Source organism: Pempheris klunzingeri, chromosome 15 (assembly GCF_042242105.1).
Source record: "Pempheris klunzingeri isolate RE-2024b chromosome 15, fPemKlu1.hap1, whole genome shotgun sequence".
Lineage (NCBI taxonomy): Eukaryota > Metazoa > Chordata > Actinopteri > Acropomatiformes > Pempheridae > Pempheris > Pempheris klunzingeri.
The window spans coordinates 6,206,889-6,268,194 of record NC_092026.1 but is presented as its reverse complement, the minus strand read 5'-3'; the positions used below and the strand labels follow the sequence as shown (position 1 = coordinate 6,268,194).

At 42.3% G+C, this 61,306-nt stretch overlaps 3 protein-coding genes across 4 annotated transcripts; 2 read left to right on the top strand and 1 right to left on the bottom strand.

Annotated features, from left to right (window-relative positions):
- Window positions 1-6,988: 6,988 nt before the first annotated feature.
- Window positions 6,989-10,390, top strand: LOC139213925 (phospholipid hydroperoxide glutathione peroxidase-like). The gene is made up of 7 exons (XM_070844630.1): window positions 6,989-7,069; window positions 7,865-7,959; window positions 8,132-8,276; window positions 8,580-8,731; window positions 9,564-9,588; window positions 9,719-9,778; window positions 9,869-10,390. The coding sequence occupies exons 1-7, from the start codon at window positions 7,004-7,006 to the stop codon at window positions 9,899-9,901; spliced, it is 576 nt and encodes a 191-aa protein (XP_070700731.1). The 5' UTR covers window positions 6,989-7,003; the 3' UTR covers window positions 9,902-10,390.
- Window positions 10,391-11,761: 1,371 nt separating this feature from the next.
- Window positions 11,762-23,944, top strand: LOC139214225 (phosphatidylinositol 4-phosphate 5-kinase type-1 gamma-like). Its single transcript, XM_070845022.1, has 17 exons — window positions 11,762-11,786; window positions 15,072-15,100; window positions 15,281-15,370; window positions 15,485-15,615; window positions 15,716-15,833; window positions 16,938-17,090; window positions 17,748-18,047; window positions 18,281-18,489; window positions 18,584-18,667; window positions 19,592-19,640; window positions 19,833-19,917; window positions 20,049-20,219; window positions 20,785-20,941; window positions 21,067-21,117; window positions 21,212-21,767; window positions 23,642-23,725; window positions 23,861-23,944. Exons 1-17 carry the CDS (start codon window positions 11,762-11,764, stop codon window positions 23,861-23,863), a joined length of 2,295 nt encoding a protein of 764 aa, XP_070701123.1. The 3' UTR covers window positions 23,864-23,944.
- Window positions 23,945-33,293: 9,349 nt separating this feature from the next.
- LOC139214882 (ephrin type-A receptor 4-A-like) lies at window positions 33,294-57,921 on the bottom strand. Of its 2 annotated transcripts, none has more exons than XM_070845827.1 (20): window positions 57,850-57,921; window positions 57,202-57,269; window positions 54,474-54,671; window positions 54,093-54,203; window positions 53,313-53,667; window positions 44,028-44,183; window positions 43,117-43,242; window positions 42,679-42,924; window positions 40,912-41,036; window positions 40,608-40,767; window positions 40,392-40,503; window positions 39,591-39,649; window positions 39,064-39,177; window positions 38,745-38,930; window positions 38,596-38,657; window positions 38,222-38,431; window positions 37,857-38,033; window positions 35,283-35,470; window positions 34,866-35,051; window positions 33,294-33,840 (listed from the first exon to the last, which is right to left on the bottom strand). In XM_070845827.1, the coding sequence occupies exons 3-20, from the start codon at window positions 54,651-54,653 to the stop codon at window positions 33,723-33,725; spliced, it is 2,871 nt and encodes a 956-aa protein (XP_070701928.1). In that variant the 5' UTR covers window positions 54,654-54,671; window positions 57,202-57,269; window positions 57,850-57,921; the 3' UTR covers window positions 33,294-33,722. The 2 variants fall into 2 exon arrangements, with proteins under 2 accessions (XP_070701928.1, XP_070701929.1); XM_070845828.1 differs by having other exon boundaries at window positions 37,857-38,030.
- Window positions 57,922-61,306: the final 3,385 nt, after the last annotated feature.

Below are 61,306 nucleotides of genomic sequence, written 5' to 3'. Positions count from 1 at the left end.
TCCCATGATACAAAGTCATAATATGTCAAACACTGAATAAAATCGAGTCTGAATTCTCATCTCAGTCACATGTCACTGCAGTACTGTGAAAACATGACCTGTGGTTTCCAGCTTCATCTTTCAGACAACCTAATGGCTTTTTTAATTGATTATGTACCTTAACAGGTAGGAGAATTTTCTCAACCCATTTCTCAATACTTAATCCTTTGCTTTATCTGACAAATTAAAAGCCACCAAAGTGATGACATATAACTACACATTTTTCTTGTGTAAGAGAAACTTGCCATCTGTGCATTTTCACCCCAGCCCAAGTAAAGGAACATAATGCTTTGAAAGCAGGTTCAGGTTCCCAATTGATTATCTCAGATAGAATAACAGCAGTAGTTAGGCAGTGGCAGCTAAAACTGTAAGTAATTGACTGATATTGGCTTTGGGTCTGAGATACATGGGTGTAGGATGTAGTGAGCAGACTGCCAACTGCCTCTTAGCACAACACTAAAGGTATGAAAACATGGCATGCCTGTCTGGTCTCACTTGTGTTCACTTAAGGAAGATGGAGGGATAAGGAGACTGATCTGGACTATTGAGATGCAGTCAAGGGAAACAGACTGCAGAATCTGTTGCCTTGCCAACCAAGCCCCTCAGAGTGTGAGGGTTAAATGTAAAAGGCTCTCTGCCAATGCAAATATAGGTTGCCATCTGTTTTCATTACACTCCTTTTTGTTACATATTCTAAAACACACATTACACAAGTGCGGTGTATGTGATTCAGATCAGTGGTGCTTTTCAGCGCAATCGTAATTTAATTTTGATGTGAGAACAATATACATACCTGGATAGTAATTATCAGGCCATCCATATGGCTCTCAAGATGCTGGGGTTTGGCAGCAGGCGTATGTGGGCTCCTGATAGAGCACATCTGTTATTGCTCTCACTGCAAGTAAAGTAACATTTTCAATATGATGTAGAAATGTTAGCTTGCAGTCATTATTGTTGCACTGTCACTTTCAAAAGCTACAACAGTAAAAAGATGAGCATTTACTCACAAAGCAAAATCTCTTTTTAAACTGGCAGTGGTCCAACACATGTTGTGCAAATTTTAACTCTGTTCTCAAATGTAAAGGAAACTTCTGAGGATCTGGTAAAGTTTTGCGGCCAGCTGAATTTCTGTCTTCGGCTATTAAGCTCCAGTGGAGCCGACAGAGACACAGCGAAGACAAGAAAACAGCAAACTTGTTGCTTAGGAACAGCGAGAAATAACCCTAACTTTTCTCTTTTCTTGAAGCATCTGATCTTATCAGGAGCGCATGGCTGTGTGTGTGTGTGTGTGTGTGTGTAGGTGTGGTGTGGGGTTGGTTATTGGTGGTTGGGGGAGTCAGGTTCAGCAGAGGTTGTTTCTAGGCAACAGTTTTTTTTTTCTTTTAATATAAAACTTGTATGTTTTTCTGTGTCTTCCATCATTTCCCAATCATTATAGCCGCCTTTTTATAAATACATTATGATTATGATTTCTTGCTGACTCTCTTTGATGAAAAAATTATAACAATGAAACTGCTTTCTGTTGTTGGTAAAGATGTCCCAGAAGTCATTACAGCCTAATATATGGTTTCCAATAATATAGATCAGAAGAGCGTGCTTTATGCAGACTTTTATATTAACCACACACCGTACAAGCTGTGTTTGGAGGGAATAAAAATGCTCAAACTCTCAGCCGTGAATTTTTACATGATTATTTTTGTTTGCTTATTTTCTCAAGGAAAATTATATGGTGTTTAAATCTTTTTATCTTAAACTCATGCTGAATCCGTGCAATAATTATTTTGTTTCAACACGTCCTGGTGTTGTTCAGTCGCATCCAGCTTTTCTGTACACATGCCTCCAGTGTGCCTGAAGCGATGTTGGAGCATCTAACCTACAACAGCTGCTGGCCTGTTGCCCAGCTCTCCCTCAGATCAGAGAGCACTTCATTAAATTGCAACCAATGAGCTATGGTAGAGTAAAGCAAACAAACAAATAAACAGACAAATAAACCTTGTTTCATTAGGTTTTCAAGGGATATCAATCCTGCTGCGCAGTTGTTAGGATAGCATATGTGCCAAGCAGCAGTTTGAAATGTCACCTTGTGACCTTATTACTCTCATTATTGTAATTAAAGCTGCACATGTGTGTGTGTTTGTGCATGCAACAGGTGCAGACGCATATCTTGGTATTTATTTCACATAAATATTGTCAGGTACATAATGAATTATTGATAATTCATTATGTGAATTAAGTGAAAAGTTGTTCAAACGACACATGAAATGCAATAACCTACCGTATTATTGCATATAAATACAGTTTGACAGTACAGGCAGAACAGTAAGTAATCACAGTGTCTACCCCCACTGCTCCATACAGACTACACACACACACACACACACACACACACACACACACATACACACACACACACCGAATTGATTGCACTGATGTCTGTTAAAGTAGGAGCCCTTTGATTTGACTTTTAATTGGCTATATGTGAGGTGTTTAATTAGGGGCTTTGAACTGGATGTTTCAAGTGGAAACCTGTGGCAGACTCTGTGTTGTGTCATACCCTAATTAAAAGCCTCTTCCTCAGAGGACATGACCTCCACATCACCCAAACACACTTACTGAGTGTGTTGTAGGGCCGACAACCTACTGCTTTCACTAACAGCAAGTTCACAGGCAGCACCCATCCCTTTAATTATCCAGGCAGTCATTTGCCCTCGTGATCCAGACAATGCAGTGCAGTATGCAGTTATTATAAACCTCAGTGATGATGGAGACTGAATTGGACAAACCCATGCATATCATGTCCGTATTGTCAACTTGTTGCACATTACGCCACTAAAAGTAACTGATTAAAAATGTAGCTTGACTTCTTCTGCTCATGTGCCCTTAATCCCCCTGTTGTGTTGTCAAGGGGTTTACAGCTTTAGTGTTTGTGGGTCAAATTTGACCCCTGTTTGAATTCATTACTAAACGCTGGAAAAAAAATCATCATCAAATCATCATCCAGTAAAATGTTTAATGTCTACTAAATAACTCATTATATAGCAATAATTAATATACCTACTTTTACATAATGTATCTATTTTATTGCTTATGATTGAGCACAGCAGGTTAATACTTTATAACACAATGAGAGGCTAATGAGGAAAAAATAATTCCCAAAATAGCTTTTGTATTTCTTTAACATAATGAAACTGGCAAATATTTTTACATCTGTTGTGTTTATGATGGGGATGTGTGGGTGGGATTATATTTGCTTTGTGCCACTCTCCAGTTGAATTCAAATCAAACTGCTTCATGGCAAGAAAAATTGTTTACATTACTATAATACATTATACTATACTATTATACTAGAATTTGACTATAATCATTTTCATTTCTCTCCATAAACAACTGATAATTAGTGTTGGGCCAACTTTGATCCATAACACCACAAATGTAACTTTTTCTTAAATTAGGTGTTAAAATTGTACAAAAACATGTTTTCTTGTATTTAGTAGACCATTGTTGAGGATACAATGAACCCTTGTTTTGATCAGAGTAAATGAAAGAAATGTTTCACACATCTAAACTTTAAAACAATGTAATACTAATGCAACAGTAAAAAAATATCCACAATAAATAGACAATTAACCGTTTTCTCCATCATATAACCTGCTCGTTTACATTTTTGAGTGATTCCTTTGTGTGTGTTATATCCCCATCCTGTCTCAGCAGGGAATACATCCAATTAAAGACGTAAAATGCTCTTTCATGGGGACTTTAATTGTGGCACCAGTCTGATGTCAGACCACTGGAGTCTATTTCAACACAATGTCCCAGAACAAGGTTTGAAAAGGAATAAGTCCTTGGCCTAATTCATGTGCAACAGAAAGAAAAAAGATGCCATGGTTGATGATTTTGAATAAACTTGTGCACAAGATGTTCACAGCTAAACCTTCAGAGCGGTTTAACTTTGTACAGCCCTCAAACAGGCAAACTTCTGTTCTATTCTTTCTCTTCAAAAATCATCTCTCCACAAAAACTGAACCATAACACAGAACCTGGTGTCCATGAGCTATACAATGCACAGTTCAACAGATTTACATATTTACATTAGATTAGGAGTTATCTTGTGCAGCATGCTGTATATCTGACTTCATAGTATTCAGCAAAAACCCCTTCAGTCTTCACAGACTCTTTAATCATATCTTTCTTAAATCTCAATCTCATCCTACTTTCTCATCATAGGTTTCATGTTGCACCCAAAGACATGATTGTTAAGAACTCTGCACAGTTAGATAGTGCCCTCTCTTGGAATAAAAATAAAACTACAGCTTGGGTGCCTGAATTCCAGCCGATCTTGAACGCACCACTTTCATATCGTTCAATTTCGATTCATCTGCCAAAATATAATAGGTGGGAGCAGGAAGATAAGTATACCTCCCCATTAAGATGGATACTGTGTGCATTTAGCAGGGGGCACAGCAGTGTAACTTCACTGATTATTTAAATCTCCAGAAACGCTGACAGGATCGGTCAGAATCTAATGTTGTGTTCTTTGTTCTTCTGCAAATCCAAAAGGTCACAGGGGGAAGTTCATGCAGCAGATGAAGGTGTGAGAAAAACCAAATATATGACATCTGCTCTAAATACTGCAAACCTCTGTGTGGACATTGCATGAGGAGAGCAGAGCTGTGAAGTTCAACTGGTTGGTGACCCATATTTTTCTGATTTGTTAAGCCTACCAAACAGAAATCAACTCAGACTTTCAATTCTATCCTTACCACTCCTTAAATCACGAGGAGTTATCGCATCAACATTACATTGGCACTGGATTGGCCACGTCTCATGGCAGTAGTCATTTTCAGCACCACGGACAGCGTCACATTTCTCTCACAAGATAGAAAGCAACTTCCTTACATGCTAGATTTCATCATCTTATTTAATTTTAGGAATATCAGCACACACACTGGCCGGAAGAAATGTAGATTTAGTTATTATAACTGTGACTAAACTCACCTAGATATTTTAAGTGACAAACCACCACAAAACCCTTCACATTGTGAAATTAGGGTAATTATGTGTTGGGATGAGTATATGTTGTGTTTAATGTACCCTGCCTTTTATATTTATATTTGACCTATTACTTTAACCCAAAATATGATATTAAACCTAAACCTAACCAAAGTGTGACTGAAAACTGATATTAACAAAAGAAAACTGTAATTTATAAGTTAACAAATATATAAATGAAACATACTATTGGTCTGACACAGGGCTGACACTCCATTCTCCTTTATAAAAGTCTGGTACCTAAACCCAAACCACCACTTCCATATTGACCCACCCAGGCCAGGTGTAAAGAGACACTCTACTGTTTTTTCATGACTCAAAAATCATCATCATCATCATCATCATCATCATCATCGTCCATGTGAGTAGCTTGCTCCTCTTAGGGGGTTAAGCCCTCACTACCATCTCCATGACAAGCTGTCAAATTCCCACCAGTGAGGGATTGTAAGACTAAATATTAGATCCAAGGTCCAACAGCCTGGCTTCCTCTGGCTCCGGTGACTTCATTCTGCATAAAAAGCCATGTGCTTCTGTTTGCTTGGGAAAGGATTGAAGACTTGGTTTAAACAATGGACAGATAAAGAAAGATTCATTTTCCTGAGAGCAGATTCATTTCATCATAATTATTATTTGGATTGTTTGCTGTAGGTCAGGCCGGCGTGCAAGAGACAGCAGAGCCAAGCACAGGGCAGGGGATCTCACCTGCATCAAACAGCAGAAGATCTGGATGATAAGTGTCCGACCCTTTTTAACATGGAGCGTGCAAATTAAACTGTTGACTGATTGCAAAGCTTCTTTGAGAGAGACAATCATAGTTCATATTTTCTCTGCATTTTGTACAATTCTATAAAAAAAACGATTGTAAATAAAAACACAGACACTTTTAGGAAAAGCATATAGGCTACCAGCAACGTCAACTAAGTTTTCATGGATTGGCCTACAAATCTGTAAAACACAATGACTGTCTCGACTGTTCTAGTGTTAAATGCACACAGGGGTTCCCACACATAGGCTGAAGTTCTGTACAAAAGCCCAGTGAAACAACTTACTTACGTACTTTACTGTGGACTAGAACTCAAAGAGTGAATAAATTAAGTTCATAATCTAAAAGTGGGACAGTCCATCGCAGGCGGTGCTGAACAGTCAATCATCTCTGAGGCCTAATGTTGTGTAATGTGTGGAGAACCACAAAGACAACAATATCTATTCTTCTTCTGCTGAGAAAGAAAGATGGAGTCGACAGTTGCTGTTACTGCCTGATACGCCTGCTCTCTGTCCCATGTTTCCAAGACAGCTGATAGCATAAACATGTTTAGGTTCTTTCCCAGTGAGTGAGTGAGGCCCATACTCAGGCTGCTATAAGCAAGAAGACAGCCTGTCATTGTCCTCTTGTTTAGAGCTCTGCTCAGCACCAAACAGACAGACACACACGGCACAAGCTGGTGAACTTAGTGGAGCTTTTAGCTTCTCAAGAGACAGACATTTCCCTCAGGAGTTGTTAGAGACCAAAAACTGAGCTAAAAATAGAGTTGATATTAGATTCACATTGGTAAGGTGGCCAGAAACACGACTATAATGCCTGACAATGTTGCTCTGTGACTGCTGAATGTGTAAATAAGCAACTGCCTGCTAAAAAAACCCTTCACCACATGAATTAAAACCCCCTATGTTGTGTTCATAACTTGTCCTCGCTGCCCCGAAGTGGTTTAATAAATCAAGTTTAAACGTAAATATTAAAATCAAAAGCTTAACTTCGAAAACTAGAGCCACTGTGTGTAGGTTAAAACATTTTTAAATGACTGGAAGCGAAAGCGATCAGTGAGGATGAGGAAGGATCCATTTCCGGGTTTATATATACTCTGTGGTACCGGTGGGCGGTGCTAAAGAGTCACATGACCGCTGTCGTCAGGCCGCCATGTGGCTGTGGAGACCGACAGTGTTGGTGGGACTAGTGGGGAGCAAAGGAGTCCTGAGAAGCATGGTGAGTGCACACAGCTGGGCAACATTTGTCTATTTCTTCATGTTTGTGTGGTCTAAGTGTTTGTATATCCTTCTCTGCCTTTGCGCTAAACAACATGTAGGTCAGATTCAGGACTGCTATTTTTAAATGCAGTGTTACAGACAAATGGGTCCGATGTTGACGCAGCTGCTACCGCTAGCTTAGTGTCAAACCCGGAGCCGCTGTGACAGCATTTGGACGTCAGTTTAATCATATTAGCCGACGGTTTAGCCCCTCAGTTAGACCCAGCCGTCGAGTCAAGTAGATTTAACTCAAAATTTGTCTGTAATAAAAGCGTGACTTGTGTTGTTAGCCGTCTGTGCTGCAACATTAGCGTCAATGAATGGAGAGCGATACTTTTAGAGTAGCTGATAATCCCTGATGATAATGAAACGTAAACATGTAAAATCAGGAGGAAGCTCCACCTGCTGGGTCGTTACAATCGTCGTTTTTATGCGGCAACAGCAAACGATTAAACATTATCAGATGTTTTGAAATGTTGTCCGCACTACTCTTTAGTAAGACAGAGCAGGTCAGTAACAGACCAAACCTGCTCTGGATGTAAAGGCTGAGTTTGCGGTAAAGCCATGAGTAATGACACAAATGGGCCAAAGTGCTATGAGTAACTCCCTTGCCTTTCTTTATCTGATTCATGTCCTAAGTTTGAGCTCACTTTTGCCCTTTGGCTTATTTCTGTGGACTTTAGCCCTGACAAACCTCCAGCTGTCATATCACACACTGGCCTGCAATTAAGTTCTGTCCCTGTCCTCTGTGCAGTGTGCTCAGGTGGGAGACTGGCAGACCGCCAAGACAATATATGAGTTCTCTGCCAACGATATTGATGGCAATGAGGTGTCTCTTGAGAAGTACAGGTAAATATGTATGGTCTACTCACTATGACTTGTATAGAGTTTGGAAGAACAGCTGTATAAAGTGGATTATATTATATCTTGCAGTTGTCATGTTTAGACTTCACAAATAAGCCTTAGGGTGCAGAATTATTTTCTCAGTTTAACCTCCTGTTTGTTCTGTTTTTCCTGTCAGAGGTTATGTGTGCGTCATTGTAAATGTAGCCTCTAAATGAGGAAAGACCAAGGTAAACTACACTCAGCTAGCGGAGATGCACGCCTCCTATGCTGAGAAAGGTTTACGCATCCTGGGCTTCCCATGCAACCAGTTTGGAGGACAGGTAAGGATTTGTTTATGACAATACGGCTTTTGTTTGTTTTATTTCCTTTATTTGTGTTATGTCCCATCATTATTGTCACTGTTTCCCTCCAGGCCACTATTCATTTTGAAATAATTTCTTAATTTCTTAATTCTTCATTTTTGCACTAATCATTTCAGACAAGCATGTAAGCAGGATTCTTGCATATTTTAGTTGCACTGCTGAAAAGTTTATTTCATACTATGTAAAGTTTTGTTAAAAAAACGTTTTTTTCAAAAAAAAGTTCCAGTTTTCTAACTTGGATGTTTTCTTTGTACGGTCCAGGAGCCAGGAACTGAGGCAGAGATTAAAGAGTTTGCCAAAGGTTATAACGCTGAGTTTGACCTCTTCAGTAAGATTGAGGTGAATGGAGACAATGCTCACCCTCTGTGGAAGTGGATGAAGGCACAGCCCAAAGGCAAGGGAACCCTGGGAAAGTGAGTTACTCTCCTATTTTTCTGTTTTCTTAACAAAAGGTCTCATGACATTGTGTAATCAAAATGAGTAACAACCTTAAGTGGGACCTGAATTTAATGCTGACAGGAGATTGCTCTTTGTGTTGATTTAAAATGACAGCTTAGACTTTGTGTGCCAAGGCCATCATTTCTGCTATATTACTTATATCACTTATCAATTTCTTAATTTTAACATCTCAGGTGTTTATTTGGTAATTAAAATGAAACCATCACAGGTGATGGGGATGGAAAACAAAACTATGATAATAAGACCCATGTTGAATAAAAAAAAAAAAAACGTTGAAAACCTCTTTAAAACAGTTGTCACATGTAGTCTGACTCATAGGGAGTAGGTCATGGGTATAAAGCTGACATTGGCCAACTATTTCAGTCAGAAACTCAACCCTAAAAGTCAAAACAACTGGTATTTGTCATGACATCTTGTCATCTTGATACCACATTCACTCCATGTAGGCTTAAAAGGTGGCAATTGTGGCATCATAAACCACTGCATAGGGATACCTGAGGACTGAAACTCAAGATCTGCATTTCACCATATTTTGCTGAAAATGTGAGTTATATGCTGAGCATACAAATGATGGCGTAGAAGTAGCTTATGCTGCAGGAGAGACTTTATAAGTTATTCTTTGAATGAAATAATTAACCCTGGAGAGTGGCTACTATTGTTATCCATTGTAAGCAACTTGAATTAAAGCTGACTACACACTCTGCTCCATGAAGAGAGAAATGGCAGTCTTGATGGTTGTGCCTTTTGGTTGTGTTGTAATGTGTTTTGTTTTCTCTCTTTCTACAGCAACATCAAATGGAACTTCACTAAGGTAATTTGCTAATATAATTGCTTCTATCCTTTTTAAAGATGCATCATTGGTAAAAATTCTGTTGTATTTTTCATGGAATTTAAGCAAGAAATTACATGTGCTAATATTTGGGTGTCTAATTCCTCAACAGTTTCTGATTAATAGAGAAGGACAAGTGGCGAAGAGGTACGGCCCAACAGACGATCCCAGAGTAAGTCACTCTCACTGGAATAATACTCCGCTTTGTAGTGAGCAGTTCCTCTCCTCTGTCCATTCACTGTCCACTTATTTCTCTTTGCAGGTAGTGGAGAAGGACCTGCCTACCTACCTGTAAAACCTCCGTCCCCTATGTGTTTGTTTAACTCGTGACCTCTCCCATGGACTTCAGGGTACTGGTGTGTGTGCATGTCTGGACCAGTGACGGCCTGTCCGTAAACCCAACATTGGGGAGGGCAGGCCTGATGATCTTCAGCGTGCAGCTAACCTCCAGAACGCACTCGCACCAAACCCATGCGACCATGGGAGAGGACATTCACTAGTTATCCTAAGTAGAGGTACCTCACATCTGACTTCAAACTCAAAACAGCCATTCCTTTTTCTAGCACAAATACCATCCAGTCCTTTCTGAATGTTAGGCGACAAGTTTGTTCATGTGTCAATGCTAGTTTTGTGTCAGGACTTAAGATGCCATAACTTTCACTTATTTCTGAAAAGCTACTGATAACATTATTTGCACTGAAGTGGTCAAAGGGCCATTATTGTGTCTGTAACTCACGACTTATCATGTGATGAAATTGGAAAATAAATGCCATCTTGGACATTACAGTAATTTGTCAATTTTCATGCAAATATTGAATTAATTGATATGATAGTTACGCTCACCTTCTGCCTTTGTGAATGGTTACTATAGTGGTCATTTTATTTTAGTATTATGTTTTATTCAAATAGCCTATTTGTTTAGATATCTTTATATGTAAGGGTTTATATTACAAAATGTAGACCACATTATAACTAGTGTTGGCGAGGCAATAATGCTTTACAGTTGTCATTCCTTAGTAAAGCTTTACAGGTTTATTATATTAAGTTTCAGTCTCGCTTCAAGCACAAGTAAACCTGTCTCATTCCATATAATTTCATATTTTTGTATGCCCTTAAGCTTTATTTTATGAGTCAGTAATATCCTTTAAAAATTCCCAGGATGTTTACTGGAAGTAACTATGTGGTAATAGAGAAAACAGGAAGGTTCTCAAGAGAATTAGTACATTCAAGCAAGTACTAAATTATTATTATTATTGGACTGTTAAATGGTAGGCTTGCCTGCAGACAAATTTCATGTTTTCTAGTGTTCAGCTGACCAGTAGCGTGCACTGACTAAAAGAAACTAGTTTACGCTAGGAATAAATAGGATTTAATTAATCAGAAGTGTACCAAAGGAAGGAGGAAAGTAAGGACCAGTGAAATAAAGTGCTACCATGTTGGATATAGACTACCTACCCACTGCCACACTGGAAGCCATTATGGTCAAGACAAAAGTGAAACTAAATGTTTCATCATGCCTAGTTCTCAAAAATGCTAAAAATGCTTTTCCCACCCTAGAGGTGATCAGTTTTACAGTCTGCAGGTTTATTTTTTTTTATCTTTAAGAGAATGTTTAAAAGTAGACATACAAAACTGCATACACAAAAAAGACATCACAAACATCAATGCATCATAAGAAACGTATCAAACACAGTTGTGTTTTTTTTTCCGTCTTATTCTAAATGTTTCATGTTGTGGTGCCATGGTGATACTGACGCTGTGGTTTCCATGGAGTCCGTCTCTCCTGGTGAGCGTAGTCTTCCGGTGCGTGACGCCAGTGCGGTGACGTTCTAACGGCCGAACGGTTACTTTTGAGTGATGCTGTAGCGGCACGCGCGCACCGGCCTTTGCGCGCGGACGGTGTGACGCTGCTCTGAACGTGTCGCTGCGTTCGCGTTCCTCAGCGACAGATATCCGTCTGCGGCGTTATGTAATTGTGTGTAATTACAGCGGTGAGTGTCGAGGCAGGTGAAATGACAGGGCTTCTGTGTTGCTCCGGGGCGCCTACCGCCTGCGCTCGGTGTCACTGAGGAAGGAAACTGCCGCGCGTCGTCGTCGGGAAACCGTCCGGGAGATGGATCGGAGGACTGCGGAAACGGGGGATGACGGCCTCTGTATGCAGCTTGACTTCGGGGACACCGGTTCGTATGTCTTTTATTAGCGTTAAAGTCATTTATTGTCGGTCAAACAGCTCCGTCATTTTGGTGGGCTATTTGAAAGCCAGCTGCAGTTGGACTAAAGTGCTCAGCATCCTACCATTGAAGCATACGTGACTCCGGCTCGGGATAGCGACTTAAAGACTAGACTAAGGGAGAAATACACCCATGCCGCTGAAGCAGGTGCAGAAAATGGTTAGTTCAGGAACCTAAGCTGTGGAAATGAATTATAAATTGCTTGGTTAGATAACGGTGTCAAGATTCAAGTCACTGCTGCTCCGCTGTAAATGGTCCACAGTGTCGGTGTCTCACTGCAGGCTGACACCAACACAAGGTGCACATTAAGCATGTACACACAGTCCTACTAGACCTGATGGAGACAAGCTGCAGTTGGATCAATGCTACATCTTACCTGAATGAGTGTGGAGTACACACACATATATATATACAGTAGTAATTTGTTTTTAGAGCAGCCACTATAGTGAACACTGTACTGTTTGTTTGTTTATTAGGATCCCCATTAGCCTCTGCATAGCAGCAGCTATTCTTTGTGGGGTCCTCATAGTTTACATGGTGACTATACAAAAATACACATTCACCCTAGTGGCGTCTCAGGTGTCATTCTGCTCCTCTCCTCCACCTCCATCCATCTTCATAATTCTTTCCATCTCTCTCTTACTCCTACTAAATCTGAAGAGTGCCTTATATAATCTGATATGGAATTATAAACATAAACCACACACTAATCCCTTGTGGGTATCAGTTCCAAGCATTGCTGTAGATGTCATAGCTACAAATATAACACAATTAGCATGACGGCTTTATGATGTTTATGCCAAAATGTTAATAGAAAGAAAACAGACGTGGTTCTAATCAATCTAGCAGGTCCAACAAGTTGTCTTTGCTCATGTATGTCATCATGTTCATGCTCATGTATACGCAGTTAAATCGGATGTTTGTGCGCAGACGATTATTATTAAGTCCACCAGATTATACTTGTGTGCATAGAGCCTTGGGGCATAAAAATCTACCCCTGTGTTTAGTGTCACATTAGTGACAGCAACAGGCCGCCACTTTCTCATCTAAAGGAGAGATGTAATCCTCTTTACTATGACATACACACACACACAGGCCTTAAGGCATGCTTCTCTTATCATTGACACAAAATGTTTCATTACAAGAAAATCAAAGTTTGCTTTCAATAAATTATCATTTCGTCAATGTTTTCACTCTAACACTTTCACCAACCATCTCAAAGGTAGCCTGTTTGATACATAGTAATCGGGCGTGCTACGATGAGTTTGTCCTGTTTGTTGCTTGCAGCTCAGTGGCACATTATTCTGGCCTGACCCTAATCCCACAGAGACTCTTTGTGTGTGCGCCTGGTTACTCCTCATTGTTCTGCCTGACAGGCTTTGTTACAGTGTTAATCTGCAGGTTACAGGTGTGGCCAGCCGTGTGTGTCCTGCCACTGCACTAATGGAAAGAAACAAGGAAATCAATGAAATTATGAAGATCAGCTTATTTGTGTTTGTGCATGCTGATTTTTGTCCAGTTTGTCTATATCTTTTGTCATGTTTGTTCCATTGTTCCATGCTAGCAGTATTGCTGCTCTATGGATGGTGATGTCTGTCTGGCTGTAGTTCGGTCAGGCACTTTGGTTCAGACTTAAAATGGCCATGACATTTTTGACAATTCATTGTGCCCATGATTCCGAATAACGTGTCCTGACTTTTCCTGTACCACCATGAGGTTGACATTTGACATTTATGGTGAAATAGCTTGACTACTGGCACAAATATTCATCTCCTCCATCATGAATTATAAATTGTTCAGTGATCCCTCAGATTTCCATTTGGCATCATCATCTAGTCAAAATTTGTCAAATACTTTGGTTTATGAATAGCCTCGTTATACTTTGTGTTTAGTGCCAATTGACAAATGTTGATATGCTAAGCTAGAATGATGAACATGGTAAACATTGTACCTGCTAAATATCAGCGTGTTAGCATTGTCATTGTGACCATTTTTTGCATGCTGTTAGCATTCAGCTGAAAGCATTGCTGTGCCCAAGTACAGCCTCACAGAGGCGCTAGTGTAGCTGTGGACCCTGTTATTAATGCAGCTGCCTTTGTGAAGCAGCTCAAGAGTCAGAGTAGTGGTGCACATCTACATGGCTCCAGCAGACTTCACTATATGCTGCATGTCACTTTGAATTTAGATTCTCTTTTCATCCACTGACCCACCAACAAGAAGTCACTATTACTACATCTTAAGTTGTGTCCTGTGTTTGTGTTGATAGCAAACTCTGCTACTGTGTGTGATGTACTTAAACATGGCTTAAAGATTCATTATCCGTGCTGCACTTCCTTAATCCTCATCCTCACATGACCTGCAATTTAGCACAATGATACAATCCAAGTGGTTTGTAGTACTGTCTCTTTTCCCATTCACCTCCCTTCTGCGCTCTCTTCTTCTTGTATACACAGACCCATACAGACACAGTCCACTTGTGTCCTTCATGTCAGTGGGAAAGATTCCTCTTAATCCTTATATGTGATTGGCTGGTGGTGTATATCTGGAGACCTCAGCCAATAGCAGCTCTCAGATTAGGGAGGAAGTCAATCCAATTGAGTTTTTACCATCTCGGTACAAATCTCACTGATCCAGGAATTGAAAACGAACTGCAGTGGTCTGACTGCCGAATATCAGGTTTTTGGTTTAGGCAGGAATTTAGCTACATGTCTTTTGTCTTTCTGGATTATAATTGTCAACCTGAAGGCACTGAACTATTCTACTGGTGAGTTGACCACAAAGTTATTGGACAAAGATTGATTAAGTTAAGTTTGTATGAACACTGAAAACTGAACAACCTTAAAATAATCTCACCACAAACTCCATTAGTAGCTATTCTGGAGTTTTTCGATGCTCTATGTTTTTTTTCTGTTTTCCTGTCATGGAATTATACATTAAAATGTGCACTTTTTTGTCAACTTTAAAATATTTGGATCATGATGATCATATGCAGGGCTAACTTGTTTAGATAAATGCTAGATAAATAAATATAAATGAAAATGTACAATTTTAATGAAAAGGTGAGTTGATTGTGCTATATAAATGGTGTTGTGTACTGTTATGTATCTGGGAAACAACCACCAACCCCAGTGTGAGCCTGATGCTAAAGTTGGCATTCCCTGCTAAATCATTGATTGCTTTATCAAGCTTAATCAACCTTTTTCTCCTGCACCTTCTCTCTGTGTCTGTCCACAGATTCAGCCAAGAAGACTCAGATAACAGAGGTGAGAGGCCATTTCACACTATACACCTGTCTGTCTCACCTGTCTGTGTCGCTTTCTTCTTCCCTTTCACCTCTTTTATCTGTATTGATTCACTCCATGGTTCAATTCCACATGACCTCTGATGAGACAACATATGTAGTACCTACTGTATATCACATATACATTTGTATTTTGTGATAGATGCCGTCCCCATTCGGAGCGGGCGCAGCCCATGAGAAAAAGATTGGCCACCGGAGGGTAGATGCCTCTGGAGAAACAACATACAAGAAGGTAGGCTTGTCCTCGTCATCTGTCTCTCAGTTTATAGGTCTGCTTGGCGTCACGATTTCACAAATGACTTTCCACTTACTTTACTCTGTTGTCCTCTCTGTTCCCCGCCTCCAGACCACCTCCTCTGCCTTGCAAGGGGCCATCCAGCTGGGTATTGGATATACTGTTGGCAACCTCAGCTCCAAGCCTGAGAGAGATGTGCTGATGCAGGACTTCTATGTGGTGGAAAGCATCTTCTTTCCCAGGTGTGTTTGTATGAGTGGGTGTATGTTTATGTGCACATGTGTAGCAGGAATCTAATATATTTCTTTGTTCTTCCTGTTGGTCCCATCTTACTCCACACAGTGAGGGCAGTAACCTGACTCCAGCCCACCACTTTCCAGACTTCAGGTTTAAAACCTACGCCCCTGTGGCCTTCCGCTACTTCAGAGAGCTGTTTGGAATCCGACCAGATGACTATTTGGTGAGATATTTATTTTAACGGTGATGTGTTGAGAGTATTTTAATGTTTTATTAAGTGCAAATGTGTTCTGTTACATAAAGTACATATTATACTGTTCGCTTCTTACAGCTACAATGATTACTACAATTTCCTTGTTTATGACCACAAAAAGAAAGAGCTAATAATATTTTTGATTTGCAGTGTATATGTACATTTTTCATGTATATTTGAATGGGAAACACTACTTAATTAATTATTAAATGTAGCAAAGCCACAATTAAAACAATATGTATGATAGCTACAAGCAGTATACCAATTTACATTGTCCAAACTGGTAATTTATCTGACAAATCTGTGTTTTGTGTCTCTTGCCTGTTACATTTGATTTGATAGCAGTGTAATAGTTCATAGTAAATGACCTAACATGGGCGAAATCTACATTTGTGAAAAGTCCCCCCTGAAAGCATTTAATTGATTATCAGTGGAGTTGTCAAAGAAAACACACCTCCTGTACTCATGCACACACACACAAAAAAAAAAACAAACACGTGCTGACACACAGTGCTCTTAGCTGCACGGTTAAGCTCACATTCTGCCTGTGCCAGAGGGAGATTAGCAGACTAAAGCTGTCTTTTTAAAACTCCAAGTAATGGCAGCAGATACTCAGAGAGCAGTTCGTGTCTGTGTCTGTATATGCTTGTTTCTCTGAGTGGGCGAAAGCAACTTTTCCACAATTAAGTCAATAACTTCATTGCAGTTACTAATGCTACATTAAGGTGTAAATGTCATGGTGTCAACACCTCTAAATGTGTAACTCTCACCCACACCTAGAACGCCTTTTTGTACTCAGTAGTGTGTACACACTTGCACTTTTGAGCAAAGTTCCCCTGTTGCTGCTGATGAGCAATGCCATGTGAGTGGGTAGATATATTGGTTGGCTGTTTGAAACTTAGTTGAAACAAACATTTCACTTCAAAAGACCTTTTTTTTTTTTTTTTAGAACAAACTGAATATGCTCAAAAAACAACAAGTCTGTTTTAAGGATGTTGTATGTTGAAAGTTGAGTTGAGACACCAGTCTTAAATTGAATCTTTGTTTGTTCCTCTGTGTCTCTGCTCTGTCTAGTATTCTCTCTGTAATGAGCCACTGATCGAGTTGACAAATCCAGGAGCTAGTGGCTCCATATTCTACGTAACCTGTGATGACGAGTTCATCATCAAAACAGTTCAGCACAAAGAGGCAGAGTTTCTACAGAAACTACTTCCTGGATATTATATGGTAAGTCAGACCCATCATCTCCCTCTTAAGAATCAACTAAATATCCATTTCTACATTGTACATTCTACATTTTCAATATATATGAAAGTTTTAGGATGTAGAATTAAGTATGTATAGATACATTTCTTTACTAAACACTAAACATACTGAAACTTGTTTATGGACATTGGAAACTTGGAAAACTAGTAATTTTTCATTTGCAGATACAACAAATGTTTAAATTGCACTAAACTCAGCCCCTGTGAGGTATTGGAAGATTCAAACATTGTCAAAGGTTTTGTAATGGTGATAGTTTGGGGTGTTTCTGTACATGAGTGCATGCTTGCAAGAACAACGCAGCAGCTGAAACTTCCAGTCGTCTTTATCCTCTTTACTCCCTGGTGTTGGCCGCAGTCCGCGGTGACGCCAGCATGTGGTTTTGTAATAGATCTGAGCAGAGAGGTTGTATCTGACCAAGACTCAGGCTAAGTAGTCCTTAACAGGCTAAGCATGCAAACAGTAGAGACACACAAGGATGCACTGAGGCCTGTGGATGGGTCACGCTGTCTGACAGGTGCCAATACTGACTGCTTTCCTTATTAACAAATACAATTTTTAAAATGTCTTTGATTCTCCCTGTCTCTTTCCCTATGTCTGCCGCATGAACCCTCTCTCCAGAACTTGAACCAGAATCCTCGGACTTTGCTACCAAAGTTTTTTGGCCTCTACTGCGTCCAGTGTGGGGGAAAGAACATCAGACTTGTTGTAATGAACAACATTTTACCCCGCTCTGTACGCATGCACCTCAAGTTTGATCTGAAGGGCTCCACTTACAAGAGGCGGGCATCCAAGAAGGAAAGAGAGAAGTCCAAGCCCACTTTTAAAGACCTGGACTTTCTGAATGACGTTCCTGAAGGCCTCACTCTGGACCAGGACACATACGGCGCTCTGGTCAAAACTCTGCAAAGAGACTGTCTGGTGAGAAGGAGAAGACATAGATGGATGGACAGTAATTTGTAGATTAACACTAGTGTTTTATTTTATTTAACATGGCAGCAGCCAACCACACGTAAACTCTTTGCTCAGTAGTTGAGTAGTCCATTGGTAGTGTAAAAGAAGAAGAGGAAGAAAGGGGAGAGAAAGAGGCTTGAAAGTGACTTGTGAATTTTTAATGCACGTGTTAATGTTTTGTTATATGAATCTCCTGTCAGGTTCTGGAAAGTTTTAAGATCATGGACTACAGTTTACTGCTGGGAGTCCACAACAAGACCCAAGCACAGCGAGAGCGTCAGTCTCAGGGCTCACCTGCAGGTGGCGGGGATGAAAAGAGGCGTGCAGCTCAGAGAGCCTTGTACTCCACTGCAATGGAGTCTATACAAGGAGGCTCCACATGCAGGGACACACTGGACCATGATGATACGTAAGCCATCATTTCATCATATTCATCCTGTATTACTACTTTACTTTTACAAATGATGGTATGATAATGGTAATGTTCTCGTGTTTGTCTGTAGTATGGGTGGTATTCCGGCCGTGAGTGGTAAAGGAGAGCACCTCCTGCTGTTCATTGGAATAATTGACATCCTGCAGTCCTACAGGTATGCAGCACAAAATTCCGTTAAAGTTTCCATGTATTATCAGCAAATGAATTCATTAACTTTAACTGTCAAGTCAAGTGAAATCCTATTTACATAGCCTTAAATCACAGTCTGCCTCAGGGGGGCTTACAATCTGTACAGCATGCGCACCCTCTATCCTTAGACCCTGGAGTCCAAAGAGAAAAAACCTTTTATCAGGGAAAAAGAAACCTCAGGAATATGACAGACATGCAATAGATGTTACAGAGCAGACCAACAAAATCACAGCATTTACAAATTATGATGACAAAATTTCTGAAACACATAGATATAAAAGTATCTGGAGTATATGGATCCAGGATGACATTGTGCATCAAATACGTTTTTGATTCTTAAATAAACCTAAAGAAAAGGACTGATACATTTATCATGACCATCAGGATCATGATAAATGTGTTTTGAATCTGATAATCATATATTGTTATTTAAAGAGGTTTCGACTGCCTTCTCAGGTTGCACTTGTCATTTCAGTCGGATTTTCAGTGGACACTTCAGGACACATTAAAGGCAAAGTCAGATTTTTCTCTGGTTTCAATGTCAGGAAATTGTTAGGTTTAGGCTGACTATAATCCAGGCATTATGTGTCTGCAAAGAGTATTAAAAGATGGAGAGATATCACAAGAAAAAAAACCAATCCCAGACATGTCATACTGTGTTTAAATAAATACAAAGAGGAGACACAGGACAGCCATAGTCAGAACAAGCGTGGACATCAGAAATGTGAGGAGGGCTTAGTACAAAATACTGTCTACAAATACAAAGCAGTTCTTGAAATGTTCAACATTGCAAGTCAGACTGTTTCCTGATTTGGCCCTGAGTTACCAAGTGACCACTGTGAGTCACTGAATGAGTTAAACTCTGTAATTTAATTGTCTCGTCTAACAGAATGATCAAGAAACTGGAGCACTCTTGGAAGTCCCTCATCCATGACGGGGTGAGTAGCCCTCACGTAACTGTTACGTAATAGGCTGTAACTCACTAAATCATATTAAATTTTGGCCTTATTTTGTCACTACGCCTGTCTTTAGAGTAGTAGGTTAAACACCCTGCATATGAAAAAGGGCAACATCATTAAAATTGCCTTAACTCTGTCTCTTTTCTCCGTTGCTGCCTCTGCCCCCCACAGGACACAGTGTCAGTTCACAGACCTGGTTTCTATGCTGAGAGGTTCTACAAATTCTGTAGCAACACTGTCTTTAAGAAGAGCTGCTGTGAGTACAAATGTGCATATCCTCCTGACATCAATGTCAACAAGCAATCATTTAGTTTTCGTTCATATTAATTATTGAGACTTCTACATTCTGGAATGATTTTACATGTAATCAGTCTCCTGCATTCACAGCATTGAGATCGTCTCCATCAAAGAGAGGACGAGGCGCCCTCGCGTCCAAGTCCAGTGCTGGAACAGGTTCAGTTGGGCAGTGTCCCTCAGTGAGTGATGAGAGGCAGGAAAACCTGGACAACTTGGAGAACCTACGAGGAGCTCGCAGCTTCCCTATGGTGGAGGACAACGGTACTTTACTTCTTGTAAACTCTATCAGTCCACAATGATATACAGTCATGACATGTTACACACAGGGTTCGCTGAGGGATATTCTTCTTCATTACAAGGGAAAATGGGTTGCTTAGTTCCAAACACTTAAACCCAGTGGTTTACTATTGCTTGGCCATGTGGCAGTAACATTCATCAGTGCTTATGAAGGCGAGCCGCCCTCATTACAGCTAGTGAGAGAGGGTGAACTGGTAACTGCTGGCCTTCCCTTGTTACGTTGGGTTTCTCTGAGTGTGGCACACTATTAGCTCTAATTGTCTGCAGCTAAGAGCTCCATTTTCTCTTTTAATGAAATGAAACAAGTCTTTATTGATCCCTGCAGAGAATTAGAAGTGCAGCAGCACTACCGTAGTAACAACAGAATCAAAGTAAAAGTAAAACTTGAATAAATCAATACTGGATATTTCAAGATAAAAAGTACTTTAGAAAATGTAATGCAAGGTGTACAAGCATGGATTATTTACTGTCCTTATCCTGCATGTATTTCATGAACCGTTTATATTTTTTGGTTAATTGTGCATATTAGTGAGAGAGCCACCCTGCACCCCTCCTTCCTTTGAAGACGCTACCACAGCTTCTATCGCTACAACGCTCTCTTCTAACAACTCCTTACCCACCACCCCCTTCGATACACCAGAGCACCCACGCTACAGGAGACAAATGCATTCGCCAAGTGTGGCCAGGTGAGAATGATTGCATGAATTTGCAATAATGAGTTTTTAATGGAAATATTCTGTCAAAAGAATAGTCTGTGCGCCCTCTCCCTCCTCACTGATATCACACCCTGTGTCATCCTGTTTGCTACCAGATCGCAGAAGGTGGAAAAGCAGGACACCATAACAGTGGAGGTGGAGCTCAGGTACACACATATACAGCAATACCATACTAGGGGAATATCCTCAGCTGCCTGTGTAATAGTAGTTTAACAGTGTTCTTTGTGTTGCTTTGTACAGTAAAATCCCAAAGAGCACGGAGCTCACACAGCTGACAGACATGACCTCACCCAGCCACCTGTCACCTGATCATCAGCCCCATCTCATAGCCTCATCCACCCCTCCCTCTAATGCTCCATCCTCCACATATTCCTCCTCCACTCTTCCTCCTTCCCTGCTGCCTTCCTCCTCCGCTGCTCAATCAGCTGGCCGGTCATCCTCCACACTCACTTCATCCATCCGTCCGTCCACCAAACCGCTCACGTCTCCTGCACCTGCTCAGTCTTCCACTCTTTCCTCTCCAATCGTCCACTCAGCTGCACAATCCGCACCTCTCACCTCTGCTCCGAACACCTGCACCCTCCCTCCAGCCTCAGCGTTTACTCCCATCTGCCCCGCTTCTCCTCACACCTCCACCCAGAGCCCCTCTCACCATCTGCCCTCGACCCCTCCCTCCTCCCACCCCCCAAGCCCCCAGGTGCCTCAGCAGGCTCCACGTGCATCGAGCAATCAGCTGTCTGTGTCCAGCAGCCACAACTCACTGGATGGGGAGGTGCCGGTTTCTGACATCTACTTCGTAAGTTCCCATTATCATGTGTCACTGCTTTGGTTTCCTCTCCTGGAGGATGTTAGAAATTAGATAATGAGCTAGTTTCAAAGCTGAAAGGTTAACAATGGAAATGATTTTGACTGTTTATACTGAGGATCGTATGTATCCGTACACATTGTTATAAACAGGTCGGTACTCTGCAGGAAACACTCCTCACTGTTTTGTTGTCAGAGAGCAAAGATAACTTTCCCTCTTCTGTTTGTCTTTGATCTACTGGGTGTCTTGCAGTGGCCCAGTCAGGACAGCGTGGTAGACTTATGATGGTGAGGGGGGGAGGGTGTGTGTGTGTTACAGTGTGCATGAACTATGGGGTTGCTCTCGCTGTCTAAAAGGCTTTTCCCCAAAGCACGAGGCTGCCAACAGTCGTCTTTCCTGCACAGCATGATGTATTTATATCTGTCAATCTGCATTCGTGTACCCTGTCAATATCATGCACATTTGTTTCATTATAGCATTCATTCTCCATTCCCTCTCTTTCCTTTCTCTCCTTCCATCTCAAGTCTTCCCTCATCTTTCTCTTCCGTTTCATAATAACTCATTCAATTCACTTCATTTTGCCGTGCATACACTGTATACATTTGTGTGTTCATCTTCATGTGTGTGTGTGTGTGTGTTCATCCGTCAGTATGCAGATGGCAGATATTGGGTGTACTCTCCAGTTCTTGGCCGTCGTAAACTAAACTCTAGCTCAAGTTACAATGTAAGTCACCACCAAAGTAGTTTGAGTCATTTGTTCCACGCACCATCGCATTGCTGGTAACTGTTCCATTGGGACTGTCACAGGCACAGCTGCTTATGGATCTTCAGAAGTGTTGAAAAATAAAGCTACTGTGCATTTTCACATGACTTATTCATTGTCTTCAAAAATGGCACTGCATTTTGATTACTGCGGCTTCTGAAGGGCCATCATGTGCATTTAAATGGAGCATGCATCTGTATGTAACATGTTACAAGTAAATGCTAATTTAAAATGTTAAGTCCTGTAGTTAGTTAGCTGTAGCTTGTGTTGGCTTTGTGCTTTTAATGATTCCCCAAGCGTCTGCCCTGCAGGCAGCAGTGGTGTCAGTGCTCGGCTAGAATGAAATCTGCCTGTCTGACATTGGAAATCACCTGTTTATTAAAGCTACACTTGGAACAAGTATTTCTTAATAACATTATATATTCCTGACTAAATTTGAAGCAATGATGTTTCAAAACAAGTTTCAAAACAGAACATTTAGGAATGATCAAGAATTAGGAGTTTCACTGTCAAAATCTCCACTAATCTGTTTCATGGAGACTGTGTGGGTGTGGTTTGATCTGATGGGATTGACAGTGCTGGCAGCACAAGCAAAGCAGCCCCACGTCATCAGATTTTGATTCAAATGTTTGTGAACTCTGATTTGTGACATCACCTATTTCAACCTCAGTCACGCCACTTCAGACTATTGAGAAATATGTAAAAAATGAAAACAGATATTTGTGTATATATATAGAGGATCCCATCTGTCATAATAAGAAGCTTATTGAGATCATATCATTTCAGAGTCCAGTTGTAGCTAGAATATCCCGAATATATCATCACTTCTTAGTGAGACCCTTAGAATTTCCTTTTTTATCCTTATCAAGCTACAGTTTCAGATACATCTTCATGCAGAGGAAGTGACACTTTAAAACATAGACCCAAAGCAAATTGTCCTCTAAATAGTGATGAGCAATCACAGACCGACCGTGAGCTCACAGCGTGCAGCTGAAAGATTCAACATGCAAAGTTGGGCAGCTTTAAACTATTTCCCAGCTCCCCTCTAATCTGTCTCCTCTTGTCTCATCTGCCCTCTGCTGCCTGTGTTCGATAACAGCAGAATCAGGAGGACCGGAGCTGGGTGTACTCTCCTCTGCACTACGGCTCAGAGTCCAGAAGGGGCTCAGATGGGGAGAGTGAGACAGTGAGTGTGCATTTCTTTCATCATTTATCATTAATTCACAGAACAGAGACCAGTGAATATGCTGTATTTATGTTTGCTACTATCCTGATTCTTCTCTATTTCTCCCCCTCCTCTTCTGTCTCTTTGTTCTCTCAGTAAGTCACAGTGAAGACAGCAGTGACGGGTGGAGTCAGAGTATATGTCTCCATATACAGAAGATGTGACGTTTTAATACTCAAGCCGCCAGGACATTCTGAGGATTGATGCTGGTTTCCCGAGCTGCATGTGAAAGCTTGCTTTGCCAACAGAAACTAAAGGAATGTACTTCAAGCATTTGAGTATACAATAGTCCAACCATGCAAACACTCATACATTTAAACTATCAAATAATTTGCAAAAAAACCATCATGAAGCATCGATTCCTGGGCAGTCTGACTGACATCATGCAGAGAAATGAACTTAAATCACATGGTACAATCAGCTGAGTGGTACTGTGAATGATTGAGTCAGGTGTTATTGCATCCTGCTGTCTGCTGTTTTTAGGTTTGTTAGTGTTTATGAGTCACGCTGTACTGTGGCAGCTCTGACTATGCAATATGGACATACGCGTTACTGATTCCTCTTTTGGACTAATTCATTACTACTTTGGAGTTTGTTCATATATTTATTTTAATAGGGACATGTCAAAGTGTATATAAATTTATTTTTTAGCACTTTATCAACATACATGTGGCTGCAGTTTTTTGAAACTGTATATGTTTTATTGTTTTGTCATCAGTTTTTGTTTGGAAACACTCAAACGGGTGCTGTGTATGCACAGTGTTGTGTTTTTCCAGTGGTGTGTGGTGGTCCACTTAAGAAACTCTGATCTGACATTGAATGGTTGTTTAAAATGCCTTATTGACAAACTCATTTTCATACCTGTTTTTGATATTTCGATCACATGTAATCATAAAAAAAAAAAAAAACATTCAGAACATTTTATTGTGAGTAAATACCAAATATTTAAAGCAGAGTGAAAACAATATAGATACCGTGCATTTACACCTCTTCAGGATTTAGTACCAAGAGATCAAGAGAAAAGAAGTGGGAAAAAATGGTGAAATTATGTTTTGTAAATTGTTGATAAACTGTGTGTGCGCTTAAGCACATGCATGTAAGTCTGTACGTGCCCTCATGTCTCTGTGTGCATGTGTTTGCATGCATATTGACGTGTGATTGGGAGACATGTAAGTGTAAGATTTTTCTGTCCCGTCTATTTGTCAGATTGTCAAAAGAGTGACCTCCATTTGTTGTTACAGGCCCTGAGGGTCCGAAGCAGCTATAAGCATGTTGGCTGTGTGAGAAAAATGAAACATAGATACCCCTTTGAAGACACTGGATTGATCAGAAATTACCCAAATAAACTGACATAACCTCAGTTTTCTGTAGAGTTTGGTAAGAAAATAAATCTACTGTTTCCATAGACAGTACCTTCCTTCTTCCGTACGTGGGCATATCTGTCATAATGAGACTTCCTGACTGTGTCAACAAGCACTGTAACATGTTACTGTATTATTTAAGTCTGCTGGAGCTAACCTGCCTGTTTGTAGGCAACAGTGTTTGTAGCTGATCACTGTGTAAAAGAAAATAAAGATTATATTGTGTAAAAAAAATAATTTAGGTGGATTTTTTATATTTTTGTAAAATAAACAGTTTCACAAATGAGCTGAAAGCGGAGAAAATTCTCAGTTGAAAAATGTTATTTGCACAATTAGTCCACTAGATGGCATCACAATGTCTCACAAAGGACCGTTCTAGGTCCTGCCACATATTCAGTGAAATCTCATACAGTATTTTGTGCTACTTGAAAATTCAAGACTCTTAATTGCACTGTAAAATTAAATTGCACAAAGATATGTGCCAGTACATGAGCTGCCTATGTGCTATGGTTCATTTTATTGTGTTCTTTTATTGTGTAGCATAAAGAGAAGGCTCATATTTCAAACACCCCTGTCTTCCCCACATCACACTGACTTTTTAACACATACAAGCATAATATATGAAATCTTGATTGCTTTACAGGGGCTGGCCTTTTATGTATCTGCACAGGCTTTGCTGCTAAAAATACACTGGAATAAAACAGAGAAGAATCAATATGGCTTCAACCAAAACAGCCTTTTGGGATCTTAGCTGGCTACCTGCAGTAATAAAGATTCTCTCTATTTCTACAGTATATACACACACAGAAAAAGAGAAAATAGTAAAAGCTGTAGTCAAAAGCCCCCCCAACATAAATATTACATTGAGTGCAGAGTGAGTTCACTCTATTCTTCTCTGTGTGTCGGTCGTACACAGAAACATATACAAATACAAATAGGACACACTATCAAGATTTGCGTAGACGTATCAGTGTTCACAATACATGCTGCGATCACGTCATGCAACTGCTGAATCACTGGCACCTTCTCTGGTTCTGTTCCAGCACTGGTCAGTACACATGTATCGCTGAGTGTATGTGTGTGATTCACGTGTGCGCCAGAGTTGTGAAAGTCACTCAAGGTGACAAGTCAGCCGTGTCGAGCCATGATGGAATGTGTGATGGACAAGGATCAGCAGCCGTCTGCCCAATTGTCCTGGAATTAAATTGTCTCTCTCTCTTTGGTTTCTCCCTCTTTTTGTCCTTCTACCTCTGAACACACACACACACACCTAATCCTTTTGCTCTTCATACCACATCCCAAATTCCTTCTCCCTGACATTCACTAAGAAGGGTGTTCCCCCACCAGTGCAGTGGCTCAGCTCTATCCAAAACTTCTCCTGTGTGCCACAAACTTCTATTGTTGTCAAAAACTATTAAAACCACATCAGTGAGCCTCGCTGTTGCACCAAGTGACATGTTCCTTCATAATGATGAACTGTCCAGCTGCTTGAGGAATTTGTTTGGCCCTTTTTAAACTAAAGCATTTATTCTGAACCAATTTTAAAGTCTTCATTAGATACAAACAAGCTCAGTGCTTTGAGCCACACACAGATGGGGAAAGTCAAAAAAAAGGTATTGAGGCATGGACTGGAGTCTTTTTCCCTTTACAATAGGAAAAACTAAGATATCATCAGCTTTATCCTTTAAGCGCTGATGGGTGATTTGGGCGTTGTGGTGACGTCAGACCTGCACGGTCCCTTCTGGTTAAAGTTTGTTCTCCCAGCATCCACCTGAGGCTTCCCTCTGGCTTCCTCCCACAGTCCAAACTCATGCATGTCAGCTGGAGTAAAGACGACAACAGACACAAATGTCTTTCTGTGGCACTTTGCTTCTGCTCCTCCCTCCTGCTTTTTGCCATGATTATCATAAGATAAGCACACAAAAAAGTCAAATGTAGAGTAAGGAAACAGTAAATACACCTGACCATAAAGACAGAATCTTAATGTTCTCTATCTAGAAAGATTTCATGAACCTAAAGAAATGAAATGAGGCGGCGGCATCTGTACCTGGAGTGAAATGGGCCATCGCAAAGCTGAGCTTTCATCTGTAGGAAACATAAACTAATGCCTTTGTTCTTTCAAAGGAGACAGGGGCGAAAGCCACAACAAACAAGGTGAGTGTGCTACGTGTGTGTGCACATACATGTGAAAAAGAGAGGGAGAGGGAGGGAGGGAGGGAGATCAAAGCAGGGGGCATGTTTTTGAATCTCTGTGTGGGAGGTGAAGGCTCACCTACCCAGAATGCCTTGCCTCACTCCTTACGGCCCACTCAGGTTTTTAGGAGCATCGCTTCTCTTTGCAGTGAGCACATTATGATCCTACCTCTTCATCAGACATCTCCAGATATTCACAGAGCGTCTTCACATGAACTGGTTGTCAACCTCTGCTCTGTTCAATATGAAATGAATCTCCCCCACACAGTCAGACGTGAGATTCTCAGCTGCTGAAATGCACATCGTAGAGAGTCTTCAGAATATCAACAGAGTCTTGGTTGTGTCTTACTGTAGTGTGGAAGAGTACCACTAAATTGGATCGCAGCCCATCCGCCCCTCCCCCCAATCTCATGAGGGGAATCGCAGCATCTCTTTTTAACTCGGCGTGAGAAGCAGCAAACAGATGTCTGTCTGTCCGCACAGGGGGAGTGTGGTGCCCTCTCACACACAGATGAAAAGCCATGAAAGTCTGTGTGTTGCGTTGTCAGTGTCTTAAGGCAGTGTTTATCTTTGGCAGGCTGAAGAAAACAAAGCCATCGATTTCTAATCCTAATCCCCTTCTACTGCTTCTCTCCTATTGATCACCTATCCATCCTTAATGAGATGGAGGGATAGAGGGACGGAGGGCTGATGAAGGACAAAACTTTCCCTGCCGTCTTTTCCCTCGACCCATCTCTTTTCAGTCTGTCTCTCTCTCTCGCTCATGGGGCTTTCACTAACTTGATGTTCTTTATGATGGAACGGAAAATAATAGCAGCCCGGTGCTTTTGAAGGGGTTTATCAAACCCGGAGGCCTGCAGAGCCGCGGAGATTCACCTGGATATTGAAATTGGATGACATGGATGAATGCACTAAACACACAGGAGCACATGCATGCATAACGCAGTGAGAGTGGACTGAGTGTCAGTCTAAACAGCGGTAATGGTATTTCTGCCTGTGTGCTGCCATGTCTCTGAGTCAGTGATATTCTCTGATAATGACCCGTTACTGTTATCTAAAAACTATTTCACATCCACCTCATCATAAAACTAATATTATTGAAGCTGTGGAGGAGACGACTCCCTCTTGCTCATAAGTGCACATTTATGTCTGCTCTCCCTGGTTTATGTCTCTGTCTAATTCAGTGGAGTTGGTTTGATGCTCAGAGAACTTACAGACTTAATAATAAGAGTTAATGATGTTCTTCCCCACTAACTTTCGTTGACTTATCAGTTCCTGTTATTGGCTTTCTATGCCCATCTATGGCGTGCATGCCACAGCAGATTCTACCATTAAGAAGATACTCAGGGACTGTGGGTTTTTTTCTCTGGATGAAAATATGAAGTCGTCAGATGGTTGAAAAAATATGCAACCACAGCAAAAAAAGAGGAAAAAGTAGTCACCAAAGTACAGATGGAATAAACTTACTTTAAAGCTGTTCTAGTTTTTACTATTATTTCTGTCTTATAACTGTTATTTCAGTTGAATGACTAAATACAAGAAAAGGTGATGAACCTACGGAGAGTGATCAGCTATATGAACAGTTTTAGCATCTTTCAGCTCACTGTTTTGGTTTCACTCCCCACAACTTTGATGTTTTGGTTCATTCTCCCAGTTCTCATCAGTCTTGTTTCCAGGCAACAGAGTCTAACGGTAAATATCTGATAAATATCGCTTTTTGCTGCCTTTTTCAGAATTAAACTGCAAACTTGAGAGGTGAACACTGTGGAGCATTTAGCAGCTGAACAGCACGAGCTTTCACCAAAAAAGTTACGTTCATCAGAAGGAAATCCAAATCACGGTATAGGCGAGTGTTTGCTAGCATTGCATAGCATAGCAATTCGGCAAATGTTAAATGTAATGAGTGCCTTCTTGAAGAGTGTTTTACGTTTGTTCATGTGATTTTTTGTCGCACTTCACTTGTTTTGTTATCATTGTGTTATGTTTTATTGCGCTCCGTACCGTTATAACTAACTAAACTTGTGCAACTCAGCTAAAATATTCTGCTATTAATTAGCAGTTTGGGATTTAGTGTTGTTATCAAGGACACCTTGTCTTCAGACCACCACAGCAGTGCACATATGACATTTTTATTCAAATCTGAAGGGCAAGTTTGTAGCGAAGGAAATATCTAATTTGAATTCTCATATGCTGAAATTTTCTCTTGGCCTTGTTTACATGGCTAAGGAAGCCCAGACTGTCACTCTTGTATACATAAAGTCCTACGCACTAACTAATGCTCGTCGCAGTGAAGAACGAATGCTTGACCCTTTGTAATCCTCTGCCCATCCAGAGGGATCACAGCAGCATTTAAAAGTAGGAAAAGATGTCAACCAACCATTACCGTTAATACAGGGGCTGTGGAGGGTCCTACCCATAGAGATTAGATCATCACCATCTGGATCCACTTTTATATTCGTATGTGTTTTTATCACCTTGTCTTACCACTTTATTATTTTACTATTATATTGTTACTTATAATGTCTGTTGTAATAGTTATTTCATTGTTCTTTTATTATTTCAGGAAGGAATTTGTGATATCTGTTTTAAAAAGTATATAGATACATTTATCAATATGATCATTATTGTATGGGCCTACTTGACCCTAACCTGGACACGCACAATGTCAGACACTAAACTAGCTTGTGAGGAAGAGAGGAAAGGTCTGGGACACCTGCAGATGATGTTGGAGATCCTGAGACGGTATTTGTGTTGTTTGCGCACAGACTGGTGGGATTAATGTTAATCACAGTGGCATTCCCTTTGGGATCATGGGTAAACAGTGAATCTGATGTGGGAGGTCCACTGGCCACATCCCACATTCCTTAAGACTCACCTCTGACAGCATCTCACGGACATCCTGGACTTAAGGTGAGGTACCACCAGACACAAATGACAAACAAGAAAAGACTCAGGACGATTATCGAATTGGAGGATTGCAGCCCTGAGAGCTTTCAAAACAAAGCCAAGTCTTCTCTTACAAAAACAAAACATTGCTTTGCTTGCAGAACTTTGGAGAAAATTGGATGGTTTTGGGGATATAATGCATGTCACTGCAAAAAATGGCACCCTGGGGATATTTATCCCTAAGTGTGTGATAATGGCTGCAGCAGAAGTCATTAATAGCAGGCTAATGTGTGTCAGATGGTACCTGTCCAGCAGCAGCAGCAGCAGCAGGGGAGAGAGATCCAGGACACGAGTGACTGGCCAGCATAATGAGAGGGATATGGCCTGCCAGCTTGGGCAGCTGCTTCTCTAGTGGGACTGTGAAGTGTGTGTGTGTGTGTGTGTGTGTGCTTCTCTTTTCATTTTCTCTTGCTCTTTCTGCCTCTTTTCTCAATGTATTTCCCATCAGCAGCATCTAGACACGCAGCTACACACACACACACACACACGTGCACACACACACACGTGCACACATACAGACAACCTCATCAGGGTTACCGTGGGAATGCCTGTGGCATTATGTCAGTCATTGAGATGATGCCTTTAATCCTGAAACAAATCTAGACTTTGTGTTGTGTGTCTCCGGCTGTGTGTGTGTGAGCGTGCCCGTGTATAAAGCCCAATCTCACACCCATTAGATTACGGCTGGCCGCGCAGCAAAGACGCCCCACTGCCACTCCCACATGGAAGAGCAGGCAGGATTAGCCAGCTCTATACCCGCCCTAATCTGGGGACAAAAACCCACAATCGCCTCCCACTGAGAAACTGAGACAGAAAGATTCAATTTGATCTGCCCTCCTCAATATAACAAGAGTGTCTTTTAGGGTTAAAATTACTACTGCTCACTCTACCATTGTGGATTCAGCCCTAAACGGTGTCCCTTTTTATCCCCATGATCGATCTCTTTTATCACAGTTTGGAACACCTACAGGTCGTGCTCTATGGCAGGGAATGCAAATGGGGGAAAAAAGCTTTTCCATTTGTGGCACCACAAGGTATAAGTAAAATGTAATTTCCAAATGTAAATCAGACCAGCTAGGATTTGTATCTGTGTTTGAGCATCTTTTTAAGAGTCTACAGGCATGCTGGCTGCTCTGTGAGGCTGTAGTTAGGCACAGTGGTGCTTTGAGCTAAATGCTAGTGTCGACATGCTAACCTGTCACAATGACAGCGCGTCAGCATGCTTGCATTTGCTACTTAGCACTTACTAAACAAAGTACAGCTGATTGTCATTGGCCATAAACCAAAGTGATGGTGAAATTACATTTGTGGCCTGATGATGGAAGTAGGAGCAGGTCAGGGGTCACCAAAGTTTAAACAACTCACCCTGAGGGAGGCTGTCTGTACCAAAATGTAATCACTCTATCTAACAGATTTTTCACCTGGAACCACAAAAAAGTCAGAGGATCATCCTCTGGGGAACACGAATACGTGAGCTAAATTTGTTGAGATATATGAGTCTGACCAAAATGTCGTCCATAACCGTGCTCCTCTGTGCTCCAGTTAAAGGTGAATGACTATCTACCGTTTGCATGCAGTTATTTCCAAAAAGAACAGATGCCATTCTATCACTTTTCACGTAGAGCTCAGTGTGTGATGCATCATCATGAAAGGCTACCTGCTAAACGTGTTGTCAGTGTCTCATTATTTGACAGAAGCTGCCTGTTTCATTGCCCCGAGCCAAACCGACTCTCCCTCTGTCTCTCTCCCTCTTTCTCTTACTCAGAGGCATCTGCCTCATTAACCACCATCAGCATTTTGTTTGCTGTGTGTGATTTGGATGTATTGGGAGTGAGGCAGGGGGTGGTGTGTTATGTGTGTGTTCACTCGTGTGTGTGTTTGTGTGTGTGTGTGTGTGTGTGTGCACCTCTCATTAGGCTGGAAAAACATTGACATTTTTGCCAGAATTCAGATCATCTTCTCCTCCTTTATGTATCAAAGGGTTCCTCCAATCAGCTCCCTGGCGTGTGTGTGTGTGTGTGTGTGTGTGTATACATATATATATAAATATATCTATATCTGTGTGTGTGTGTGTGTGTGTGTGTGTGTGGTAGTGTAGTGGGAGACAGATGTTTGCTGATTCGACAGGTTTGCACTGCAAACTCAGCCCAATTTAGCCGACAGAAAACATGATGCCACACAGACGCTGATGGTGACAGCCCACTCTTAATTTCCTCTCCTTTTAATTCATCCTCTCTTTCTCCTCTGAGTTTCCCTCTGCGACTCATCTCCCCCTCTTGGTGTCCTCTCTTTCACACACACAAATCCGGCAGCGTGTGCGATCACACCAGCAGCATTTCAGCTGGGCGTTCTTCTGGAGTTGTTTTCCTTGTTACAGGCACCTCTGACTAAGTCGCAACTTTCACAGAGGACACTTTCTTCTGCTAAACTCAGAAATGTTAAACATAAAGCACTGCAGGCGTCACGGACACCTCCTCTACACTGCGATGCATACCGCACGTTATTACATTACAAAGCAGAGTTTCTGTCAAAACAAGATTAAAACCTGCATAAATGGATGGATTTTGGGATTTATTGCAATGCAATATGGCACTCATTACAATACGTCCTCAGTGTTTCTATTTTACAATGTACAAACTAGATTAAAAAAAACACCATAAATAAACAAAACGCTTCATGTGGCTAATTCAATAGCATCAAACAAGAGACATATACAATTGACACAGATGACATTCTACTCTAAATGTCTAATTCAACAGAAATCATAATTCACACAATTAAAAATAAATGGGAACAATTAAAAAACACAGGCGCGTCATACAGTTTGTTAGTATGATCTTCCAGTATGAAACAGGTAAGAGCTCCTAATGATACATTCTGTCCGGCTCCTCCCACGCTCTCTTGGGTAACTTTGCATATTCAGAATATTCAAAGATAACTGACGTCTTGACAGGGGAGATTCCACGTTGTGCGCATTCACGCGATGCACATCACACACACCCACCCACCCACACACACACACACACACACACACACACACACACCCACAAACGCCAGCATACATATGAGCAAACACAAAACACATTTTATTCAAGTCAAGCCCAAAGCAGCGAAAGAAAAGTTGGAAGCCATTCTGCTTATGCACAGCCTTACGAGTCAGCCTTCACAAAACAGATAATAAAAGAAGGAAAAGTAGAAGTGGGTAAGAGGATGAGGCTTCAGTCTAAGCTCGCAGTAGCTGAATACTATCTGTGGCCACGTCCGGATCGTGGTTTTTAGAAAACTCCACAGGATGGAAGTTCACAAAAGTGCTGCTTCTTTTTCTCTCTGTCTTCCTTTCACTCCGTGCTCTCACTTTACTCCACTGCTCGTATTTCCACTGGTGAACAGTCCATCTAAAGTGCATGGATGAGGTAAATGAAATTCTTCTCAAAACAGGTTTGTATCCGTTCTCCGCCTCAGACTGGAACCATTGTGTGTTGCATGTGCTGCATTTGAGACAATATTTCTTGCTGCACACTAGCAATTAGTATGTCCTGGTGTGACGGTGTTATTATTCCAAGTCTGTCCATCTCCCTGTGGGCGCAGAGACATGAGATACACATGTTCAAACACACAAAGCCACAACATGCTGTATACACAGGATAAGGCTGGGCAGGATATTTTTTTTTCACCATCAACAGTTTCAGAAAAATTGGCTGAAACATTCGTCCAAAGGGACTTAAATCTTTCCCCAAACACGAAGCTATTCAGCGTCTGCTCAAAGACACATGAGCAGCCATTTAACCACCAGCCTGACAATTAATAGCCTGATATTGTTGGTGCGGTAGAACTCCTCATTGTCATTGAGAGCTATTAAAGCACATAAAAGAGTAAAGCAACAAAGCAACGCAATGTTAACAAGAAACCACATCCCTGAGCATGCTCGGTGACCTGAAAACACAGCTGCAAAGCTGTTTTACTTTACACACATTGCACCTGAGGAAGATATGTCAATATGTGATTCTTTTATGTGTTTTAATACATTTTGGATGACAACAGACCTCTGACAACCAATTACCATTTAGTCAGATAAGCCCACTGTTGTTTGTAACAGAAAGGTCTAGTTATCCTTTAATTAAATTTCACAGTTTGACAAAAAAAAGAAACACATTACTCACTAACTGGGGTAATCAAAACATTTTTGTGTAATGATGTAGCACAAATGCTGTAAGGCCTCTACTGACATCATGATGGACTGTAAAGGTGTCTGTGTGTTTACTGGATCAGTGAACAGCGTCTAAAACCTCCTCCGTCCATAAGCAGTGAGGTAAGTGGAGGAAAGAAAAGATGCCGAATCTGAAGTTCTCTTCCAAGCTCTGTTTTTTTCATTAACTTGATACCAACTTCAGAAGTGTTTGGAGTGACACTGCACACACACCAAGCACGGTATGTCTCTTTCTCTTTTATGTGTGCGAGTATATACATTTGTGCAACTGTAATATCAAAAAATATGGAACCTGGTTGTTGAGCAAAGGCAGAGACGTGATTCTCGCTCGTGTTTCTGCACTAAGAAATGTGATGAGGCACTTAAGTCCATCCCAACATGAAGGTGCACTTACTGGTGTGTGAGAGCCAGGAGGCTGTCGAGGCTGGTGTATCCTGCTGCTGCCAGAGTGTCTCTGTACCTCTCCATCCCGATGGACTGCAGCCACACACACACCGACCACTCTGGCACACACACCTGCGGTACGACGGACACACACACCTCCGAACCCACGCCTGACTCCAGCACAGTGGCTGTGGGTCTGTAAAAAAGAGAGGGAGAGCGAGCAGGTTGGTGGTGGCAAAGTAATGAAATAGTTTGGACTGTGAAACAACAACTGAGGCTGTGTTCTTAGGCGTACATCTAAGAATCTGCGTGAAAGACTGTAGGTGCAGGTGTGAATACAGTGCGAATGCATGTGTTAGGCTATTTTCCTATTTCTGTGTACTTGTATGGACACATCCATGCCTGTATTCACATGCACCGTATGTACCTGTCTCCTCCTGTGCGGCGCAGAGTCCCGGGGTTACGGATGAGTTTATCCAGCATGTTGAGTATCTGGCTGAAGGTCGGTCTCTCCGCTCGCTCTCTCTCCCAACAGTCCAACATTAACTGGTGCAGCACCACAGGACAGTCCATGGGAGCAGGCAGACGGTAGCCCTCTTCGATCGCTTTAATCACCTACAGGAGCGACAGAGGTGGAGGTTTTCCATTCTTTAACAGGCTAGATCCAAAGCTAGGTTTCCAAAACCTGTGTCCAGGTAAAACATCTCACTAGTGCTGAGCTAAAACAATGCAAAACAGGAGAAAGTAGCTGAAACAAGCCCAGATGCCAGCGTTTGCCCCTTATTCCATACTGTAAACTAATAGTATACAGTGCACACTGTGCATACTGTATACTTACTGTCACAGTATATTGTGTTTGCAGTTAGTGTAAAATAAATCAACGTACATTATGGTTTTGTACAGGAAATGATAAAATACATGCGCCAGCAAACATCACTCAAAATGTCATTTACATCACTGTCATTTACATTTCGCAAAAAAAAGCAAAACCTTTTGTCAAAGATTTATTGCTTTTTTGTTGTTTTCCAAGACCTCTGCAGAGCGGTCTCACCACCATCTGCAATTTATTTTAATTTTTTGCAGCTGTGAGCAGCTCCTCTATTTCCTTTGTACATTAGACTGTGGGACAATACTGTACATCAGTCTCACACTGTGGGCCCACCGCTCAGACTAAACTGAGACAGCTGAGTGTTACAATGCGGCGTGAAAAAAGTTAATGTTAATGGATTTTGTAAGTCCTATTATTATTCTTTGTGTTACTCCTATTTGGAGAATAATCATTCTCTAAGTTATGGAAGTGTTTTTCCAGTAATTTGGGGGCTTCAGTGCATGTAAACAGGAAGTATGATGTTGCCACGTCCAATTTCAGCCTATACATGAACATGTATTTCATAGATTTGCCCAGAAAGTGACTCTTACCGAATTTAAGAATATGTACTGTGTCTGTGTGTTCAGATTTGACTTGGCAGTTAAGGTTTTTTTATACATTAATTGCCTCCATGAGCTGTGTGTCACATCTTCTGCTGCAGCTCAGCTGGCCGTGAGGTCAAACAGGACAAATCAGTCAAACTTTTCTAACATGAAAATACTACAAACTCAAAAGCTGCTTTAGTATCTAGTGTGGCACTGAGTCACAGTTAAGGAGTTACTATAAAAAAAAAAAACATAAGGTTTAGAGATGATTCAGTTGTGTTTGTTTGTGAGAGAAATCTAAGCCCCAGTGTTTCACTAAAACAAACGGAAAAAAAGAAAAAAAGAAGAGCAGCTCAGCGTGTACTAATTTGCTTCAAAAAGAAAATAATAAAGAAATTAAATAAGATGGATAAAGTGACTAGAGAATGGCTCATCAGAAAAGTTTTGTCAGACTATACACACTGCTGCAAATGAAATCAATCATGTTTGACTGAAATTTCCATATGCCAGACTGGCTCTTTGACCTACTCAAACTTAACAAGCTTTGATGGCAAAGTGATTGCAAATTTGTTCTGAAATAGGATTTTAGTCTCAGATCTCAAGACTCCTCAGAACAAGTAAATCTCCCTTAAATGTATGTAGCGTGTGCTTGGCTGAGGGAGCAGCCATTTCTGGTAATTTTTCATGAAGTCTGAGTATTTATCTTAAATAAAATGTCCTGTGACTGGTGAGCAAAATGTTGGCTCACTGCCCTTTCTGTGGATGATTTCAAGGAAAGAAACATTATTCTTCAAACGGTGCAGAGGTCAAAGACAGTGGGTCAGAATTTAGTACATCACACAGAGGACGGTTTATTTATCTTAAAATAAGTGGTGCCTTTTTCACTTATTTATCCATTTAAATGGAGCTGATTTAAGTCTAACTTTTGGCAAGTAAAAGTTACATTTGACGTCTCACAACACACAAACTGTGTTTAAGGAAAATTGAAACTGATGGTAATGTTGACAAGAAACTGGAGCATTATTTAAATATTTTTTGTCCATTCCCTTTCAGTTTTGATAACATTTTACTCCCCTACTTCATTGCTAAAGTCTGATAGGCAGCATTCACAGCAATCACACACACAGCTTTTAAGCAAATCCCCACTTTGACTGTATTATATAAACCGCTTATTTCGAAATGAAAATGAGGGTGAATCTTCACGTTATTGCTCAAACCATAAACATTCATTATTATATCTTATCATTATCTTCATTAGCTACTTCCTCATTTAACTCTGACCGACAGTAACTGCCATGTACACACACAGTATTACAAAGCATCAGTCACTTTTGCTTTCACTCCCAAATAAAGACAATATTTGTTGGGGGTTTGTCTAAATCAGCCTGTGAGGTTGTGTTACCACTCATGTTGCTAGACTAACCCATATTCTGGATGTGGATCATTCATTCCTTGAATTCATTATTTTAGGACAATGGAGGTGATGCAGTATTTTTGAGTGGCCATTTATCCTTTAAATATGCAAAGTGTGTCAGGAAGGGGCTCTCTCTGTTGTTTTTGAAGCTAAGACGATACAAAAATGACTCACGTCCTGGTTGTTCATGTCCCAGTAGGGTCTCTCTCCGTATGAAACCACCTCCCACATGACGATGCCGTAACTCCACACGTCGCTCGCCGTGGTGAACTTCCTGTAGGCTATGGCCTCTGGGGCCGTCCATCTGATGGGGATCTTCCCTCCGGGGGAAAGGTAAGTCCCAGTGGCCTCCTAGAACAATGACAAATGTTTTCAAATTCAGTTTATAACAACAAAGATGCAAGTAAAACAGGCTGTAAATGTTTAATTTAAATGACGATAAATGATGCAGCAGGAATCAGAAGACAAACAAACAGCAGAGTGTATGTAGATGTTCACATCCAGTTTGTATGAATAAATTACTTTGGTGTATGTCCTACCCTTGTAGTGTAAGCAGCCTCTGGATCGTCCTCCAGAACTCGACTCAGGCCAAAGTCAGACACCTTGCACACCAGGTTGCTGTTGACCAGGATGTTTCGAGCTGCCAGGTCTCTGTGAACGTAGCTCATGTCTGACAGGTACTTCATACCTGAGGCGATGCCACGCAGCATGCCGACCAGCTGGATCACTGTGAACTGGCCGTCGTGTTTCTGAGAGATTGAAAATACAGAGACAGAAAAAAGGTTAACATGGACACACATGACTAGCTGGGCCATCGTGGGTGAGTGCATTTATTCGTACGTTGTCAGTACACTGGAAAAATACAACTGAAAACTAGAGAGAGAGTAAAAACAAGACAATAAAATGCATGTACCCGAAGAAAAGCATCCATGGATCCATTTTCCATGTATTCTGTGATGATCATCAATGGCTTGCCTAAACAGGTAAAGAGTTAGAAGTATTAGGCTGGATTAAAACACAAGCTCAGACACTAAGAGTTTGCAGATTCTGTAAACAACTTACATCGTGTGACGACACCCTCCAGCCTGATGATGTTGGGATGGTCAAACTGTCCCATGATGGAGGCCTCAGACAGGAAGTCCCTCCTCTGTTTGTCAGAATATCCCGCCTTCAGACTCTTGATGGCAACATAGATCTCTCTCTTTCCCTGAACACGCAGCCGACCACTGCACACCTCCCCAAACTCTCCTACACACACAGAGCAAACAGAAGTGTCAGCGCCAAGTAAGCATGCGTGTGTGGATTTGTGTATGTGTGTGTGTGTGTGTGTATGTGTGTGTGTCTTTGTGTGTGTATGTATGCGCACTCATGCCAGGCTTACCCATGCCAATAACCCTCTCGATGTGAATACTGCTAACGTCAATCTCCTTGGCAAACTCATGGATGGCCTGATCGGGGTCTTCGTAGGTGAACGGGTCCACGTAGATTTTAACTCCTGCCGGGGAGGAGCGTGGGAGAAGAGATGAAACGAGGACGGAGGGAGGTGGGGATGCAGAGGACGGTGAGAAATATGAGTTGTATAACTGCTGCATATGCTTTGGCAGTATGTGTAAAATGTGTGTGCAGGTGGATTGAAGAGAAGAGCATCCATCTGTCTCTTTTACAGAACAGAGTATATGTGTGCACATGTGTGTGTGTGTGTGTGTGTGTGTTTGTACTTGTGCAGCTATGTGAACCAATTTGTGTTTTAGACCTTGGAAGAGAGGACATTTTTGGAAAGTGAGGACATTTTGGCTCATACTTGCAACTTCAAAGGGCAGTTTGAGGGCTAAGACTCGATTTTAAGGTTAAGGTTAGAATTAGGTTTGTGTGTGTGTGTGTGTGTGTGTGTGTGTGTGCGTGCAATACCTGGGTTGAGATGTTTTTCCTCCTCTGAGTCCTGCTTTGTTTTGCTGTACTTGCTCCTCCTGATGAGACAAATGAAATTGACATTCAGCACACACAGAAAACTGGTCTGTGAGAGCATTCCCGTAACCATTTCTTTTCACCTCTTATATGCTTTTGTTGTTGTTGATTCTTACAGTTAAGAGAATTAATAAAATGTCAAACCTATGTGTCACATTGTTTTTAACTTTGTTTATTTTCTTTTTCAGCAGCGCTGTGCATTCATTGGGATTTTCAGGATTTGCCGCAATAGAAAGCTATGACAACGAGAACAGAGAGCAGCAGGAAAGACACAGAGCGAGCAGATGAAAGCATTTAAGGGAGAGAGGGAGGAGGGGCGACGCCTCAGGTAGTGCAAGATAAAAGGCGTTTTCCGTTAAACAAAGAAACTGTCAAAAACACCTTTGTGCTTGAGCAGGTGTGTGTTTGTGTGAGTGAGTGTGTATGCCAACGGAAGTTGACACACATGCTGTGCTGCTGAAGAGACAGTAATGACACGTCAGGGACAAAGGGATTATCACTGTCTCCACTCTAATCCCCTTTAAAAGATCCAGGTAACACATAGACATTATTTAGCCACTATAGCAGGGGAGCGGTGTGTGTTGTTTGTGTGTGATGGGGCAGTTCAAAAGCAGTAGTTAAGGTAGAGGCAGGACATACATTGACATCAGCGATGCACTGATGGGGAACTTCTAGCCAACCTGTCTGCCTGTATGGATGCTTATATGGGTGTGTGTGTGTGTGTGTGTGCGTGTGTGTGTATACCTGCGGCTAATGATGAAGACAGCTGCAGATATCAGCAGTAAAATTCCAACTCCACTGACAGATAGCAGCAGGAAGGCAGAATTTACTCCTTCTCCAATCAGAGGGAAGGGATCTAATGGGGAAGGACACACAAGTCACCAACCACAAAGTTGAACACTTTGTCACACCAAACTTTAATGCACCATCTAAAACTACTGATCACTACTGTCAGAATACCTGAATTGGTGGAGAATTCAAACGGGGAGCTGAACTCTCCGTAACCAGCTGCTGTACGAGCGCGCACATGAAACACGTACACGGTGAGGGGGTTGAGACCTGTGACATCGACACTCCGAGAGAAGGTCCTCATTATGCGGTAGGACCTCTCTCTCTGATCCTGATTAGACGGAACAAAAAGAGGGGGCTCTTTTCAATGCCTGACTGCAAATCCATCTTCACCATCAGTGAAATGCAAACAGCACGCCAACTTATCGACATTCCAGACAGCCGCCTGAGCTGCATTAACCTGCGGGCACCTCACCTTTTCATAGAACTTGACCTCGTATTCTAGGATGACCCCGTTGGGTCGATCTGGCTGTTGCCACGCCAACAACAAACTGTGCCTGGTCACATCGGTGGCATGGATGGATGACACCGGAGAGGGAGCTGAGAGGGAGAGAAAGATGTGGGGAGATAATTCAGTGACAATAGTATAACTGACAATAAAGTATAAAGGTGAATGACATGCTGTATACTCTATGATGCTGCTAATAAGATAACATCAACAGCCTCACAGCTCAGAAGGCATACATGGTGCCTGTTTGTCAACAATCCCTTTGACACAGTGCACCTGAGAACTGACCTACATCCTCCTATTCCACAGAGACTAGCTTCATTCTCCACTTTTACATCCCTTACATCCCTCCATTTTCCACCCCTTTATGGTATTTGTCCTCCTATGTGGCTGTTCATATGATATCGGGCCATATGGTGGTGTTGGCTGGACTGGAGACATCCCAGACAGCGCTCTGCTGTGCGCACACAGCTAAGTTATTTCCCCAGGGCACCTGGAACTAAGCAGGTGTGCCGTTCTAAATGCCACCGTACAGACTTAAAGCAACGACAGTCGAGATGTAACAGCATGCAAAAAAAAAAAAAAAAACCCCACACATGCTAAAAACTAATGGGGAGCATGTGTGACGAGCGCCACACACCAGCTGACACCCTCACAACTAAAATGAAACACGCCATAAAATCTGGGTGATTTTTAAAACACCTCTATGATCCAGAGCTGACAAAAGCAAAATCCCACCCTTACACACTCTGACGCTCGACTATTTTTCTATACAATGTTGTAATTTTCTATGTTGCATCTACTTTCCCCTCAGCCTCAGGCTCTGTCTATTCGTACGTAAGTCAGTGATTTACGTTTTCCCAGAATGCTCTTGAGAACACCCCTATAATTAATTCAGCTGTTGTTGGGTGTAGGAGGACAGAGTAATAACTATGGCAACTATGAGAGTGATAGTAAGAGCAAGACTTTCCAGTTAAGTGAAAAAGTGCGTTGTAGCTGTGTTTCTTTAGTGTCAGTGCTGTTGTAGTTGGACTGGATTGTCTGCCTGCTGCATGATGGATGTGTCCTCGCGTACTTGCTCAACATCAGAATTCTTCGATTTAACCCTCTATTGTAGCATTATGATAAAAATGCATGTGAAGTACATTTGTAATGTACAGTAATTTTATTACTATGTATTATTACAATGTGGTCACCTTTTATGTATCAAAAAGTGGTGCTAATCTATTTGAAATACATGTCAAAGTCAATAAAAGTATTTAGCAACTCTATTTAAATACAGAACTGCTTCTAGTTAAGTCTGTTTTTCTTCATCATATATATATATATATAAGATTCTCTGGACTATCTTTCAGAAACAAAGGCATATGTGAATTTTCAGAAAAGATTCCAAAGATTCCAAAGTATTGTGCCAAAAAGTATGTATTCCAAATACATTTCCTCACTAATTTTGAATCCTCACCAATAGCTGTTTTTGCAGCACTGCAGACTTTAGGGTGGATTCTAGCTTTAGCATGCAAGTGTGCAGCTACATAAAGAGCTTGTTTATATCACGCTTCCGCTGTTTTGAACATTACTCATGGGGCCCTGATTCCCTGCAGGCCCACATGCAGTGAACAGCAGTTTGCATTGTGCTGACCCACTTACGGACAACATCTATAAGCAGATTTCGTGTTGCTGCAGGAGTCATCAATCTGACAATCACATTTATCACACTCAAACACTTCTTCTCACCAGCTTGGTTGGTGGTGACGGTGACAGACGCACTCTGGGCTGCTCCTGCACCGCTGGCCTGGGAGACCCCGTTGCGTGCGTGGACGATGAAGGTGTAGTGCGTGTGGGCCCTGAGCTCGCTCACCACCACCCTGCTGGTCTTCAGGCCAGTCTGGCCGGGAGAGAAGAGCACATCGGAGACACAGGGCACACAGAGCTGAGAGCCGGAGCCAGAGCCGGAGCCAGAGCCGGACCCGGAGCTGGAGCCTGAGCCGAGTCTCGGGTAATCTCCAGGTACTGGCCTGCTCTGGAAGACACCTCTCCCTGACTGGACTTCAGATCCCACAATCCCCTGGTCTGACTGCATCCCTAAGCCACTGTGCTGAGCGTCAGGCTGGGAGACGCTGCGATTCCTGGGGAGGCCTTTACCGTCGGTCTGACTGTGGCTCCCCGTCTGACAGATGAGACACTCCAGACTGTAGCTGATGTCACTTCGTCCTCCCAGCCGGCGAGGGGGGGCCCACTCCAAGACCACCGAGGTCTCGTTCACCACAGAGATGAGCTGCTGTGGCGCTGATGGGGGCTCTGAGGAGCAGACAGGGATAAGCTTGAGTATGAACAAAACCCAATCAAGCTTTACATTACAGTACATACTGCACATAAAGCACGTGGAAGTATGGGGGTGTATGGGGGGGGTTGCTGTGAGCTGTTGGCACGGGTTGAAATGTAGACATCTGGCATCAGACTGAAAACCATACTGTTCAGAGATGTTTTTGATGGGCTGGATGTTTTCTTCTGTGGTATTTCTTTTTGTGTGTGTGTGTCTGAGAGTACGTGTGTGTGTGTGTGTGTGTGAGTGTGTGTTTCCATTTTTCCCAGGCGAAGGAAACCATGTGCTGTATATAGGCATAATTAAGTTTATGACACACAGACCGAGGTCTCAAAGTCTTTCACACAGGACCTACTCAGAGAGTAAGGAAGAGACAGACAGAGCAAGCGAGAGAGAGTGATAGAGAGAGAGGGAGAGAGAGAGAGGGAGAGAGAGAGAGATAGAGAGAGAGGGGGAGAGAGAGAGAGAGAGAGGGGACATTTATTCACTTTTCAATGTCTTTAGTTATCACTCCCAGACAGGATGTAGATGGTGGCTTGGTCATAAATAATGGGATCATGAAACAGGGGTGGCATTCAGACAAGTCTGTGTCTCCCTCTGTTTGGTAGAGATAGAGAGGTTGGGAGACAATGAGTCTGCTTTTTTTGCTTTTATTTGCAAGCAATGCACACACATAATTTCTGTGTTTTCACTTATGCATTGTTTCACAAGTATGTGTCTGTGTGTGTGTGTGTGTGTGTGTGTTTGTGTGTGTTCTTACGGGTACAGGCCATGGAGGGAGGGTCGCTGTCAGCCCGGAAGAATCCAGAGTTGCAGTCACAGACAGTCGCCCCATCTCTGAGCGAGTGGCTATGCGGAGGGCACTTCGAGCAGCCTGCATCCGAAGACTTGGCCTTGTAAAAACCCACAGAACAGGCTGTGGAGGGACAGAGACAGAGATGTTTAAAGCTCCACTTTAGTAACAATGCCTGGCCATGTGCACCAGCATCTGAAAATCTCGATAAAATTAAATCACATTGACATAAAAGTATATAAATGAGGTGACAACATGTTACTTTGAACAGAACACTGGGCTTGTATAAAGGTGGTCTGTGGGATTTTTGACCACTAGTGGTGCTATGGAGCTATATTTTCATGAGCAGGTTCCAGTTTTACTTGTGTTTCATACTCAGCTATTGTGCACACTTGGACAAACGTACATGTGTCCTTTAGCTGAAACGATTAGTCAAATAACCAACAGAAGATTAACCCTTTAAGTCCTGGTGCAACGTTTGCATGCTTCTTCCTTGACAGCTAGATGTGATGTGAGCATGTTTTAGATGATATCATCATTGTAAAGACACGTGACAGATGACATGTATTCTGATTCACTGCAATACACATTGGGAAGGCAAAGTGCATTATGGGATGGGATTAGTCTTAGCCTCCATGTGGGAAAAAAGTTTCTAAAGTTGTGCTTCGGGTGACATCCTGAGCGAGGGGGGCCACATTGATGCTGAGTACTGCAGTTACTTTGAGAACAAGATTCAGACCCAGATTATGATGTCTGCCAACTGACTAGTCAAGGCTCAGAGGGTGAGAGACATGTTTGAGCAGGAGGAGGTGGAGGAGGAGGAGGAGGAGGAGGAGGAGGATTTTTGGAGAATCTGCTGGATTCCAAGATGACTAGAGAACGGGGGAACTATCACCTACGCTGTAAGAACGAGTATCGCAGCAAGCCAGAGGTAAAGACAGACCTGCCCAACGATGCGTCACCATTACAGGAGCTTTCCAAAATTTTTCTGTTTATCTATTTTTTTTTTTATGTTTATGAAAGTAACATCCAAAATTTCAAAATAAAGCCAAAGGTTTAGGATCTCAAATTTTTCCTCATTTCATGTTTCAATCTGCTACAGAGGCTGAGAAATAAAGGTTTTAGTAAACATTGACAATTTCTGTTAAGTTTTTCAGAAAACGCTCAGGTTTTACGGGCTTCTTTCGAAACAGGCCTTGGTTTATAGCATGTTTTTCAGGGGCAGCGTTAGGTCACAGTGGGTTAATCAGCAACAATTTAGATTGTAGTTGTAGTTTTGATTGAAGCATTTTTTTCCTTACAACTCATAAAATGTATGTATTTTCTGTTTTTCTTTGTCTTCAGTGATATTAAACTGAATGTGTTTTGGTTTAGGACTGTTGGATGGACAAAATAATTCGACAATAAAAGTATGTCAACATGGGCTTGGGAATTTATGATTGATGTTGCAGCTTTTTACAGAACAAACAGTTCTGCACAGAACAATCACGATAACAATAACAAGCAGATTAATCAAAAATGAAAAATGTGTTAGTTGCAGTCCTTTTGTACGCAATCACACAGGAAACGATGCATATTTCCGGTTTCACATTATCCTACTGGTTAAATGCTAAGTAATGTTGGCTTCAAATTCTGTTGTTTGGAGTGTGATGATTTATGGAAACACACAGAACATATTCTGGTGACAAAAAACAGCAAACATGTAAAATAACCATGTTTTTAGTCCGTTTATAGCAATTAAGGTCCACCCTGATGTGGGCTGCAAGCAGTGGAGTCACCATAGATTTCAGGTCAGCTCACCCATGACCCTTGATACAGTCTTTGTTGTCTGCCATACTGACAGCTTAGACAGCCCAGACAACAAGTTAATCAACACATGGACTGCATTTCGATCCAAAGATAAACAACTGTAGAGAAAAATCTACAGAGAGAAATAGATATAGCATGAGTGGGAGGAGCACTATGACTTCTTTTATCTTTGATTTTGATGAGCAAAGAAAGAAACACCTAAAAGAACACTTAGTGATCAGCTCCCACTCACACAGAAACAGTAGAACTGAATACATCAAAACTCCACTGTGCTGGCAGCCCACACAAATATAATTGACATTTAAATATATGAAAGAGGAGAAACAGTGAAAGAGAGAGGGTGAGAGAGAGAGATGGGGGGAGTGGTAGGAGAGAAATCTTCTCTCTGTGTACCAAGGAATTCAGGCATTGACAGAGCAACAATACAATAAATGAGTGCATAATTATACTGCTTGACATCCACTGGTGAAGCAAAAGAGATGGCAAAGCGTGACTGGTTAGAGCCTTTTTTCCTCTCTCGTTAATTTCAGAAGGAAATCCTTTATTTGTTTCCCCTGCAATCATTTTTCTCATCACCTTCTTTTTCATCATCACGCCCTATTCACTCTCCTTCCTCAATCCCACCATCTTTCCCAAACCTCTCCTTTTTCTTCAACACTTTCACGTTTCCAAGGAAGATGAAGACATCCCAGAGGGAGTGGGTAGGAATGTGGGAATGATGTGTGTGCGTACATTCGAGTGTGTCAGAGAGCTTTATGACACTCTCATCAGTAGATGAGAGGGAGGAAGTCTCCTCTGTAATCTACTCACACCGACCATCCTGCCCCATCTGTGCAAGCCTCCGAAGAGTTGCTCTTTCACACACTCATTTGCCCTCCCCTTTCACATTTTTCACAACCTCCCTCATTCGCTCTCTGCGCACTTCCTCCTCGACCTCTACTTATCTGGCTTTGTGTCTCCAATAACTCTCTCACTCTTGCTATATCTCTCTATATCCCTCTGCTCTCCACGTGTCAGATCCACAGAAAGCTTTGTAGCTGGCTACCAACCTTTATGGCTTCATATCGGTACCAATTCAAAAAGAGACCGCACGCAAACACACGGCTGAAAGCTGCGCTGTCGAAACCTGTACCTGTAAATTTATAAACACATTTACAACTGATAAGGTTGGCTTTCATCTACTGAGTGACTCACCATCATAATATGTCAGCTGATATTATCAAATGCGAGATAAAATACAGCTTTATCACTCTGTTGCTGTTGTGCACGCTCCTTTGTTTTTAATCATCAATGTGGGCAAGTAAGCCATGGATGGGAAAGAGAGGGAATTAAAGGGAGAAAGACAGAGAAGTATTTGACCTGCTAAGGACTTCAGGGTTGATTACAGGGCTAAACAAGAAGCTGCTGGGGGGTAGCACATAGTCTTTGTCTCTGTCCCACCCAGTCCTCTATCCTTGTCTCCAACACAGAGGACAGAATGAAGGAGGAAGAGAAAGAAAGGAGCAAGTATTTGAAGCTATAAACTTCCTTCAGCGCCCTCTCATGTCTCTATTCTCTCTGCCTTTTGTGTCTTTTTTAGCGCTGGTTACGACAGGGGGGGTGAGTGCTGCTGACCTGGAATAAGAGCTCATGAGGACGTCATTAACCCAGCATTAACCCTGCGCTACCGAGGGCCGTGCAGAGCCAGAGCTGAACCAGTAAACTGGGAGTGATGTGGAAACAAAGATACTGGTGAGATAAGGAAAAAGCCTGGATAAACATGTGCGCTCGTGTCTATGGGCATGTTCACACTTTGCCTGTTAGCAGCAGACTGAATACACTGTAATCAGCTGTTTGTCAGCTGGAGTAAGAGAAAGTGACAAGACAGTGTCAAGGATGGGGAAGGTTGACTGGGAGAGACAGGGAGAGAAAAGACTGACAAGGAGCGAGAGATAAAGAGGTGAAGAGAGAAAAAAGAGAGCGAGTGAGGAGGAGGGAGAGGAGCGGAGGGGAAGGTGCCCTTTGATTACTATCAGCATTGTCGGCATTTGCATATGCATTCTTCTGCTACCTAAAATGCAAATGCAGCTCACTGCAAATCCAACTAAGAGCCTTGTCGGCACACTGTATGTGTGGGAGTGTGTGAGTATTCTCCTTGACCCCGTGTTATCTGTCATCATCCCTTGTTCCTTCCCACTAGAGGGGTGTAGATGGAGGAAGTACCCCTGACCGCTCCAGTCTGACACCTGTCTCGGTGATGGATGGATGGAGGGAGGGAGGGACAGTTTGACGGATGGATGGACAGATTGATAGACTGTCACACGAGAGGGAGGGACACTATTAATCACCAGGGTCATGCCCTGTTAATGAAAACCCAAAGAAATGCTGGAGATAAGATGTGATTCTTATCTTTTCTCTACTGTATGTCTTCATTCTTCGCCCCCTCCCACACACACACACACACACACACACACACACACACACACACACACACACACACACACACCCACACACCTTAAAATTCAAACTCAGATTCCAACAGAGCTTGGTATCGATTTCATCTCATATCTTACATGGACACTAGCTTCTCACATCACTTTGCATTTAAGGAATGTGCTCAGTGGAGGCCGCAGCTTTAAGTTTGTCTAAATCTAAGTACTCACAAAAACTGGTTGCTTAAAGGGAAGTGTGTGTGTGTGTGTGTGTGTGTGTGTGTGTGTGTGTGTGTGTGTGCCCAAAGCCAACAGTGAGAACATTAGCATGTGAAAGGGGCTCAACAACAATACCCCCCTCCTCTCCCCATCACACTCAGATCACCCCCTGCCACCAGCAGCAGCACCCCCACCCCTGACCGAGGATCAGGGAGAGGAGTTAGAGAAGAGAATGGAGGGATAATGAGAGCAAGACAGAGAGCGAGAGCGGGGCTTGTTCGATGCCAGAGAGCTACAGACGGGATCGGTGGAGCTGGCAAACCTCCTCCTGGGACAACCTGGGAGAAGGAGACAATAGCGCACACACACACTCGGAAACACACACATGCTTAGAATGTGGCAGTGGAATTCAAACCATTCCCCCCCACCTGGGATTGGCTTGCTTCAGACAATCACTCGTGCCATTCATTTGCCTGTTCTGTCACCTGCCATACGTGCACACGCACGCACGCACACACACACACACACAAAGACATGCATACACACAGAAACACACTCCTCCTCCCTCTCTGTTTGCCCCACCACACTCTTCTCTAGGCACTCCTGGGCAGTCCTCCAAACTGAGAGTATATGGGAGGGAGGGCTTTGTTAGGCAGAAAATCAGAGATACAGTACACAGGCATGTACACTCGTGCACACTGATACACACACGCTAGTTCCACACTGAAACACACACACACTAGTTCAGCAATCCAACATGTCCAGAGTCCAGAAATGCGATGCAATAATTAGAGGGCCTGAATACAGCGATTACGCACTCTTTCTATCATCCGCTCACTCTTTCTTTCTGTCATCATCTCTTTCAGTGTGGCTGTCTTTCTCCCTGCCTCCCTCTTCTCCCTCTTTTCATCTCTCTCGTCCAAACGCTCTCTGCTGTTGACGAGACACTGCAGGTGCGTTGGAAGGAAGCGCAGGCATGAAATTTCTCTGGACGCGGAGAACACAAAAACACAAGCACACACACAGAGAAACATTCCAACCCTCCCAGGCTTTGAGCAGAATCAGACGCTAGAAAAAGGAGGCCAGCGCAGAGACAGTGGAACAAAAAGCAGAAGGCTCCTCTTTCATTCCGCCTTTCGGTCCGTTCACATTTCAAATTCTCTCTGTTGTTTCTCCTCTTTCTATCTCTTGTCTCTCCTCCCTCGTTTCCGATCCTCCCAGACGGATCGCAGCTGTCAAACTTTTGACGTCTTCATCTAGCTCGGTCATGACCCTGCACTCTGAAGCTAAACTTTCTCTGTATGTGAGTGTGTGTGGCTGTCAGTCAGAGTTTTTGACGTCTTCATCAGGCTCAGTCATGACCTCGGTCTTAACCACGGGTTTAGAAAAGACGGGGAGTTCCCTCTCTCTTGTGTTTCTCTACTCGTCCCCTTTGCACCCAATGACGACCCCCCAGCGGGGGAGGGGTGGCTCTGTATTGATGCCTTATGCTGTCAGTGGCCTTCTTTCAATCCCTTTCTCGCCCCATTCAACATCTAATCCCTTCTTCCTCTCCCCAGCTTCTCCTCTCATCCTCTCCATCCTCGTTACCCGGTGTCAAGACTGAAAATGAACTTTTCACATTTCCCCACTTCAGCTAAGTCTACGCAACTCAACAAGAGGCATTAGAAAGGCAGAAGCGTAGGTCAGACAGTAAAAATATCTACACAGGCAAACAGTGGTTGTTGAAACAGTTACCACGATGAAAAAAATGTCACGAAAAAAACTAAATTTGTTGAAAAAAAAGTAACAATCTGTCCAAGATATATACAATATGTATATAATATCTTTAGATATACTTTAGATAGATTTCAGGCAGACATTTAAAACAGAAAAGAATCTGAAAACATTTTGAAACATACAAGACTGAATTCTGAAGAGGTATTTCATGGATGAAGCTAAAGGAAATGTTTAAGAAAATACACACATTCAGTGTCTTGAAGCGAGTTAGATGAGAAGATTGTTACCACGGTCATTTCTGCTAATAAAATAAGCAGCCAGGAGAGACTTGGCTTAGCTTAGCATAAAGAGTGGAAACAGGGGCAAACAGCTAGCATCTGTTATACCTCGTTTGTTTGATAGGTACAAAAACATGAGCAAAATGAAGAAACATCAAGTTGTGGTCATAAGGGGGGTTGTGTGCAGGACTATGTCTTGGCCCACGAGCTGCGTCCTTATTGATCGTTTTATGTAACTCTTGGCAAGAAAATAAACTACTCCCCCAAAAATGTTTCCTTTAAGCTATTTGGTACAAAATGCGAGGACACATGATTCACTTGTTTTTCTGCAGTGTTCAACATGAACCCACTTGTGATCAGAGTGTCTGTCCAAGCTACGCTTCTGTCTGTCTGCCTGTGTCTCTTATACCTTAAAAGGAGGAGAGACAGTTCATCTAAATCTCCTCTCAAATCTATCTGCCTTTTCCCTCCCTCCCGCGATGCCCTCCCCCTCTCTTTCTCTCTGCGAATTTCAAACTTAAAATGGAAGGAGCGTCTATCCAATACTGCAGGGTCAGAGTTTTCACTGAGCAGTATTCGGTATTCATCCACACTTTGATGGATTTCCACTCAGGCAGCTGAGCCCGGCCAAAAACACTGACAGGCAGTGAGAGCGGGGAGACGGAGAAGAGAGCAGCAGATAGATAGATGGCACTTCACATCTGCTGGAGGTTCAACAAAGTCAAGGGTCTCTCCTAAATCTAGTTGAGGAGGAACATCTTTCAGGCCTCAGGGGACCACCCCACGAACCTCCTTCTCTTTTCAGAGAGAACAAACGGGGGAAGCAGGGTGAAGGCTTTAGAGAACATTTGTCACATAGAGAATTTTGGCTGATGCTCTTCTTATTGCAAAGAGAAAAGTCAAGTTTTTTTCCCTCTTTATCGCCAACTGGCACTAACTGCATCCCTCTCTTTATGTCCATCTCTCTGTCTTTCTCTCTCTCAGCATCTCTTGTTTTTTCGCTTTGAATTATGGGTCTGTTTGTTATACAATTAGCCTGCTGGGATAGGCTTCATAAATAAAACTGAGGGAGCAGATCAGTGAGTCGCTCTCCTTTTTCTCTATTATTGGTCTCCGTCCATCTGTGTGTGTGTGTGTGTGTGTGTGTGTGTGTGTGTGTGTGTGTGTGTGTGTGAACACGTTGTGTGTCTGTTGTGTATATGACTGAATAGGGAGAGTGAAGCCATGTTGTAAAAGTGTCTCCACCAAGTCTGTTGTCCCCCGTTCACCCCACTTTCTCACACAAACACGCACATTTAGTAGTCTTCACTATCACAACAGTCGTCCAAACATTACACGTCAGCCACGCCACATGTATGTTGGTGAGAGGTGTGAACAGCTTGCATATTTGTTATCATAAAGTTCAGACCAGATCTGTAAGTGATAGAAAGACATTTTTGTCCAGATGGCTGTTGTTATGTCAGCACACCTCACACTGAGCTTCAACTGATACTGTGGGACTTAAAAAAAACTCTTTGCATTTTGGATTTGTTAAGTGATGGTGGATAAACTAATTAGATTGAGGATACTGAAGTTTGAAGAAATGATGATATATTCAAACTGAGCATCATAATGTGATTACTGTCAGTTATCAGGAGTTACACCTTTGAGGTTTCATGTAAGAGTTTAACAATTGTTACTGCTAAACCCAGTACTGATATTTCAAAGGAATAGTTTGACTCCTTGAGAAATAACCTAATTTGTTTTCTTGAGTTAGATGAGAAAACACAGTTCTTAAGACTGTCTGTTAAAAATGAGGCAGTAGTCAGATGACACTTAGCTTAGCACAAAGACTAGGAACGTGGGTAAACAGCTCGCCTTGCTCTTTCCAAAGGTGACAAAATCCACCTGCTAGCACCCACATGCTAATTAACACATTATGTCTTTTTTTATTTGTATCCATACAAAAACAAAGCTTTCTGGAGTCTTGTCGACACCAGCAGAGCATCTAACTAACATGGAAGGTAATATGTATATACGCCCGACAACTGTTCATCTGATCAACTTTACACTTGGTGCTTGCTTTTGTTAATGCTGTTATTACAGCCTGGGCCCAAACAGCTGGCTGTTAGCAATGACTACATATAATAAAAGGCTAGGGGCCATAAAATGTTTGTGTGATCTTTTGCACCCAAACGGTGCATACACTCCAGTGTGAAGTCGTTGTGTGAAGTCTACAGAAATCTGCAGCAGCAATACCAGAGGAAAAGCAACAACAGGCGCATATTGGACGTGCGGTGCACTGGTAACATGTTAATCAGTGACCTTTAGAGGTGTTAGTAGGTGGATTTTCTTGACCTTTGAAGAGAACCAGGCTAGCTGTTTCCAGTTTTAGTACTAAGCTAAGCATCTCTTGGCTCCAAGTTCATTTGGAACGGACGGATATGATAGTGGTAAAAGTCCTCTCATCTAAGTCTTGGCTAAAAAAGCCAAAGAGTGTGTTTTCCAGCATGTTGAATTATTATCTTAAGGCGTCTGAGTTTTGCTATTGTCAAAAAATTATATCTGCCATCAAAAATCCAAATGCTGATTCCTTTCAAATATACAAGCGGGTGCTAATTACTACACAAACCACATCTGTCACTGTTTTCCATCATGGCGAATAGCTCGTTAACTCGAGCATTAATGGTTGATACTCATAGAGACATGGGACTTTGAAGTGGCAACACAAGAGGAGCGCTCATGAAGTCTATAACTGATGCTTTGGACCATCACAAAACCAAATAAACAGCCAAGTATAGTATTACAGTAGCTCTGCAGCATCCAGCATCACTCACCTTTACACGTGCCACCCTTCTCTTGATATCCTGGGTTGCAGAGACATCCGCCAATAGGAACCAACCACTCTCCATCAGCACCGCAGTACATTTTAGGCTCATCTCTCTCTTCTGATTGGTTGACACAAGACCCCCTGACTTCCACTAAGGAAGACGTATCAGCCCCGGTAACAGTGTCGGGAAATGTTGCCAGGTTACGGATGGTGAGCGGGCAGGTTTTGTAGAAAACTCTGACGGAAACCAAAGCGATGCAGGCGCCTACATCCTGAAAGGCCAGGTAGAAACCCTTCCGGGTCGTGACCTTTACGTCTCGCACCTCAGTGTTCAGTTTCATGATGCGGTCACCGACATCCACCTGGGTGGAAAGAGAGAGATTGGAGTTACATTAATGAAAAGTGCAGTAAACTGTTTCAGCCCTTACTAATTCAATTCGCTTGTTCAACTTAAAGTACGAGTTACTATTGAACCGTGGCTGATATTCACAATTTCAGTGTCTGGCTCTCATCCAGACTGACCTCTATTGATTGCAAAGGTAGAATAAGCTGAGGTGCCTACAATGCATAAAATCAGAAGTAATTTTAATAAGGACGAAGCAAAAGCACCCTGCCAACATTCCAGGGACGACAGAATGGACATGCGAGATAAAAGTGCTTGTAAAACAAATAAAAAAATCACAGCTAAGTGCCGCAGGGGGTTTTATTTTCAAGATAAGAGCAAATTAAAGTGAGCGGAGGCGGGAGGATAAAGAACTCAAAGCCTGACTCAGTAGTTTAGTGTTACCTGGGTGAAGCTCTCGTCTGCTGCCACAGTGTCCACTTTAATGAAGCTGCTCTCTTTGATGTAGCTCTCTCTGTCTTCGTTTGACTCGTGGTAGTATAGATTGAATGTCTCCTGCAAGACAAAAGGGAAAGAAAAAAAGTCAGACCGAGGCATCAATCTATCATCATCAGTGCTCATCTTTTCTCCTAATATGATAATAAGCCAAAGGTGGTTTTGTGCTTGAATAACCAGCAGCTGTAATATACAATAAACCCCCATCAGCAGCAGCATGTTAAAGAACTCAAGCCTTCATTGGCATTCTTTGTTGTCATCTAATTTTCGCCCAAACCATGCCGTGACCATTATGTTCTGTCAAGATGTTAGAAATTTGTTTTGTTGTACCTTGCAGGTGCCTGTGACCCCTGGCAGGCTATTACAGTCTCTCAAGGTGAACTTCACTTCAACGTAGACTCGCTGAGCGCCGGACCGAGGGATCCAGTCTGTTCTCAACCAGTTGTTTTGATTGGGCTCTAAGACGTTGCACACCTGGTATGTTCTGATGGGGATGTTCTTCTCATCCATAATGCTCACCTCCTCCCACTGAAAACAAACACACACACATTTGTATCACTTCACTTGTTATGGCGTCCAGTTAGCTACAAACTATGCATCCTTACTGGCCACCAGTTTGCAATATGTATCAGAAATATTTAGATTGACTTCCTACTTTCCAAGCATCCACTGGTTTCAATTAGTGCCAACAGTATGAAAATAAATTTACAGATACATGAAACACCATTAAAACAGATGCCCCATCAAAGCCATCATTAATCAGTGAGTAGTATTTGCCAAAGTTATGAAATTGTTGCATGGCTAAGCAGTTTAGAGCAAAACTACAGTGCTGCAATTAGCTGCAAAGTAGCTTTTGAAGTGATGTCAGAAAATGAGAACGCGGGAAACAAGCAATAGACAAAGATATTGTGAAAAGGATAATGTGAATGTGAAAGTGTCTTGTGTTTAAAGGGTTACTCACTCTCATGTTTCAGATGTCAGAGCTTGACTACACTCAGGGTTAAAACAATCCCTGATGGCACGTGGCTAAATGTTTACGCTGATGATTACAGGAAGGTTTAAGTCTCTGAACGTTGTTTTCATACTGTACTGGTATGAGATGAAACCGATAGCATGACAGAAAGTGAAACTCCAAACTAAATTCTCATCTAGTAGACACACGTTTTAACAAACAAATACCCTCATAGAAGTAGTCACCAGAGCATATTGTGGCGAATTTAGCTGTTTTTTATGCACTTTCTATTAAAATGTTTGTCCTCACACATTCAGAAAAACAAGATCAAATACAGTTCAGATGCTGGGGCACATCCTCTAATTCAGTGAGACCTTAGAGAGACCTCTGAGACCTCCCTGGCTAACATTCGTTCTTGCATCAATATTCTGCAGTTGACAGTGGTTCAGATTTGTTGCAAGTCCAAGGTTTTTCAGGCACATTTCCATACAAGTGAAGCAGGCTCAACCTTCCCTGCACCATCCATCTCAATAGAGCTGACTGTTTGCCTTGTACTGTGACCCTTCAAATGACCGCTGAGACTCCCAACTCCAAATTGGCTTTTTATTGCCACTGAATAATAATCTGCTCTAGTGAGAGCTGTATACACACTAAATGTGCCGTGTCGAAAGAGAGAAAAGGAGAGGGGGAGTCGGAGAATGTCAGAATGTGTATGTGTGTGTGTGTGTGTGTGTGTGTGTGTGTGTGTGTGTCATAAGGAGGGAGTCTGTGTGTGAGTGTGTCTAATTGAGCCTGATCGATATGTCATCAGGACCGATCTTATTGGCTGATGTTGACACCTTAAAGATATACTCATAAATTCATATTGATGTATAGGTTGCCAGATATGCAAAAAGAAACTGCAGCACAGTAAATATTTCATCTGCTTCGTTTTCGTAGACATTTGACCTAAACTTTTCCTAATTCAAGCTAATCATTTATGTTTCTTATATTGTTTTTTTTAAATATTTTTTCCAGTTTACAGTTGAAACTGTATTTAAACACTAAGCTTTATTGTCTTATTTGACAATAAAGCTTAGTGGTTAGCTTGGTTTGAAGAACCATTATCAGATTTTTATTCTCTTATCTTATCTTATTCTAATATTAACATGTTATCGGCATCAAAAATCCAGCATCGGTCTGGCTCTTTAGTCTGTAACTGTGCACTCCTCAATGTACAGTATATGAATATAGGAGCACATGTACGCATGAGCAAGAGCATGAGCATGAGCATGAGCACATGGTTACGGCTTTGTGTGTGTTTGTGTGTCCTTGTGTGTTGCTTGTGTGTGTCTTTGCAGGGTATGTGTGTACTGAAGAAGGGAGCTGTAAAAAAGCTGTCATGGGGTATGATGCCTCCTTGTCTCGTCTCTTTTGGAGTCTTTGTCAGCCGACAGAAATCACAGCTGTCAGAGGAAAAAAGCTTTGCACTTGTCCCAACCACACAGAGATGGTGTTTTGTGTGTGTGTAGCTGATGGCTAAGGTGGGGGTTGGCTGTAATCAAAAGCTCAGTGCGTGCAGACCAAGACCCCGTCAATCAAGCAGCATGTGAGAGAATGAGAGCATGGTGACTGAAAAAACACGAGTCAAGTTCACCAATAACTCTTAAACCAACAAAGAGGTGAGAGAGACACTGAGCAAAAGAGAGAGGGAGGAAGAGGAAGAGGAAGGACGCAAAGATGGCTGATCACAGTGTGCAACAGCAGAAAGTACAAAACGATAAGAGGACATGAAATAAAATAGATATTTGGGAGGATTCATTCTGGCAACTGCATGGTAGTAAAAATCCCTAAAAAATGACACCCACCACCAAGCTGGTTTATGCCTTTTCGCGTGCCAAACACGACGCCAGCAATCTCATATTAGCACTTAGGCTTGGTGAACAACAGCACATTTCAAAATCTGTGGGATGATTCTTTACAGTTTCCAGACCAAGTGTGTGCTAGTGTGCTTGTGTGTGTAAGTGAAAGATAGTGTGAGTGTGTCTTGCAAAGAGAGAACAGGTTGTAAACAGTGTATCTGTTAAAAAAAAAAAAAAAAAAAAAAAAAAAAGAGCTCCCACTCACCCCTCCCTCTGAAGGACTGGCTGCCCATTTCAGCTCTCCTGGCACTGTCCTGGTATCCAGCAGGGTCACTAAAATGCACACACACATGCAGGTGGTTTAAGGGCAAACAGCCTACAGTTTCTACATCACATTCTTTGGCAGTGAGAATCTGCAGTTTTTGCACTTTACCGCAGCACAAGATCACCAATTTGGAAGGAGGAGGACATTTATAGTATAAAGAATTATTTCAAAGTATTAGTATTGATGTAATGACATCAAACCTTATTCATGTATACAGAAACAATCCGGGAGTATGAGTCAGGAGGTTTATCTATTCACGAATTAAAGGTAAATCTTTCACTTTACTGTACACTACAGTGGCCCGATCATGTGGAAATATCCAAGAAACAAAGGACAGCACTGAAAAAAGAGAGAACATGCAGCTGAACTCCTTGAGGGCACAACTCCGCGGGAAACCAGGAGAAGTAGCAACTGTGAAAATTTCCCCCAAATCCAACTTTTTGGGCTGTTCTCGTTTCCTGCATGTTCGCCCTGCTCTTCGCCGTCCTAGGACGCGCACGGAGCGCACGCAGCGGTGTCCCCCCCCCAGCGTGCATGAGCGGAAAACCCGGAGGTGTCACACAGCTCAGACATTCCCTACGCACTCACCTTCGTTGGGTGGATAAATCCTCGTCCTCGAACTCGAAACAAGTGTTATTGTCCAGATGAAGGTGTAAAATATTCGCCATAGATTTGCAGCCATGTGTGCCGTGTGAACGCGTGTGTGTTCCCCGTTGGCTCTGCGCGCTGGCTGAAGCGGCTCCATCCCGGTGGGAAAAGTGTGTGTGAATGAACCCAAGTGTGAAAGCGAGTTGGATGCAGCAGCGGATACTGGGGCGGTCTCTTCCACTCAGATGCCTCCCTTAATGGTAATTCAAATGACAAGAGCCAAATGACATACAGTACTGCGGCCCGCACCGGCGTCAGTGTGTCGTTTTCTACCCAAAAAGACAAGTTAAGGACACGATTTAGGGATTTAGATAATAGTGGGTAGATTTATTTGTAGTCTCGAGAGATTAAAAAAGGAGTTAATGACCAGTAATATCACACTTTCCTGCTCACCAACTGACTGAAATAACTTTTATATATTTAAATGTATATTTTATCATTTATATCTATAAAATAATGGTGACATGTCTCCTTATTTTTCTAGACACTCGTTAATTTCCTGACCAAACCCAAGCAGGCACTGTAGGACCAGTTAGGACCCCACTTTATAACCACTAATTTAAAGTAAATAATGGAGGATACAGTTAACAAATGCTAAACTCCTTTGGGTGGTCTGTGCCGCGCGTCAGCAGTGACATTTAGTAGAGATAACCCTGAAGGCTGCCGGCAGGCATGGGGTCACAAACGTCTCGTAGTCACGCTTTTTTGCTTGTTTTTTAAAAATCTCCACAGTCTGTCACATGAATACCAAATCATGAATGTATCACAAAGAGCTGGACTGCTTGAATTTGGTTGCCTTCAAGGCAGCTGAGGTTGTTGGATGCTCTTTGTCCAGAGGAGCGCAGCGCCGAAGAGCGTGACTACAGCGCCACCTGTTGATGGCTGTTAGGGGGAAGGAGGAGAAACCCAATGGATGTTCAGGGATCTTTCAAATGAGGCTGTTTTAAGGATAAAAAGATGAGGAGTGAACTTCAGTCATTCCCTCATCGTCTGTCACCTACAGTTTGGTCATTTTCATCTATATATCCCCACAAGTACGGACAGAAGGAGGAGCAGGAGAATCATTCTTTAATAATGAGGCAGTCATACAGAGAAAGGCGCAGGACTTGGGCCTCGTGTAGAAGTGTAGAGGAGCAAACAAAGAGCAGGCTCATGACCCGTCCGCCTACACCCTCCCTCCCTCAAAGACTGTGGTGAACAATCACTCTCGATGGAGGCGCAGCTTGAAGAAACAAATACTTTCATTTACATTGATCCAGTGGGGCTTCCCTCTAACTGTTGTACATCTTAACCACAAAAGGTGAAACAGCAATGTGTTCCACTTTTCTACGTCCTTGTTTGACATGCACAAAGGTAAGCTGACATAACCTCTGTTGAAATCGACCAACAAAGAGCACTGAGTAGAAAGTGTCTGGCAGATTTCAAGGAGAGTGTTTGAAACAGGGAACTGTATGTGCATGTGTAAGCGTGTGTTCGCCTGCATTTGCATGTATGTGCTTGTGCGAGTTTCCGTCCCGGCCGGTCTCCATCTCGCTTTGTGTCTTCACAGTTGCTACGCCGAAACCATGTCGATCCCCTGTAAGGCATCATAATGGACCCAGGAAGAGCATCTGGCGCTTTGAGACGCCAAAAAACGATCTCTCCGCTTCGACCTGCCACTCTTCCCCCATCCACCATAATACGTTTTTCACGTTTCATTCTCCCTCAGCGCCACGACAGACTGCGCAATAACAAAGACCCAATTAGCCAAGAGGGGATCACGATTTCGCTCGGGGACCGACGGGCCAATCGCATCGGGCGGCGTACGGCGAGGGCCTATGGGGCAGCGGCGCAGGTGGGCGGGACATGGCTGTGGGGCGGAGGTGACACAGTGACATGGATAGAGAACGGCCCCTTGTTTCTGGTCATTTGTGTCACCAAAGTTTTGATTGATGACCGTCGGGATGTTTTTCCCACTCTCCCCTGAGATTCCCAGCTCTCTGGAGGGGGTTTCCACAACAGGCCCCCCATCCTCGAACCCCTACTTTAAGTTTGGCCCTTAGCCCTACGCCGCACAAACACACATCTACACACACACAAACACACACACACTTACTTTTTGTTTTATTTGGGGCCCCAGATGGCTGCTGCCCACACATCTGTATTGTAAAGCACTAAATATAGGCTCTGTGTCTGTTTTTGTTTGTGCATCTACATGTGAACCTGCCTTCACACACACACACACACACACACACACACACACACAGGATCTCCGAGTGTCTAATAGTAATGAAGAGAACGGAAAGGATACGAAGAAATAAAACAAAGTACATATGAAGTAGCCAAATGCAAATGCATGTGTGCAAGAGTGTAAAGAGAAAAGCCCGAGGGACGGTAGGTGTGTGGGCGGCTGAGAGAGATGAACAAAAGAAGCAGAGAAGAGAGATGAGGAGCAGCGCACTGCCAGTGAGGATTTGATTGGGTGGGTGGGTGGCGGTGGTGGTGGTGGTGGTGGTGGTGGTGGGGGGGGGGTTTGTTGGGTGTTGAAAAAGGATCTTCCCTCAAAGCCTTGCTAAGATATTCCTGGAGTGAGTTAGGGTTTCATTTGGCTTGCAGTCCTACACAGTCCTTACATCGTACTGGGAGTTAAAGCCATTTAATATTCATGCAGCTGTATAGACTGATATTCTCTGGGTTATACGACAGATAATAGTCAGATTTTCTAAATCTTTATGGTGTGACTCTGTGTGGTTGAACATCTCGGGTCGACAAAGCATCATTAGCATGTCAGAGGCGTTTAGTTAATACCCAGTTCTCTCCATAGCAGCTGCTAGTCTGTCGAATTACTCAATTCATGTGAGTATGTGTGTGGATGTGTGTCCCTGTTTATGCACGCGTGTGTTTAGTATAAACAAAGGAAAGAGTGAACAGAAGGTTTCATCAAAAACACCAAACCACCAAAAGTGTGCGCGTGTGTGTGCGCGCCGTGCATCATGTGCTCTATTTGATGATGGAGGAAATCTCCACTAGCATCTTGCATCAGAGCGTATATACATGTGTGTGTGTGTGTGTGTGTGTGTGTGTGTGTGGATGTGGGGTGTGTTTGTGTGACGGGTTTGTGTGATTGCATAAACATGGTGTCGGAGTGATGAGATGTTCTCTCCATCCATCTGTTGTGCTGGCATTTACATCTTCTGAGGGCTACAGTGGAGGAGAGATAGGAAGAGAGAGGCAGAGATGAACAGTCGAGTGAAGAGATGCAGCGATAATATTAGTTTTATCTGCCATTCAAAAGAGCAATAACTCACTCTCGGGGCACCTGTGGAGCTCTGAGGCTCCATTCTGACATGATATTTTAACACGTCTGAGGATTTTCGAAGTATCTGTGAGAAGATGTGTGAGAGTGAGGCTGCAGTGT

Excerpts from the sequence above, each read along its gene's own strand:
- LOC139214882 (XM_070845827.1), bottom strand. The coding sequence starts at position 54,653 with ATGGATGAGAAGAACATCCCCATCAGAACATACCAGGTGTGCAACGTC. Across the intron at positions 53,668-54,092 it reads CAGACGAGAGCTTCACCCAG|GTGGATGTCGGTGACCGCAT; the intron begins GTAACACTAAAC and ends CTTTCCACCCAG. Across the intron at positions 35,471-37,856 it reads GGGACATGAACAACCAGGAC|GTGATTAAAGCGATCGAAGA; the intron begins GTGAGTCATTTT and ends TCGCTCCTGTAG.
- LOC139214225 (XM_070845022.1), top strand. The coding sequence starts at position 11,762 with ATGCAGCTTGACTTCGGGGACACCG. Across the intron at positions 20,220-20,784 it reads CCCTATGGTGGAGGACAACG|TGAGAGAGCCACCCTGCACC; the intron begins GTACTTTACTTC and ends TGTGCATATTAG. Across the intron at positions 21,118-21,211 it reads ACAGTGGAGGTGGAGCTCAG|TAAAATCCCAAAGAGCACGG; the intron begins GTACACACATAT and ends TGCTTTGTACAG.